The sequence below is a fragment of the Chenopodium album genome, chromosome 24, assembly GCF_948465745.1.
Source record: "Chenopodium album chromosome 24, dcCheAlbu1.1, whole genome shotgun sequence".
In the NCBI taxonomy this organism is placed as follows: domain Eukaryota; kingdom Viridiplantae; phylum Streptophyta; class Magnoliopsida; order Caryophyllales; family Amaranthaceae; genus Chenopodium; species Chenopodium album.
The window spans coordinates 3,286,752-3,347,571 of record NC_137857.1 but is presented as its reverse complement, the minus strand read 5'-3'; the positions used below and the strand labels follow the sequence as shown (position 1 = coordinate 3,347,571).

Genomic DNA, 60,820 nt, shown 5'->3' with positions numbered 1-60,820 from the left:
ACTGATTACCATATTCGTTTGTGGGAATAACTTTGGTTATATGGAGTAATTAATTTATGTATTGTTTGACCGATTAGCTGGTAGCTGGCTGATATATAACTTATTGTATTATGAGTAACTGACTTGATTAGCTGTATTATATGCTTTGATTAATTCTGTAAATCCCCTATTGAATACCAAAATAGCTCATTGTAATAATTTCTCAAACCACTTTTATTATAAAATCGGGTTGAACATCATTTTAAAATTAGTTTATTGGACTTCGACAAATAATTTCTTTTCCAAATAACAAACCTAGTTGATTGTGTGATTAAACTTTCTATAATTGCTCCCCAAAAGTTAAAAGCTATTACTTCGATCATATATTTACAAATTACAATCAAGGCCTTAATTATATATCAACAAGGTTTTGGCATAATAGCTAGTATGCGATATATTAAATTGTGTTCCATATGATAACTTTTACACTATACACGCACATACCTGCTTAACTTTTTCCGTGTAACTAATACCTAATCTAATCGTCTGATACAAAATACTGCGAGTTCATACTAATTTAAATTAATTAATTGTTTAAATAAGTAAGTTGCTTTTCTGAATATCCAGAAGCACGCAGTTCTGTATTCAGGAGGAGAGGGGAGGGGTCACTTTTGATAAAGAAGCTTTAAAAGCATAAGGAGGAGAGCAAGTAAAAAAGAGAGTGAAACTTTTTTTGAAATAAAAGGCGTGCAATTACCATTTGAATAGAATTGAATAAAAACAACACAACACACAACATCTTTTGAACATTTTGGAAACTGAAAAAGCCCCAATTTTTATTTCTATTTTTTATTTTACAAAAAATAAAATAAGTAAGAAAAGAAAAAGAAGGGAATAAGAGGGAGGAAGTGAAAAAGAAGGGAAGTGGTGTTTAGCGGAGGGTAATTAATTAAGCACTTCGATAAAGCTGCTTCGGTTATAGAGATTCCTATGTAGGGAAAGGAGAAAATTATTTTATATTCCACTCCCCTTTTTAAAAATATCTTTTTGGATTTATCTTTTTTATTTTTACACAAGTTCTAGTATTAATTTGTGTATTATTATGGCAAAATGCTAAAATGTAGTTTTAGAAAAGAAAAAATATATTCTGTAGCTAGTCCATATTTCTCCGTCATAATTTTCAATTTTTATATATGGTTGGCCATATTATGTGGCCGAGGTTACTTATTATTGGGTTACTTAGAGTTACCCAGTCAATTAGAGGCTACTTGTTCAGGGGTTACTTGGGCTATGTTCTCTTCAGCTTAATTTCAGTCCAGTTCCCAATTTCCTTCTCTCATAAACTAATCATTTCAGCTCAGTTTAGTTCAGCTCCAATCAGTTTAATTCAGCTCAGTTCAGTAAATCAGACTAAGGGTCTAATCTCTTCAGCTTATTTTCAATCCAATGCAGTTCTGTTCAGCTCCAATAAGTTTAATTCAGTTTTTATTTTAATTTTTTTCTCTAATAAAATATTTAGTTTAGTTTCAATTCATTTCAGCTCAGTTTGATCAGCTCCAATAAGTTCAGTTAATCAGAACAGACCCTAAACCCTTGGTGAGATAAAATTTGAAACTTTAACATTTCTCCCAAATCTAATCATTATCCATATCATTTTATAACTAAAATAAGGTTTATACTTCCAAAAAGGTTTATATAAGTTCCAAAACTAATTAGTCCCAAAAAAAAAATGCTAAGTATTTGGTCATGAATATTGATAATTTACCAAGATTAACAACATAAATTAATTGACCAAAGTATTGACACATTCACAACTAATCAAGACTTGCCTTTTAGAAGGACATGATCATCTGGGTGCGTCTCCAAGCTGTTGAGTGCTCACTACTTCACTAGTAAAGTAGTAATAGTAGACTAATATGTAGTCCTCACTACTTCACTAGTAAAGTAGTAATAGTAGACTAGTATGTACTCATCGTACGTAGAGTATAATAACGTGGTTAAGGTTCGTGGGCTAGGTCGGTGATCTAAAGGCAATTAACTTAACTAAATTATAACTACATTACCACTAGTTACATTGTTTAGTAAGTACGACTATTAATAATTTATGTTGATGGGAATAATGTGAGGCTAAATATATAATTGATGGAAAAAGAAGAGAGCACGAAGATCAAGAGAAGAAAGAGAATGTTTGGGAGATGAGAATATATATAGAAAATAATAGAGATGATAAAAATCGTTTGTTGATGTAGTTGTATTAATAATAGCAAAATGCTTAACATAGCCCTAAGGGTATATATAAGCATTAAAAATATTTTAGAAAATTGTTTAAATTTTGAGAATCATGAGAAAAAGACATTAATTACACTAATTTATGCGTATTTTTGTCATAAAATCCTAAATTATACAGTATAATTTTAAAAGTATACTTAATGCTAATACGTAGCCCTAAAAAGTTATTCCCTCCGTCCCAAAAAGAACGACCCATTTGGGTTGATTACGCGGGTATTAAGGAAGTTAAGTAAAAAGAAGTAAAAGTATATTGGAAAGATAAATTTACATGGGGTTTGTAAAAAAATAGAGAGAGAAAGTAATAACATAACATGGAAAATCAAATTTTTATATGGGGAAGCTAATTTTGCACAAATATTATAGCAAATTGGTGGGTGTATTTAATGTAAATGGATCATTTTTTTTGGGACAAAGTTTAGGCCAAATGGGTCGTTCTTTTTGGGACGGAGGGAGTATATATATAGCATTATCCTTAATAAAAAAACTAAGTGAAAGATTAAAGCCAAACAAGGGGAACTGCTCGAAAGCAGACGTGAGGCCACTTTGGTAAAGGCGTGGACGCTGGCGTAGCCTTCGAGGCTACTATCCTCTTCCCATTGAGTAATTAAGGATTAACATTCTTAATTAATGATGGTTATGTAAGTACAGTAATTTATTTACCTTTAGCCCTTTTACCTACCATGTAAGTCGGTTTTTGGCTTTTAACCCTTTTATCTAGTGAAAATATAGTGGATATTGTCAGCTAGTATGCGGTTAAACAAGTTAAGTGAATCAACCACAACTGACTATTAAAAAAAGCTAAATTTGATCGATTATTGATGGTCGAATGTGTACACTTGTAATTAGGCAGTGGAAGTAATCTATTTGCCTTTATCTTGGCACATATATTGATTTTCAGCCTAACTTTTGTTTCTTTATTCAGTGAAAAATAAAACGATGAATATTATCAACTGATCAAACAAGTCAAATGAATTAGCAAATAATGTACTGATAAGAAAGCTACATTTGATAGATTCTGACTGATGAAGAATACACTTATAAATAATCTAGTATATGATGAACGTAATAATGTATGTGTTTGCCCTTTCCCAAACACATATACACTCTCGTATATATTAGTTTTTGACTTTAAGTCTTTTCAACTGGTCAAACAAGTTAAGTGAATTGAGCAACATGCCACAATAAGTTATACTCCCTACTAATTCCCAATATTACTAGTATTTGCTTCTACTAGCTACTAGTGGACTGGCCTACTTAATCGAAGAACTCACATGGTGGAAATCAGTTCAAGACATTCTTGTGAGATGAAAAGTTGTGGTGTCAAGATCAAATGATGAACAAAAAGACATTTTTTTTTAATTCAAGTACATTATATTATGCAAGTTAATTATTTAAATATAAAGGCATAAAGGAGATTGATAAATGGTTGAGGTGAATTCGATCATAGCATATTTGAATAAGGTATATAGTTGAATGATGACAATTCATGAAGAAAACTATACTACCAATGTCCTTTGCATCATTACAAAGTGCAATAAAAATAGCCAATACTCGTACTCACTGTTTCAGTTGTGCCTAGAATAGCTGATTTGACCCCTATATTTCATTCTAATCCATTTTGTCGGTACGGTACTATATTGATACGGAGCGTATTAATGCTGCAAATTAATTAATTAAAATGAGAAAATTGAGTTTAAATGATTACATAGTTTTAAAAAGTACATGATTAACATCAATATCTAAGGGCATGTTCTCTCATGTTGAAATTCAGTTCAACTTAGCTCAGCTTAGTTCAGCTCAGTTCAGCTCCTAATTTCCTTCTCTTATAAAATATTCATTTCAGTTCAGCTGAATTCAGTTCAGTTCAGCTCAGTTCAGTCCAGTTCAGTTCAGCTGAGTTCAGTCAATGAGAACAGACCCTAAATACGCAATAGTACTCATACAACAACAATGCATTGCATTGAATTGTAACATGCATGAAACTTACTACGGAGTACATACATTCACATAGTGTACATATATTATTGTGATATATTTTCCATATAGATCTTATGATATTATATTCAGGATAATAATACATTTTAGTGATATTCTAAGATAGATTTATGGAAGTTTATACGATAGAGTTTATATTGTATAGGTTATCTTTTTTAGGCTATAAATATTACCCAAGATCATCAATACAATGCAAGCTATTCTCTCATAAATAATTTAGCAACATATAATGATCATATACGAGATTACGAGTATATGATTAAATTAAAAAGTGCTTTTAAATTCGGTAATATCTCAAACACTAAAATCTCCTCTGATCTTGGCTCGGATTTTAGTATTTTAACATGGTTCACTATCGAAACTCTTGTATTATCCACATGTGAGTTGTCTCTTACGATTAGCTTCTGAGAGAAAGCATAGGTAAAATTTCACCTTATAAGTTAGTGGAGTTGCTCATACTCCCCTTGGCCACATGATCGTCTACAAATTATTACTCCGTACATTTATCAATGAGTTCCTACTATTAAACGATGTTAAGGGAACCTGAACCTAAGTATATATAGTACTTACTCACGTCAAAAAGTGGTCAAGATCAATCTAATCATCTACCTTTTCTTTAAAATTTTTCTTTATGTTAGTACATACACTAAGTTGATGAACTACGGAGTACCAAACATACAATTCCACATAAATAAAAAGAAAGCAAAAACACATAGACGAAACAGATAATGATATATGCAGATGATTGCTTTTATAATGCAAAGAGGACTGAAAAAACAGTTTTAAGGGTAAACATTATATATAGTGGAAGTTAAAGGTTCCAGAACAAAGACACAGACTCACTCCTTTTCATATATAGTGTTTGCTGTAAAGTTAAAAGCATTGTTTAGTGGATGGATGCATTTATTCATCATCTATCTCTTCCATCAATTTTTTTGATCCCACCATCATATCTCTCATCCACAATAAATCCCTGATAATATATGATTGCATATGCATGATCAATGCTCCTATTTTAATTAATCATCATATAGTATATCTGAATATTCAAGAAATAATTATGAACTATCATGATGAAGTGTATGTGTATATATACATGCAGTGATCTTTTCACTTTGCCATGGCTTATAGGTAAAAGGCGATGTCATACAAGATTACAAGTTAAACGAGATACAACCTCACAAACATATTACGTAATATAAAAATTAACCAGTTAACCTATATTTGTCACACACTTTCCAATTAATTAATCTTTCTGGTTCGAGACAATTTTTCTTATACACACACATCGACCAATCAACATGATTGTTATCAATATTGGTTAAGAATAGTTAATCTAACGATAAATTAGTATTAGCATTGAAGTATAGCACTGAAGGGTTACCAATGATATTTTTCTTTTTTTTTAGTGTTCCACCCGGTTCACCTTTTGGGTTAATCCGGATTTGAGGATCAGTTCTGGATGATTAGGTTTCAGTCCTCTCTCAATTGTTGTTGCGGGAGATCGAATACATGTCCTCTCTATCAAGTGTAGTCTCAATCACCATTACACCAACATCCAATTGGTAGGGTTACCAATGATATTGACAAGATATATACTCCGTATATATGCTATATAATCACTAAAAAGGAACTAATCATGCAACCAATTCAACTGTTGATTAAATTGTATGTTAGTCTTTTAAGTTTTGTTTTTGCCTGATCAGATTGAAGTTAACGGTTTACTCGTTCAATTATAGTTCAAAGCAAGTATAATTATGAAAAGCATGTCTTTTTGTCTTGGATGAAAGTTGATGAAAATGTACGTGAAATGACTTTAGACTAAGTAGCTAGTAGTGGATGAAACTAGCTAGACAGCTAAAGTGGGGTAAATAATTATATGATCGTAAAGAAAATTTGATGTACTCACGTAGTATAAAGGAGTAACTATGATAGGTGTGATGGTTATTTGATTTGTGTTCGTCCTCTTCTTTGACTGGTTTTTAAGGTTAAAAAAAGTTATAAAGCATGCAATATAAAAGAGACAACTTCTGCTAAAAATTTAGGGCATTTTCTTTTATTCGTTCTTATCATCTATTCAAATGATGAGTACAATAAAAGGATGCATGGAGATAAAGATCTTCGATCTTCTCTTCAACTTTAGTAGCTTTGGTGTACTTGCTCTAGTCACGCCGTAGTAAAATTGTCGTGTCACTTTTAATCACTAATATCTTTGAGGGATGATATGAATTTATCGAGGAAGCCAAAAACATCTCATATCATGAATGATCTCATATGCTTATAACTTTATAAGCAACTAAATAACTAATGCAAGTTATATATCTAGCCATTTTTTTACATGAGAAGTTTAAATTTAGTTTGTTTTTTGATTCTTTATTGTTAGAGGATCAAATCAACCAAATGCTTTGATTAATGATAAAAGTCTAAGATTGATTCATATGTCTATTAGTTGTTTTGCTCATTATTACCCACCGAAATATCAATATATATATGGTTATGAAGGCCGCGTTTCAAAGTCAAAACTCATTTTGATGCACAATGAGGCAACAAAATCTAAGATGATGCGTGCAGAGTCTCCCGTATATGTACTCCTCATGGGAGTGAGAATTCAAGATTAAAGTACACATGAACATTGCAATCTTATAAAGATCCGTTAGAAAAGCTAGCTTATGTTGGTTTTCCCTATTAAGATGATTAACAAATTATGTAACAAATTTTGGTTGATAAACTATTATAATCAATAAATCTTTTTAGCCCAAAAAGTACTTTTTTGAAAAGATTTATGGGGTTTAGGAAAATGAAGATGGATTTGTAGTTATGGCAAGGAACAAAGAGACAATATAAACTTTAAAAATCATTGAATGATACCCGTGAGAAATTGTGTGCGAAAGTGAATATATGATGTTTTTCCTTTATCACGCTAAGTCCTACATAAATGGGTTCGATAGCATAGGATCCTATCATGAGTCATGAACTTGTATGGACATTCTAACTACCATGCTTTTGCGTAAACACATACTTTCATAGTTCAAAACTTCAAACCATCTCTTGTATGGATTTCGTGTATTGGTTCCTAAACTTATCATGCGTTATGATGTCAATCCCTTTGTCACAATCTCGATCTCTAGAATTTGTCACAATCTTTCTCGAATTGTTATATCATGTGCGATCGATCAACCCGATATTTTTCATTGTGACCAATTGTTTGCAACCAATTGAGACGTATGTTGATAGGTATGGAGAACGACTTAGGCATGTTCCTTTCCACTTAACTATAAAACAAAATTGTAGTAGAAATAAGAAAATTCAGAAAAAAAAAAAAAAAAAAGAGTTAAGTTCTAAAATATATAATTTAACTTTTTATATCAACAAATAAGCAGACTTTAGCATAAATAAGTTTTTCCAACAAAAAAAATTGAGTACAATACATACATAAGTTGAGTAAACCAAAAATCTCATCTTAAGTAGAATTTTCTTTTACTTTCAATTTGTCTCAATCACTCAAAGGAGGAATATTATTGAAATCAATTTTCCATTTTATATTTGAAGGGTAGATTTTATAGTGTATTAGGAATTAGGATGACCTTTTTTTAAAAAATTTTATTTTATTTTTTTATTTTTTATTGATAACTTATCCTATTGTTGAGAGATAAATAAGATTCTATTAGAGATTTAGAGATGATGCAAATTGTTGTTGTGTCTTATTTATAAATTAGGTTAGACATTGGAAGATATAGTACTAAGAAAGACATATTGCGGTCTTGTGGAAGAGAGCTTTCTCAAGCTATGAATGGGGACATAAGAGATTGGTGATAGTTTTGGCAGCACATAGCATGTTAAATTGAGGTTTTATTTATGTCCACAATAACAAGTTATGAATTTATAAATTCAGACCTCCTCCATCACAAGAAATGGTTACATAGTCACTACGGAGTATATGATTATATCATTCCTAACATAAACCGTCCTATTCATGAAAATAGGTTATCAAAACTCATACTTCTCCAATCTTGAAATAGTGTGTCGAGTATATTAATTTGTTCCACATGTGAAAATTTCAAGTTCTATCTCGCGCAATTTATGAAATTGAGCTGTTTAATATAGATTGACCGGCTAAAATCAATTAATTGTAAATAGCACTCAGAAGATTTGAATCCATTTGATAAACAGACCTGGGCCACACCCGACACAACTGTCCACTTTATACAACTAAGGAGGTTCCACCTCAAAACCATATGGCAATGAGGGGAGTAGCCCCTTAACCTTATAAAGTGGACACAACATTCTTATTTCTTCAATGTGGGATACACATTCCAATACAAACTCAAACTTATAAACTCAACCAATTTGGGATAACACACCACTCACATGTGGGTTTACTCATGGGCTCAACACCATTCGATACATATACACTTGATTACTTGAACAACATAGTTTCTCAAATCCTTTACTTAACAAACCTTCAAAATAAGGCCCAATTCAACAATTCCATTTATCAGGCATTCAGCCCAATTTTCTTTTCTTTTTTTTTTTTTTTTGACACAAACATTCAGCCCAATTTTCACCCTCCCCAAATTTGTTAATTTTTGAATGAAAATACAATCTGATTTTGATGGAGCCAAATTAGCAGAAGAAGCTCTCAGAAAAATGACAATAGACGATGACAAATCTGTTTACGTCGGAGGACTTCCGTACGATTGCTCGGAATCCCAACTTCGTCGTGCTTTTGATTTGTACGGCTCCATTATCGCTGTTAAGGTTTTTCTCTCTCCTCTTTTCAATCAATTTCATTTTTCTAGGGTTCATTTTTCAGCATTGTTGCCTCAATTTGTTTTTTTGAAATTTTTTGTATAGATTGTTATGCGAATTCCTTGAATTTTTTGAGTTCGTGAAATTTGTTGAGAGTTGTAAGTTTGGAGCTTTTTTGATTTTGTTCTTAGAATGAAATGATAATCAGTGTGTAAATTGTGTAATGAAGTCAGTGATTTTGAACGATTGGAGAAATTGGATTAATTGCTAGTCTGGTATGAGAAAATTTACATGTGAAATTGTGGAATTAAATTATATTGTTGGATTGCCGAATTGTTGTGACTGAGAATGTTGCAATTTCTGGATTGGACCATATTTGATTTTGGTTGAACAATAGGCATATTTTGGGAAATTAGCTGTTCTTGTTCCAAGTAAAAATAAAAAACCCAAAAAGGGAAAGCGGGCCGTATGGTAGGAGAGAATGGGATAAATAGGCTAGTGTGGTATGAGTTTATGCTTAGAATCATGTTAATTTAAGTACGTGTTATGAGAATATTGTCCCTGCTTGGTACTTGGTTGATGTATAGAGGGGCGGTTTGCAATCATCTTTGTTTTAATTTAGGTGTGGTAACCCTTGATTGTGTCATAGTAATTCATGAGGAATGCTGAAATCTTAAATAGTTCAAAAGTAAAACTTCGAGGTAATTGGAAATGACCATATTTGAATAAAGATTACCATGGTCTCAACCAAATTGTTTTGCTAAACTATCATTTACTTATGTTACCATCTTCCCATTGTATGGAGTATGAGTGTTTGACAAAATATAAATATCTTAGTGTTAGTGTCTTAAAACACTATCAGTAAATTTCTTTGAAGTTGGACATCGAAACACTTTCCTTAAAGTTACCAACTTAAAATAGAATGGATAGTTGAATTAGCATATTCTTTTATGTTAAAGAAATGTGATATAGTCTGTTAGACATCTATGGATAAAATAACTTACGTGCAACCCTTGAATGGAGCCTTGCTTAACATTTTGGGCTATGCCTATGAAAAAGGATTTATTTGCAAAGAATGATATGGGCGTGGGTTTAAGCGGTAATCAGAATTTTTATATGTAGGATGTTTCATTATAAATTTAAATTGCTACCTTTCAATTGCCATACATATTACTAAATCAACTGATATATTAGGGTTCCATACTCACTCTTTAGGGACTAATTGGCTAATTGCTGTTTGTGGGAACATATATTAAAGAGGACTGCTAATTATTTGTTGTATGATAGTATTTGTTCTTTACTTCCCTTATAAGCCATATAATTCTGCTACTTTTACTTTGCATGGGCTTTAGTTCTTCGTTTGCCTGGTATAAAGAAAGGGCTTCCCTCGAATTATAGGAAGGATTAAGAAGGAACTTGAAAATTCTCTATCATCAATATTGAGATGATGAAGTGTATCAATGTCACTTGATATTTTATTTTCTGAAAGAGGCTTACTAAGGTATTTATGTGACCATAGGCTTCATGGTTAATTGCTTGTCCACATGCTTGCCTTTTGTCTGGGCATCAATATCATCTTTAAAATACTGTACTATTTTTGATGGTTATTTGATTTTTGTATGTTTTAACAAATAGATAATCAATGATCGAGGTGTGGGAGGAAAATGTTATGGCTTTGTTACTTTCAAAAATCCTCGATCAGCGATTGAGGCCATCAATGAGATGGATGGGCGGGTGTGTTTCTTATCTCCATATTATTCATACTTTAATTGAGCAAAATTCAAGGAGTTGGAGTAATTTTCAGTACTCACTCTTTGCTTTTAATTCCTTTCGTTTAATTTCATTCCTTCAGACTATTGGTGGTCGAGTTGTGCGGGTTAATGGAGTAAAGTCAAGAGGGGCTGGTCCGAGATCTAACTTTGATCATGATAGCTTACGACGTAATCAGAGGGAGAGTGTTTTGGATTATGATAAGCGCAGAGGTAGAGAAAGGCAGAATGACTTTCAAAAGGACAGGCAACATGATGATTCGCTAGAGCATGATGGAGAAAGGGAAAGAAGGCATGATAATTCTCATGATCGTGATCAGTCTAGAGATTATTTCCAAGGAAGAAATCGAGGTCAAAGCAGGGATTTGATAGACTGGGAACGGGATCGGGGACGGGTACATAGCAGAAATCATGATCAAAATTTGGAAAGTGATAAGGATTTGAATTCTACTCAAGATAGGGAGCTTGATCGAGTAGTCACTGATCATGATAATAGGCTTGACAAGAGCAGAGCCCTACATACAAAGAGGAAGAACAGGTAAAAGATCATATACTTTGTATAATTTGCTGCCTCTCTGCTGCTGCTACATTATCAGTGCTAAGCTATTTGAAAATGAGTACAATGAGACTAACAAAAATCTTGTACTGATTTAAAAATTTTGGGTCCAAGCTCAAAATCACCGTAAAGGACTTTTAAACAAATTTGAGGCTGAACAGTGACCTGGTTTGTGACTAGTGTTTTTGCTACATTGTGACGGCTATTGTGATCACGACCATACCTTTTTTGAACATTGGCTTAGAATGGATGATTGCTAGTGCAAACATTTATCATGCACCTGGCTCTTGAAAATAACGTACTTTTTTTTTTAAAAAAAAGTATGGTTAACGAACATATATCATATATTACCATGACATAAAATACATGAAACAAAATACTCCCTCCCTGACTCCGTCCCCTTTTGATAGTCCCTTATGGGCAAATTTTAGTCCCAAAATGTTCACCCCATTTACTTTTTCCAACAACCATTAATATTAATTTTTTTACCAAAATTCCCTCCAATTTGCAACAATACTTGTGTAAATTTAAATTTTCCATGTAAATTTTGTTTTCCAATGTACTTTTATTACTTTCTCTCTCTACTTTTTTGCATACCCAATGTTAATTTACTTTTTCAATGTACTTTAACTATTCTTATTTGTGTTTATTGATTCCCGTGAAAATGCCCATAAGGGACTATCAAAAGGGGACGGAGGGAGTAGCATGTATGTAGTTCAAAATAAATGAGCATGAAAATATAAAAAATTATCAGGCAAATCTTATAAAAAGGACATTAAGTGGGAACACATTATAATTACTTCTCATATACCTTTCAAGTTTCTCATTTCTCTCCCTCTCCTCCTTCCACATCGATAGATATGCTGTATTTTCTTCCCATTGTCACATATAGCTGATATGATAGATGCTCTCATACCTTGTACCTTACTCTTTGGGCCAAATATGTTGTTGTTCATCATCAAGTGTAATCTGTATGCTATATTCTGCACTACAATTTACTTATCATTTTTTTTTCCTGGATGCATTCTGTAGATGTTAGTTTATTTAGAAAGCTACTATGTACACATTGCTCTTCCCCTCTTCCTTTTGCTTCAGTACATCCTATCTTTCCTCGTTTATGTCTAATATAAGTTGGTAATGTGGAAAGTTTTATGGTTGATTTTCTCCCACTTAAGTTCTAGATCTAGGACATTGGTGTCCAAAGAGACAATCATTAGTGCCAAATGAATATTATGGTATGAGATTGAACATTATGATTGTGCTTTTGAGTAAGTGGTAATTGCATCAGGATGGAGGAGCAGTGACCGCAGGGGAAGGAACAGGGTAATGGTGGGATTTTAGTTGTGTTGGTGCTTGTGTTAGCGTAGACCTGCTCCTTTTTGTTTTTCTCTTTATTCTTGGGTTCCCTTACCCTGCTCAGAGCAGGAGTTTCATCAGAACTGGGGCAAAACAGCAAAAGTAGTTACTGCTCTTGATTCTAGAGTAGGGTTTTGGGGCAAACCCTCCTTTCCTCATGGTTACGAGAAACCCATCTCTAGTGTATTGAAAAGGTGCTCCTAGAGTCCTAGGCAAGGTCATTTCAGTGAGGCTCATCTGAGGAATGCTGTGTTGCTCTAAGGCATACTGAGTTGCACGTTTTGATTTTCCGTTAAGTGCACCATACTGCTAAAAGGCTCTGAAGCATCCTTATCACCTTAGTGCACTTTATTCTTTTTGTACATTGCTCATATCCGAGGGTTTCCTTTAATCCATCAACCTAACATCAAGTAAAGTTTGGGCGGTTTATAATTCTTAGTAAGAATAGTAACTAATACCTATACTCAAATAAACAGGGCCTTAGTATGTGGTTAAATTTGTTGGTGATGTTTATATGCTGTGCTCTATATGTTGTAGTCCTTTAAGCATCTCAGATGTTGTGAAAGAATAAAAAAGCCATAGTTGACAACATCTCTCTGTTCTTTACATTTTTTTTTTCTCCCCTGCTAAACAGCTCCAGTAGTCATGACCGACATAGTAGAGATTTGTCATCAGAATCAAGTGATTATCAGTACCAGGTGAGCTTATTTCTTAAGGGTGGACTATACGTGAATACAATTCATTAATTTTGGCTAGAAGATGTCATTGTATCAACATTGTGCTTCTCTCTTCTCTATTATTAGATGGAAGAGCAGCTGAATGTGTTGATTAAAAGACGAGAAGAACTTCAGAAGGAGGTCTGTGTTCAGACTAGACTCTTGTGACTTTGCCAGCAAGGCAACACCAATTCGACGTAATACCTTTAAATTTTCATGTTGCTAGTGCTTAGGACTACTCATCAGTCATCACTCTTATTTGCATTTGAGGCATTGAGCACTAGCAGTGTTATAAGGTATAAGCTGACTGCTATAAGTCTCAAATTCTTTCATTGTAAAGTGCTTGGCCTGTGAAGAAAGCAAAGTGATAATATTGTGGGAATTCCCATAATGTCTCCTATTTAGAGAGAGAGAGAGGTGATTGTGGAGTATCATATGGCATTATATACTTGTAGCAAGAAAGAGAAAGAATTTTGATGCTTTAACAGCAGTTTGGTTTTTATTCTAATGAAATTCTATTGATCAAAACCTTCAGAAAAGCTAATGGCCCTTGATATGTACCTAGCTGATGTTTTTATTTTAAAAATGCATGGGGTTGATCTTTAGTCTTAAGTTTCACATGGACTGTTTCCTGCAGATTATTTTTTTCAAATTGAGCTCTTGTTCATCCTCCTACTCTTAGATAGACTTATTACCAGTAATCCCTATATTAAAATTGCTATATAGCCTCAGTATTTAACTTGTCAAAGATACTCATTCCATTTATTAATCAACACAAGGTTATAAATCACACGGATCACAATTCTGAAAACTTTTTGTGTTGCTAATTAATTACTTCATTTCTAGTCTGAACCATGCTGTTTCTTTACATATTTAAATGAATATTAATGTCAAAACTAACAAGAGACTAATCTATAACTTTATCAGAAATCTGACATGGAGCAGAGTTTAGAAGAGAAGAAACAACTCATAGCTGATTTGGAGAAAAGATCCCAGGTTCTAAAATTCTCTCTTTCTGCTGCTTAGCATAATCAGATAGTTTATTTTTGTTGTTCTAACCTTTGACTTGATGGTGATAACAGAAATTGGAAGATTTGTTGACCTCTGCAAAAAAACAATCCTCAGTGCGTCAAATGCGGTTGACTAAGGTATTTGCCTGGATGGATAGCACATTATTAAGTTTTGAATTGTGCATTTGAAGTCAATTGTGCCGTGGATTACTTGCAGTTACATAAAGGTTTCCAGGAAGTAAAGGAGTGCGGTGAAAAACTGAAAAGTTCTGAAGAAAAACTCCAGGTCAATCCCTTTTCTTTTCGCCATTTTACTAGGACTTTTTTTTTTTTGGATACCTATTTTGTACTAAAGCATACCAGATAATCTGACTAATAGAGAGTTGTGTAGCATGTGCGTACTTGATGAGGAAGTATACTCTGAAAATAATTTCTGTTTTTTGCTTGAATTTATTCAGTTTGAGTCAATAGCATTTTAGGGTTTTCTCCTTTATCCAAATAGGCTGCACCTCCCCCCACCCCCTCTCCTCTTTGCAACAAATCATAACTTATCCGTCAAATTCTCCGTCGCCTGTGTTCTCAATCTCATATGCTGCTGTGTATTGGGAACAGAGCTATGGAGATACATATGGATTTTGTATGAACTTGAAATATTGTCAGTAGAAAATTTTCTGGTCTTCTGTGTGAATCGCAAACAAGTGATGAGCTTATATTTCATAACGATATTGTTATGGAGTAGCTATTAGGGGCCTGGGAACCTGCAATCTAATCTAGTAGGCATGAGAACACTGTGGCATCCTGTGGCCTGGATTCAGCATTGCTCTTATCATAGGGCTTCTATATATGATGTTTGGATGCAAGAAAAATAATTTACTGTGGTTTGATGTTTAATCAAGTAGTAATGATTTTCAAAAAAAAAAAAATCAAGTAGTAATGAACTACCTTTTAGGAGATGTGTTGTTCTCATAGACTAGACTTTTCCAGGATCCATGTGATAATGCTCTTACTATATAAGTATATATGTCCTTTGCTATGTGCAGAAACTTGTAGATTCAGTGAGGATGGAAATTGATGCTGGTGGTGATCTTGGAGCAAAGGATGCCAACCTCACAAACGGCAAACTTTGAGAAGCCTCTATATGTCTTTTCACAGAGTAAAACAACAGCTCTTTTGCTGTTTGTTTCTTGTTATGTACGTAGTATATACAGTAGAATACTTTTCTCTCTTTTTGTACTTGTCGATCTTGAAATTCAGGCAGCCTTGTAGAGAACCAGCTCTCCAGGCACAATGGAACCTGTAGATTATTGGCATCGCCATTGTGCTGGATTTTGAAACCTGTATATAGCAACTTCCTGCTCTCTATGTTGCGCTGTGTTATTGAACGCTTAGATTATAATGGGAATTTTCTATGGTTACCTTTAATGTCAAGATATTTGTCTATTTGAGACCATAAACAAGCACACATTTGATGAATTTTGGGATGCTATTTGTACGCTCTAATACGGTGCTGAAACCATCAACCTTGTGACAGAAAACATGGGTAATGCTACAAAAAACCACACATTGAGATCTTAGGGCCTGTTCTTATTGACTGAATTCAACCGAGCTGACCTGAACTGAACTGAAATGAAATGAAATGATATGTTATAAGAGAAGGAAATTAGGAGCTTAACTGAACTGAACTAAATTGAACTGAGCTGAACTGAATTTTAACGTAAGAGAACATGCCCTTACTCATCCTCATATTTTCGTGGTAAGCTAAGAAATCTTGGTTATTTGATTTTAGAATTTGTAGAGACAAATAAAATGTAATAAATACAATAAACATCCATATTATATCACCTTGCGTTTAAATAAAAATATGACATAATAGAACGAGATCATTTTGAGGTATTAAGGTTAAACACTATGGTTAACTTTGACTATTTCAAAAATTTATTGATATAATATAACAAATTTTCAATTGCAAAGAGGATGGTGGGATTAATATGCATTGAGGTATCAAGGATGGAACAACCTTTTGCTTTTTTAATTGCAGAGAATTTGGTGAGATTAAGGGCCTGTTCACATTTACTTAATTTCAGTTCAGTTCAGCTTCAATCAGTTCAGTTCAGTTCAGTTCCAATCAGTTCAGTTCAGCTCTTAATTTCCCAATCACATAAAATATTCATTTCAGCTCAATTCAGTTCAGTTCAGTTCAGTTCCAATCAGTTTAGTTCCAATCAGTTCAGTTTCAATCAGTGCAGTTCAGTTCAGTTCAGCTCAGTTTAGTAAATATGAACAGGCCCTAATAAGCATTAAATAAATGTTTGGTGGTTAAGTTTTTTCTCCAGCTGAACCTTGCTTTGTGGCGCCTAAACCCAATTCATTCCCCCCATTTTCACTCTCGTTTTTTTGGTTTGCAGTGACATGACTAGGGCTGAGCAAAACTACCCGAAAAATCGATTCGTAACCGTTCCGAAAATTAGGGTTTCCGATCCGATAACCATAACGGTTCGGGTACCCGTTCCGATAATTTGTTATTGGATATGCTTATGTGTATCATTTTAAAATAAATGGTTACCCGATCCAATCCGATAAGCATTTTTATTTCTTTTTTTCCCTACTTAAATCTATTAATATAAATCTATACTTTTACTTTACTTCATAATCACTTTATAATATCAATGATTAGTAATATTATTAATTAATTGGTCAAGATCATATGGTATTGTTGTTAATTAGTTGTAAATTATATCATAATAACTACATAATTAAGTTTAATTATCATTATTGGATATCTTATTGGGTACCCGATAACCGATCTAAAATTCGGGTATCCAAACTTATCGGTTCCAGTTATGGGTATCACTTTTAGTGATTTTGGTTATCGGGTACCCGAACCGTTAGTACTAACGGTATGGGTACCCGTCCCATGCTCACCCCTAGACATGACGACTTCTCATTGAAAGTGTATGTATGGTCCACACACACTGTATGTGTTTTATTTCTCCGCTAATATGGTGCAGAAATCAACCCTCTGATAGAAGATATGGGTAATGCTTAGCCATTGCAGTCCTGCTTCATAATTTGTCTAGGTAAGCTAAGAAATTTTGGTTATTTGATTTTAGAATTTGTAAAATGAAATACATATAACAAATCCACTACTACTATTATATCACCTTACGTTGTAATCAATATGACACAATAGACCGATGTCATTTAAGGTGTTAAATTTAAACATTATGATTATCTTTTACTACTTCAGTATATTCCCTTTGTTGCATAAAATTCTTGTCATTGTTTTTTTTAAATTGTTATATGATCAATGATCACATGTACCAACTTACATTATTATAAAATGTGTTTTTCTTGATATTCCGTACTTCATACGTGTATTTACATTACGAAAAAGAATTTTGTACTCCTATAACACACAAGTGCTAAATTAAGATGATGCTTTATTCCACATAATCACGTTAGTTATCATTCAATTTTCATCCTTCCAATAATACCCTCACATTCAAATCACAATCGACTCTCACAAATTCAAATCGCAATCCTCAGCACTTTCCCTCCTTTCTTCCCCTTTCTCCAACTTCTCACTGCTCCTTCAATCTCTCTCCTCACTCAAGCTTCATCAATGGCGCCCAAAATCCCTAAACCTCCGCAAAAACCCCTTCAACGCCCCAATAAATCTCAACCAATTCAAAATCCTACGAAGCAGCAGCAACCGCAAAACCCTAGCATCAAGCGAAATTGGTCAATGGCTGATTTCGAAATCGGAAAACCCTTGGGAAAGGGCAAATTCGGTAGAGTCTACCTTGCTCGCGAAGTCAAGGTTTTTCCCCAATTTTCCCCAATTTTTTTGCAGTAGTAATTGTTTGTTTGTTCAATTGTACTGAATTTGTTTTCGATTTTCGATTTTGATGGAGCAGAGTAAGTATATAGTGGCATTGAAGGTGATATTTAAGGAGCAAATTGAGAAGTATAAATTGCATCATCAATTGAGGAGAGAGATGGAGATTCAAATGAGTTTACGCCACCCGAATGTTCTGAGGCTTCATGGGTGGTTTCATGATGAAGAGAGGATTGTTTTGATCCTTGAGTATGCTTTTAGGGGTGAAATTTATAAGGAACTCCAGAAATCAGGTCATCTTCCTGAGGAGCAAGCCGCCACGGTATAATCTCCAAATTCTGTTTAGTTTTTTCTGAATTGTGTAAGAATTTTGATGATTAATTCTGTTGAGTTTCTAAGGAATTTCGAGTTTTTGCTGTCGAAATGATGATTTAGTTGCTAATTTAGTGTTCTAATTTTGAGATTGGATAATGGATATTGATGGATTCACAAACTAAGAGACATTAAATAGTGTGATTGCGAATGAGGGTTTTCGATGTTGGATTCTTAAGGGAGTGTCTAAGCTTCAATAATATGGAAGTTCTGTATTATTTTGTTCATTGGTTAATGAAGAATACAATGCTGATATTTGGGATTTCTTTTATTTTTTCCTTAATTGAATTTTAATTTTCAGTTGGGCTGAGCTTGGGTTGCTTCTTTATTGAATTTTGGGGGATTTACTTTGACTGTTTATGTGAGACAGTACATTGCGAGTCTAACGGAAGCATTGGCGTATTGTCATGACAAGAATGTCATCCATAGGGACATCAAACCAGAGAATTTGTTGCTTGATCATGAGGTACTTTTATGACTTCTGAGTAACTTGCTTTGCTTTCAATTTGGCTTTATTGGGAATGGACTATACTATTGTACTAATGTATGCATCTTAGAGTACTTTATTGTTTGATGTCCTATTATATGTATGTTTTTCCTTTGGGATTGAGTTGGTGGATCATTGTAAACCATTGAACTGGTAGAAGTATCTGAGCACTCATTTCTCGGTCTCAAAAAAACAGTTTTCATGGCTTTAGCTTTACTCTCATCAGTAGCCCGTTTCTACAAGGGTGTAACAAAAAAGGCGTAGAGAGTAGCAACTGCCTTTGGTGCAATCTGTTACTACTTACAAACATCTGTAGATATTTTTTTTTTTTGCTATATTTTGCTTGGTTATTAGCTAAGTGATGGGTTTCTTGGATGAAGATGAATAGTTTTGAATTCTATTTCTTTTCAGGGTCGTCTGAAGATTGCAGATTTTGGTTGGTCTGTACAGTCAAGAAACAAGAGACACACCATGTGTGGAACTCTTGACTATCTAGCACCAGAAATGGTGGAAAACAAGGCCCATGATTATGCAGTTGACAACTGGACTCTGGGTGTCCTTTGTTATGAATTCCTGTTTGGGGTACCTCCATTTGAGGCTGAGAGCCAACGTGATACTTTCCGGAGGTAAGAAGAATGCATTAATGTTTTCTTTTTTCTTTTAAAAAAGAGTATATAGGTTGAGAGCCTGGCAGCCTGCTACTTAACTCAGTCTTTTTCCTTTGTAGGATTATGAAGATTGATTTGAAATTTCCAGACACACCCCAAGTTTCGTCAGAAGCCAAGGATCTTATTACTCGAGTAAGTATACGCTTCATAGAATTTCCTTGGAAATTAATGGACCTCTTAATTTTATTTTGGAGTTCCCTTCAAAAAAAAAAAAAAAAAAAAAAAAAAAAAAAATTATTTTGGAGTTTCTGATCATGTGGTTTTGACATCTTGCAGCTTCTGGTAAAAGACACATCAAAGAGGCTCTCTCTTCAGAAGATAATGGAGCATCCCTGGATCCTAAAGAATGCAGATCCCACTGGCATTTTCCGTAAATAGTTCTTTCACCAAGCAAGCAAGCAAGTCAATGGTTATGTACACAGTGCTGTATCAAGATTCAACAATGTATTAGTGATCAGATCTGTGTCAAATGTGTAATTGGGTATGTACATTTGACACTTTGTTTTAGACTAAACACTTTGAAATTCTCATGGAATTGTTGAGTATGATATTTGGATGCATAGCCACTTATATGTGTCTAACACCAATTACCTGGCTTTCCAATACATTCATGTAATCGAGACAGCATAACCTGTACATAATTAATTATCAAGATTTGATAATGCAAAATGTTTTAAAATGTTTAAAATGTTCTTCTCACTTGGTAAATATATTTGGCATAGAGTTCTTGCTTACCTTTCTTTGGGACAGAGTAATTTACACACTTGTGTTTCCCATTTGTTTAACTTGTAATCTTCTTTGCCATTTTTGGTGCTATTTATCTAATTACCTGTATACCAATAGAGAAATTTTTGTGTGCTGCAATATTTATGAATTGTCAGAATTCTGAAACAAGGGGAGCGTGCCATTGTGTATTATTTACTTTCCTCCATATCCTATGAATATTATGGTTAGCTAGGAATGCTAATTGGGCATGTTTGGGGTGATAACAAGCTGAAGCTGGAGTTCATCAATTCGGATCATTGCACTTTCACTCAAGTTCAAGCTGAGTCTTAATTTTGTTTTGAGGCCTTATTTTCAAGCGAGCTCAACCTATTTAAAAAATTAACTTGAGCTCAATGCCCTTGTTAATGCCCTTATTGTCCATGCCCTTCAGATTTTTGTCAATGCCATTGTGCCCTTTTTGTCACTACTCCAAATTTTATTTATTTATTTATTTATTTATTTATTTTTTTTATCAAGCTTAGGCAGTTTAGCTATAATTTGTTGAGATCCTCATTAGTAATGTTCAATTTGTTAGTACCCATATTACAATTTGATTTCTATAACTATTCATAAAATAGAACGCAGTATTATAAATTTCAAGCCTGTTTATGAGTTGTATAAGCTAAGCTTAGCTATGCTCAACTCAAGATTCTCTAAATTGAGCTCAAGTACGTAGCTTGCAAGTAAGAGGGCTTGTTTAACCCCTACTCCCCTAGCATGTCCTACTCTGTCTAGCTATTGATAGCTTTTGGGTGGTTTGTCTAGTTTCCTTGTGGTATAGAGAAGCAGGGGCTTTAGTACCTTACTCCGTATATTGAAGAAATGGATAGTACATAAAACCATAAGATTGTAATATCCTTTGTATATATGAATATATATGTTTAACATACTGTTACATATATAACATCTCTTTTTGGAGCCATTAAGTTTTAGGAAATAAAATTGTTGCATGAAATTTAGTTGGAATGTGCAGTTTTTGTATTCATAGAAAGTAGAGCTAATGTATGATTAACATGAGTATACATTAAATAGTGTATTATGTTAGATTGTTATCTTTGGCAAAAAAAATTATGCTTCCCTCCCTCTTTTTCTCTTTAGACTTTTACTTTTTCTTTTCCCCTTTTTTTCCTCTTTAGCATTTCTTTTTTCATCTTATCTCCTGGATAATGTTCTTCTTTATTTTATTATTAACATTTATATAAGTTTTGAATATTTGTTCTTGCATGAGCATGAGTTCTTTTAATTCATTTTTCTTAAAATTTCTATCTTAGGAAGCAGGGCTGAGGGATATGGTTGGCATTGGCCAGCCCTGTCCAAGGCATTACATGACCTAAGTTGGTCTTGGTTTGGCCCCATATGGGATCGAGTCAGTATTTGTCAACGGTCAAGACAATACTAGGTTAGGCTAGGATGATACAACATGGGATCCGGAAATAACAGAAAATCTATGCCTAGGCTTAAAAGCATGACACTACCCAAACATGTGAAACAGCACCCCAAACTTGATAGCCTGACTCAAAATTAAATTGGCTACTGGTGCCATGGCATATGCCTAGCTAACCTGATGGTGCTAGGCATGACCTTAGTTATTTTCCTGGTGCAAACCTTAGTTAGCATTATTTTCTAATGGTTCAATGTAACTTGTACCTACAACACATACTTTTCGAAACAACTTTTTGTATTACTTTAAATTGATGATTAAGGTTAAGTTGTACTCTTATATGTCCTCTCAAGACTTAGATGATAAGAAGTCACTTTGTTAATTGTGGGGGCTGAATGCTTGAAACTGTCATAGAACAAGTTTGCCACTATGGGTTCACAATAATTATCCAATCATATGTTCTTTGGTCAAGGATTGAGGTCCCTTGGTCGCCAGATTATGCGTTTGCGTGGGTCCAAAGTGTGTGGAATGGAGACTTAAGTTCTTGGAGAATGAGCCAAGAATACATCATGATTGTCTTGACCATTTCAGGATATGATTTCCAAAAACAGGAACTTTCCTTGTGCCCTAAAATAATTTAGGAAATTAAAAAAGTTTCTTGAGGTTTTTTGATTTTTGACTAATGAAGTGTCATTACTCATTATAGCCTTATAGGTTCTCTTTCATCGCTTTCAATCTTTAGTTTCTAATCATTACTAATTAGTAATTATGTAGTACAGATCCCATACATTTTATGCCTTATTTCATTGATCATTTGTTCAATTATTGAGCTCTGTGTTGAATCTTGAGTGCTAAGATTGTGAGGATGTGTAACAAATTTACTTGGGAGCAAATGCAGCCTAATGTGTCTACCCTTGCTAGCAGATTTAAGGGATTACATAGCGATTTATGACGTATATACTAAGAGAAGGCGGCTATTTCATGGTAATGTAGTCTTCAGACTGCAATTGTAGCAAATTTACCCCTATGGTGTGGGATTAAGGATGGTAAAACCATAGTAGTACAGGGTTGTTTGTAAATAGTTAATACCTTGTCACTTGGCTGTAGGAATTAGATTGTAGTATGATTATATGATTTCTTTTTATTTAAGTCGTTACTAGCAGAATCACTTGCATGTTAATTTCCGTGATCACATAATTTAAGTAGCCTAGATTGTGATAGGTTTTGTTTTGGAGGATCTTACTTTCTTTGGTGAATTGTGCCTTAGCATGGAGAATAGTGAACTAAGCATGTGATGTAACATGAAATTAAAAAGGTGAAATTTTTCATAACGTTGCAAGGCTTTGTCTTTGATTTAAGCAATAGTATTTTTTTTTACATGTTGCAAGGCCTAACTTTTTTACCATATGAGTTTATACTTTCTATCCTTAAAAGCATGAAATTCCTCCCATAACTTTTTTTTTTTTCGTATTCATACTCCTAATTCCTGGGATTGAGGATTTACATTTCTTAGGAACTTGGGCTCAATTTACCTTGTCTTTTTTACAGTAGTTAACATATATTCAAGGGCAAAACTGTCAACATAACCAAAATTTATTGGCTTCATGTAGATCTGTACATGAATTATATCACTAGATAGTGATTACTGAATAGGAAATCGAAGAACAATATGTAAGTTAATAAAATGAACACTCACTCTCTCTTTATGCCTTCTTTAACCTCCCTCTCTACACATAATAATTCACACAAGAATCAGAACAAAACTTGAAAAACCCTAATTCTAACCCTACAAACAGTCATTAACTAGAATTTTAATGTAATCTGGCTTCCATTACTCTCCTCACCATCATCTCTTAATGCTGCCAGCTTCCTCCCTTCTCCTCCATTCTCCCCGCTTTTGCCTTTCCAGCTGCTGCAATCTGACTTCCCATCTTCGATGCTCTCTGACCGGTCACCGGCTCGTTGAGCATCTGATTCCGGGGAGCTATGAGTCTGTGTGTGAGAGGTAGTCTTGTACACATGAAGCTGGTGATGGTGTTGCAGGGCTGGATGGTGCAGTGCTTGTGGGGGTGCTACTGGTTGTGGATAATAGTCTGGTGGCACTGTAGGTGAGCAATAGTGTGATGAGACTTGAGTACTTGGGTGAGCACTGTATATGGTGGGTGCACCACCATGTGCAGCAGCAGCCGCGGTGGCGTATTCGGGTGGGACCCATATTCCTCCTAAGACAACCAGCTGTGGTGCTTGCCCTCCTACTGCTTGAGGACTTGGGCTAGGTCTTCTGGTGTGAAGTCTATATTTCTGCATGTTGGTAAAAAATACAAAAAGTTACCACAAACTGTAAAAAACATAAAGAAAAGTTGAAGACCAAAAGAGTAGAGACAATTAGTATATGCTCTGCACTATATAGTACAGTATCAATGTGTATGTCATGATTGCATGTTCAGAGAAAGATTGTTACCTGGAGGTGACTTTTCACTTCATCATTGGTTAGGCCATCAACCTTCATTAGCTCCCTAATTTGTTTAGGGGTAGCTACTGTTTACAAAGATAAGCAACCAATAGTCAGTTAATTATCCTTGTTTTTAAAAGCTAATGATAGTGACATGATCAGTTTTAGACATATTTAAAACCACTTCTAAATAAACAATCTGCATTATATTCTAGGTTGTTTATGATGATGATCAAATTATTATAGAAATGAATATGTCATAATGTTAAAAAGATAATAATTACCTTGTGAACCACCAAGCATCTGAAGGGCATTGACAAATCGTCGGTGCAAGTCCGGTGACCAACACCGCCTTGCCTTCCTGTTTGTCTGATTTGTGGTAGTGGTGGAGGTTGTCGCGATAGGTGCTTGACTATCTGTGGAGGCCATGCCAACTATCGCATTTCCTCCTTTGCTAGAATTATCACTCCTTGATCCACTCAATCCATTTTCACTCTTGTCATCTACCTCTCTGTCACTTGATGCTAGGGCCAAATCTGGAAGTGGCCTTATGCTTGAATTGTTAGGAACTGAGTTTCTTTCTTTTGCGAATGGAAGAAAAGCTCCTCCATTTCTTTGTTTGGTGTCTAATGCTAGTTTAGGACTGCTGACACTGAAGCCAGTATCAGCTTCAGATTTAGGCAATGTCGTCGAGGACTGTTGCTTGTTCGCGTCTCCTGCAGGGCTCCATAGCTGTGCAGATACCATCCAGTTGGCCTTATCAGAAATGTTTGCTGTCTTTTGGTCAGACCCTTCTAAGTTAGAATGTTTGAGTGGCATAAATTCTTCAAGAACTGGCCTTGCACCTTGATTAGTTATTCTGAAAGATTGTAACTGCTGCCTTGATGCTTCCATGGCTGATGAGCAAAATAAAGCTATAAGTTATTAGACTTTTTTTAAAATGAACTAGAATAAAATTTTCAACCCTAGAAAGAAGCAAATCTTAATTTTCTTTTACTGTCTGATTCAATTTTTTACTTTGTCTGATTATATATGTTACTTTCTAGTGTTATTTTTGTTTGGAATTTGTTTTTTTGATTTTGAGTGAAGACTAAAAGCCTAAAATAAAAGTTGCATGCAAAAAAAAAGAAAAAAAAAGCCTTATTATCCTCATCTTTGTTTGTGAATTAGGGAAAAAAGAAGAAAAAAAGATCAAAAGTATTTCACAATAAATCCACAAAGAGTAACTGTAATCATTAATTTAATTAGATTGCTTGGTTTTAATAACATACTGATTTGATTATATCCATTGAATAATTCATTGGTGGGTACAAAATGCAGTGTTGAAAAACATGCAAAAGAATGAGAAAAAGGAGACAAAGAAAAAGGAAGAACTAGGGACATGAATATGCAAAGTAAGGCTAATACAGTACCATTGGTGAGAAGCTGCATGCAGAGGGGAAGCTCACGCTTGAAAGCATCAATCTTATGGCGCTCTTCCTCGAGGCGATTAAGGTATTCTTCTAGCTTGTTGGTGGCTTGGTCTGTTGGGTTATTGTGATCACCACCAGCGCCGAATGATTTGAGTAGCATAGAGTAGCTTTGAGGTTTACAGTCAAGGCTTAGTTCTGATGGAGATGCCATCATTTCACTTATGATTATAACAAAATATTTAGTGTATATGATAAGATGGTTTTATTTGTTGCTTGGTGATATATATGTATATATTTTTGTGCAATAAACTTTTTTGGTCTCAAATGTTGTTGCTCTTATAGAATTGAGGGAAGCAAGGTGGCCTTCTCCTTTTTAGGTTATGAGAGAGGGAAAAAGGGATAGGATGTTGTTTATGAACACAAGGAGGATCAACTGCTTTTAGAGTTGTGTTCGAGGGAGAATAAAGTGGAATTTTGGGGTGAGAGTGAGAGAAAGAGAGGAAAAGGAAAAGTTGAAGAGAGATAAAAATTTAAAGTGGAGGAGGAGGAGGAGCATGGTAACTTCTTGCAAAGAGAGCAAAGGCAAAAAGCTCGAATTTATGATACACGCTCTAAAGTCCAAACATAGTTAGATTCCGTACTATCCCTGTCCAGATATAGTTGTCACGTTATGGTGAGTTTAAAATTCTACTAAACTGTTAATTTTGGAGTTAGGGAATAGCTATTTTACGCGTATGTTTGTATACAACGTACGTACAAGTGTAAGGAGTGAAGAGAATCAAAGGGGGGTCATGTGGTTGCTGAAGCCTTTGTAGGGATTTTTAGAACCTTTGGACGTTCTTCCCCTCTTCATTAGCTGTCCGAATTTCAAAAAATCACTAATTCAAAAGATGATTCTCCTTCCTCTGCCTCTGTTGCCTTTTTCTCTCATTTTACAATTTATCTTTTCCTTTTTGTTACCATCATTTTTACCTTTTTTTTATTTATTGGTTATATGGAATAGTTTTTATATTTGTTAATATGAGCTGAATATACTGATTTTTGCAAAATGTATATTTCTTTGCTCAGCTTTTATCTCTATAAGCTCCTATTTTAAAATCAAAGAATTAAATTCAAAAAACCCTTTTCATGAGAAAAATATCTCTTTTATTGTACAGTATATTTCTTTGGGAATGAAAAAAATGCTAGATAAGCTTGAATCTGCTCCATTTGTATATTCATGGTTTATTTGGCCAGATGCTCTGGACCATGCTATGAACTCTCTTTATATATTCTCCTTTTTTTTTATAATTTTTTTGTGATTATCTATTTATATTTTTAAGACAAGATGTGAAAATGATTTTTGTCCTTTAATTTTACACAAGTATAAAAAATGCAATTTAACTTGTTATTTGTATGAGCTTAGATCTAGAGAATATGACCATGTTTTTTATAATTATATATTGATGCTTTATGTTTTAGCTAGGGTTACGATTTAGCCTTCCAAAGAGGCATTGTAATATCAATATTACTATACATCATAATAACGCTTATAAAGTGCAATGGAAAATATTAAGAAATTACATATGTACTTTCACCCGTGCATATACGTGCCTCACTTTTTTTTTTGCGGTGTTAGGACATTGAACATACGTTATGTGCTCTAACATTTCCTATTTATTTATCTTTTTGTATTTGGTATCAGTCATTCAATTTTATAATTTTGGGTTTTAAAAATGGTGCAATGCATGTTTGTGAAAATGTAGATTATCGTATACAGTTGGAACTTTGAATAAATAAATTGTTGTAGGATAGACACATTTATATTTTGTTTTACTGTACCTATTTTACAAGAACATGGATCAAATAGGTATCCAAGTAAATTTTGAAGCTTTTTATAACAAAACTATATTATTTTTTAAGAGAATCAAAACCATCCAGAATAAAACTTTTTCTAAACTTTTATTTAAATATATTCATTTAGGTAAAGATCGTATTACTTAGAGGTTTAGGGCCCACTTAAAAGCAAAGTTAAAGATGAAATGGATTCGATGGTCATGATTTACAGATCATATGTTAAATTCCCAACCAAAAGTAACTTGCTTAAAAAATCACAGCAAACCCAAAAAATTATATTAATCTTTAAGAAAATAAAAATAGAATAATTAAGGGCAGATGTCAGACATCCATACGGTTAAGTACTAATAGAACAAATTATTCTCATATTATATGGAATTATGGATGATGAATTATATGATTCTATCTTTATTATTTTTATTATTTGAAGAGGAAATTTTATCAAAAAAACTAAATATAAATGTGCTTTTAAAGAGCATATACTATTGTCATCTGTTTTACTAATTTTATGCTAATTATATATCATGTAAAAAAAGTAAAATAATACTTAATGTCGAGTATCTATCAACCATTCAACTTTCTTTTTTGGTTTCAAAAAGTAAAATAATTATTCAACATTTGAGAAAGAGTGAGAATATATAATCTACTTGAGACGTTCATTTTAAGTTTATTTTGTTTTTATAAAAGAGAGAGAATAAAATATTTCATTTGATGTAAGGAAGGAATATCTTAGTTCCAAAATTCTGCGACTGTAAATTAAGGACACAAAGCTTAAATAAAAAGAGAGATTGGAGGGAAAAACAGCCCAAAAGATTGAAAAAAAGAGGGTTTTGGGAATCTCTTCTGCTACTTAAAACTTTAGTGAAGTGGGTGGGAAGGTAAGTTGATTCTCTCTAAACATTTGACTATTTTTTTGTTCGTAATAACACGCTTATTGATTTTTACTTATCTGAACTTACCTGCCGCCTAAACTCATAAATCTTTGTGCAAACTTAATTTTCCTTGGATAGTGGTTATAAGGTAAACAAAACATGGCCTAACAGATTAATAAATCGTGTGCAACACCTAGGTCTGGACTCCATTTCCACCTTGATCTTGCGCGTGGTGCTATGATATTACTATATAATTGTATTGGTAGTAAATTGGCAATGTAATTTAGAGATTAATGAACCTTTTTTTTTTTTTTTTTTTTTTTTTTTTTAAATTTAAGGAAAAGATTTGAGTATAGTAAATGATGAACATTCTGGATCTAGGTATGGTATTTTTTTTTTTCTTGCCTCTTTCATCTTTAGGGACCATACATTCATGAAGGAATGCTCATGTTATGTGTTGAATCTCAAGAAGATTTGAAGTTAGCCCACTTACACAGTCAACTATGCACCCTTTCTGCTTCTTTCTGGAAATTTGTTTTATGCTTAGGAAAATTCATGTACAAGCCACCTGAAGTAGTCATCTATTATGTTTCTTTACCTTCTTCCTTTTTCTATCTTTTTTTTAGCTTTTTAATCCATTATATTGCTCTCTTTGTTTTTTTCACAAAGGTTGAAAGAAACATGCTTATATTAAGAAAGTAATCAATCAATTCAAATTAAAAATCTCAACCCATTTTTTTACTTGTGATGTGCATAGGATTTTCTTAGACAACATTTGTATGCAAATTTATGAATGTACCCTTCTCATTATTTAATGATGAGTTTGAAAGTTCGAGAAGTATCTATGTCTCGTTTTTATGTTAGAAGATAATTAATAACAAGCATACATGATGTGTTTTTTATTTGAGCTACATGTAAATTGAGTGAGTATATTGTTGTTTAAAGAATTCGTGTCATGTAAACAAGTTTTATGTCAGATAACGCCTTTAGATATGAAGATAAAATTAGGCCCTGTTCTTTTGAGCTTCTAAGCAAAGCAGAGTAGAGCAGATGTCAACAGAGTAGAGTAGAGCAGATTTCAATCAGTAGAGTTGGGCTCAATAGAGTAGAGTAAATATTAAAGCAGCAGCTCTAAAGAACAGGGCATTAGTTGTAAATAAGGGGGAGGGAGAATTGAAGTGGGGATAGTCATGAAAGTTAGTAAAAGGAGGGAGAAGGGTGGTGCATGGGTTTGGGGTAGTGAAAAAGGTAAGAATAGATTACATAGAGGTGAAAAAAGAAAGAAAGAAAGAAAAATGAAAGAAAGAATCGAATATCTTTTAACAGCAGAAGAAGAGAGAAAGAAAGAGAAAGAGTGGCAATAATGAAAGAGAAGGTTGGTCGCTTTCAGAAAAATCAGACTTCTAGTACAAGCCTCCAACATCTTCCTTTTTCATTCTCTAGATTCTTTCTCTCTCTTCTTTCTTCTTTACGAGTGAGTACTATACTATGCATGGTACTACTACTACTACATCACCTGGTTTGTTGTGAATGAATGAATGAATGATATAAAAGAAAGAGAAAGAAAGAAAGAAAAGATTCTCCTCGTGACACGCGTTGAGATATTCTCTGCTTAATCCAAATATCATCCTTCTCTGAATATCCCTTTTGTCTCCTCTTCTTTGTCCTTTACTCCTAAACCTTCATACACTATACCCACCTTCACCATTACAGGCATTACTTTGTGTACGTACTTACTTCAGATTTGTTCTCTTCACCTGAAATAAGGTGATTTAGGGTCTGTTCTCATTGACTGAACTGAACTGAGTTGAGCTGAACAGAACTGAACTGAAATGAATATTTTATAAGAGAAGGAAATTAGGAGTTGAACTTAACTGAATTGAACTGAATTTCAACGTATGAAAACATGCCCTTAGTCTGGATATTTTAAGATCTGATCTGCTATGCTATGCTATGCTTTGAAGGTTTCTAATCTGGTCTTTTCTGGTCTGAATTTGTCTGATAGAGTTTGATTCTTGTCATTGTGCAATTTAATAACTTTATTCGATCTGGTCTGAACCAAAATCTGAATTATTACTTTTCTAGAGAGTTGGTTCCAAAAAAACACGTCGGGTCGTGCATTGTGTAACTTGTGTGTTACTCGTATTTTCCTTGTTAACTATCTACTACTATAAGATTGGAGGTAATGACTAGTAAGCTTGTTGGCCATTTAAATAATATGTTGTGTAAGGTCAAACTTTCGTGTCTAGGGTTAGTCAAAATTTGCCCTGTATATCAAAAGGGTGACCATGGCTTATGTCTTATTTGAAATCTTGTAACGAGCTCTGTGGTATCGTGTTATGTCGTGTTTTGTGAACATCGTGTTATGTCGTGTTTTGTGAACAGAATGTGACCTAAGTGACCATGGCTTGGCTCGAGCCACATACCCATTATGTCATCACTATGTGCCTTGCTTATATCTAACGTGAAATCTTCTAACGAGTTTTGTGATATCATGTTATGTTGTGTTTTGTGAACGCCTAAGCATTGAATATCAAGAGTTAAATTGAAATAGAGAACACTTCAAGCTAATTTTGGATGAAGCGACATATTTTTTGACATCGAATAATCATCTTGAGCCATATCTTGATTGTTTCATATTTTAGTCTATTGTTGTCAATCATGATAAGTCAACAAATATCATGTCTTCAGAATTTTAAGTACAATTTCAATCAATTAATCGAGTATATATAGGATGGTTTTGGCAAATCTAACTCTATATTCACCATTGCTGTTTGGGGTAGTTCCTCTTTTGGACATGGGGCAAAAAAATGTCCAAAAATAACAAATTTAAAAATCACTATAGTCTTGGTACTTGTAATAAAAGCTTTATGAAGTGAACTAATTAACATGTACAGTACGATAGTACTACCATTTTCCAACTTTTGGTTGTTTTATAAAAGGTTTTAGGTTTGTCACATCTATACACTTGGTCAACATATAGAAGTTTGTTTCGGATTTTAAACAAGCTGTAAACTTTATAAATTTTTCATACAAAGTATAATTTTAATTACAATCTCTCTTTTGTCAAGAAAATAAAAACAATAGTATACGTAGTATTTTGTTTTTTTAATCATTGTGGTGATCAATTTCATTTAATTTATGAAAATATCATTTAAGCTATAAAAAGGCCAAAAAGTTTGGTTTTGAAACAAATATAAGTCTAGAAGACTAGAAATAATATTTTCATATAATAATCCAATAAATATTTGACTAACGATTGAGATAGTTGTTAAATTTACCTAGTAAAATCAAATAAAAGTATTATTTTATAGGAAATGGAGATAGTATAAAGGGGAACAAAATTAAAGATTAAATATAATGAAATTTCAAAAAGAGGAAATGAAAGAAGAAAATTGTCCATTTGTCCTAATGAAGTTATAGTAAGAATTTAACTTTATTGTTAGTCTTTTCCCCCCACTTGAAGTTCATAAATAGATTCCTTGCAAGTCCACCCCGCAATGATTTTCATGAAAAAAGCCTATTTTTGAGGATTTACCAACACCATCCTTTAAATAAAATAATACTAAATAAATAAATAAAAATACTACGTATTAGTTTTCCTTCAATTCGATGCATAAATTTTTGAAGAATTCAGCATTATTATCAAAGGATATGATGCTCATATAATCTGTTTATAGTGGAAAAGGCCATACTTTAATAATATAAAATTAGAAGAATCTAACCCCATATTATTGGTGCATGAATTACAAGTTTAATGTTAATGCATTTTCTTCTATATAAGTCGTTTCTTAGAATATGCCTTGATTCATTCAATGTACGTTGTAAAGCTTTATCGTTTTATTCTAATGATAGTTAAACATTGTGATACATGATTTATTTTCATGTAACCATGATACAAGCCATTGTCTAGTGGTGTGTGATTCGTTGATGTTGTATGAAAAATCAACTTTTACTTATTAATTTTCTGTTTTAGGGCCTGTTCTCATTGACTGAACTTAGCTGAACTGAACTGAGCTGAACTGAACTGAAATGAATATTTTATAAGAGAAGGAAATTAGGAGCTGAATTGAACTGAATTTCAACGTATGAGAACAGGCCCTTAATCTGCCCCTATACCTTTTTTTTTCCTGATTATTTAATAGGATTTTGTTACAGTAATCATAACTTGATAAGGGATAGGGTTATGTATAAACATTAAATATACATGTATATTACACTCGTAAATCTACAATATCTAAAATTCTAAATTCACAAAATATTGTAGTACAAATAGATTTCAAACTCGGGTTAGGAATATGCCTTTAATGAAAGGTAAAATACACTTTAATAATTCCAACTATTAGTGATTTACTTTAATTTTAATAATCCCAACTAAGGTTTATCATCTAATAATCCCAACTATTGGGTATGTTTGCATAGAGTAGTCCCAACCGGTCAACACAAAGTCAATGACTTATTGTAACAGGTAACCAATCTACGTGTCAGCACGTGATTAGTTTAAAATTTAAAAAAAGGAAAAATAACCTCCTAGCCACCCGTCCCACCACCCATTCCTTTCCACCACCACGAAGCCCAGACCCAGCCCAATCTCCAGCCCGTCGACCGTCTCCCCTTACCCTTGAAAATGACCGACACAAGACCCTCCTTCCTGACCTTTCTTCCTCTCGCCTCATCTGTGGTTTGACGCGCCGGAAAACCCTCTATTAACCACCCCGAAATCCCAGCCTCGACCCCGAAAAACCCCTACCCACCCCGAAAAACTACCTACCTAGCCACCTCCCTTCTCACACTCAAGCCCAAATAGCCACACAACCCCAAACAACCTCCACTCCTCCAACCACCACCAATTACTAGCTGTGCACAAACTTGACCACCATAGCCATGCAACTCACAACTCCAACCAATTCAAGCATTGCTGCACAAATGGCTGATGAATTTGGGGGTTGGGAAGGCCTCGGCCGTTTTACGAGGGTTAGGGGAGGTCGCCGACCGGTTTTCGGTAGCCTGGGGTTGGGCCTTAGGGTTTCGCGGTGTGGGAGAAGAGGGAAGAGGTGGCTGCCTCCTGCCTGGCTGGTGGCTGGGGATGGGTTTTGGGTCTTTTTTTTAAAAAAAAATATTATATTTTTAATTTACAGCAATTACATGCTGACATGTGGATTTTTTTTATAAAAAAAAAAAATTTAACCCTTTTATTATCGTTCATTGGGACTGCTCTAGGCAAACATACCCATGGTTGGAATTATTAGATGATAAACTTTAGTTGGAATTATTATGTAAATTGCCAATATAATTGAAATAATTAAAGTGTATTTTTCCTTAATGAAATTACCAGTTAAGTAGTTATACATGCTTTCGTTGTTATACTCCAAAGATTCCCTTTTAATACACCTATCTTATTATAACCAACTTAATTATTTGTCCTTCATACTGTCAATATTACTACTACAATTTATTACCTGTATTCTACTTCAATATTTATCATTGTCTATCAAGTAGTTCCACTTTCTATTTTTAGTGTAGGTTTTTTTTTTTTTTTTACCCATATCTATTCCGTTTTACCATTGTCTCTTTTTTACCTCATGATTTATTCACCTTTTCATCTCGATTAGATTTTTTTTTTCTTGCTTTATATACATTTTTCATTACACACACCCATTATTTTCTTACTTTCCTTAAGTTCTGAATCTCCGTGTGACTATTAAGGCTACTTGGCTAGCCATATTAGGTCCAAGTCCAATGTGCCATATAGGAATTTCACCAATCTTTGTTATTAAAAAAAAAAAAAAATTCCTTATTAAAGTAATAAAAATAAAGATGGTCCATTGCAACCGTATATTTCTACACAAGGAAAGCCTAGTAGATACTAAGAATAATCTATAAAATCCAAAAAAAAAAAAAAAAAAAAAAAGATATGCAAGTACCTAAGTGTATTGGATTCTATTCCTCTTTATCCATAACCCTTTGTTGGATAATCACGTACGTATATCAAAAACTTAGAAAATCAAATATTTTTAAAATTCCATTCAACTTAAATTCAAAGTGAGTGACTTAATTGAAAAAAGGAAAATATAAAGTATGTTCTTTATTTAATTTTTGCATGTACATGAAATATTCTTACCTTTGCTTTAATTTTGCGGAAAGAGATTGATGTCTACGTTTACGGATTATAATGCTTCTTTGTCAAGAATCATACTGAAAATATTATATACTGATTTGATGAGAAGTTTGATTAATTATGTTTAACTAAATTCCCCAATATTGCAATATAGATAGATAGAATTTGTTCATTTTTAGGGACTTGGTCATTCATTTGATGATTGCTAGTTGGTTGGGTTTTGATTTTTTTATTGGATGCTTTCCTAATTTTTAATTAATTTTTTTGAAGGTTTTTTTGTCTTACTTGATCTTCTTTGATGGATTGACTATGATGGTTTAGTAATTAATTTAATTAACTTTGTTCTAGAACATATTTACTATATTCGAAGTCTGACTTCGTATAAAATTACTCTCTTTGTTCCTTAATATATTGCAACGTTATCTATTTTATAATGTATAGGTATAGGTTTCTCAAGTTTTAATTTATTTAGTTAATTTATTCAAAAAAAAATATTTAGTTATGTAATTACAATTTCAATGGTCTCATATTTGTGTTAAAATTTACAAAAAAAAAAAAAAAAAAAAAAAAAAAGAAAAGAAAAGGAAAAAGGATTAAGGAAATATTATCACCTTGTTTCCTTTGGTATATAGCTTAGTGTTCTTGGACTGCTTACTAGATAGTACTCCCTCCATCACTTAATACAATTCTTCTTTCTCTTTATTATGTGAGGAATACATGCTCAAAAGAGGCATTGTATTACGGGACGGAGGGAGTATTACTCGTATAAATTGAAACTTAAAGAAAATAGCTATGAGAAATATAATTACTACTACAATTTTTATTTATTTTTTATACAGTGAAGTAAACAAACAAAACTCCATGATATTGTCAATTAAGCTAGAGAATATAAGATGCAAATTTTGTAAAATGTAACAACTTTCTAATATAGAGTATAGATACGCCAACATAAATTATAGCCAATTTAAGAGTAATAAATCTTCGTTCGGTGTACCTTTCACCTATTATCTTGATGCTTATTATGGGATCCTCTACACATTGCCTCTTGGGCTTCGTTAAATTCCAATTACATCAATTCTCAAACTTAAAACGAAAGATGGGCATCGTGCCATGCCGTGCCGTCGCGGGCCGTGCCGAGGTTGGGCTCGTGCCGTGCCGTGCCAGCTTGGTGGCGGGCCGTGCCAAGTTTTGGCACACCCTAGCCCACGGCACGGCCCACGTGCTTGGCGTGCCGTGCCGTGCCGCGGGCCACCACGGTTTTTAAATTTTTTTTTTATTTTTAAAAATATATATATTATACAAAATCGATATATTTATATATTATAAAAATAACGTGTCGGCGGGTCGTGCCAGCGGGCCGTGCCGGCGTGCCGACGATTGTGCCCATGCCGTGCCGTGCCAAATTTCAACATTTGTGTTCACGGCACGGCCCACGGCCCATAAGTGGGCCGCCGTGCCGCGCTGTGCCAGTGGTTGTGCCGTGTCGGGCCGTGCCGGAATCGTGCCGGGCTCGTGCCAGCACGACCCATGCCCACCTTTACTTAAAACCTTACTCTATTAATGTCTTTTATATGTTTGAAAAATTGTCAACTTGAACAATCTCAACAATTAGCCATTTAATTAACTTGATAAATTCTTAACTTTACATACTATATGTAAAGATATAATTAAATTTTCTCAAAAAATTAAAAATAAATAACCTATTTAGAGATTGACTATTACTAAAGAACAAGAATAGGTAAATAGAGAAAGAGCAAAAAACAGCATCTAAATAAGCAAGTTGAAAAGGGGAGAAGAATAGAATTAGAATAAGAATCACTCTTGTCGGCCTCTTAGCAAAAGATAACTCTTTCTTAAAGCTAATTTTTAGATTGCAATTCAAGATAGGAATTTCAAACCCTCTATTTTGTTACAAATAATTGCATAAATAAATTCATTCATAATGCATATAGTTGACCATATAGTATATTACATTATTCTAGTATTTTTGATTTGTTGTCGTAGGAAGAGGCGTGGAAGTACAATTTTATATTTATAAAATAAGGTAAATAATATTAATAATTTGTAAGAAATTAAATTCGATACTGAAATTGACAAAAGCACTAGCACACCAGCACCAATATGTTGAAAAAATTAAAAAAAAAATATAGAATTTAGATAATGGATGTATCTTCTTCCTTGTTATACTTATATTCGTGCATCCAATAATGCATATGCACAAAATCCATAGAATTGAGTATTGGCATCTTTGCCTTTTAAAGTGGGGTCTTGTATTAGTTGCTACTATACAAGAGACGACTAGAATGACAAAAGATTGCATGACCAAATTATGTCTTTTTTCATTTATCGAACAAGAGTTCCTCTTCATTTAACGAGACGTCTAGCTTCTTGCCGCTTCTTATTAAGAGGTTTATTATAATATGTTTTTTTTGTTTAGTTAATCCTCTCGCGCTTATTGGAAACTTAAGAGAGAATGAGGGGGTAATACCGTAACTACCATCATATTGCTAGATGTACTGTGTGCATGGTACATTGACATGAATTTTTGTTCATTTGAAGCTTTCTTGAATGCGCATATAAGCAATGAATAATCTTGCTTAATAGTTTATCAAGATGTAATCAAATTTGCCACTTTCCCTATAATTTAATGGCTCAATGAAGGATCCTCAAGAATTCCATAAATCTACAAATTCCAATTTTTGTATCCTTATTATTGACATCTAAATAGATGACACTTTTAGACAATGATAAAATCTATATGTATATCCATGTAAATAAAATAAATTAATTTTTGTAACTTATCATGTGTCCACAGGTATAAGTTAGAAAATCATCGTTTAAATATTACTTTTTTTTGCTCTCAATTTTTCAAACAAAGGAGAACATGGTAGTTAAATATTGTTGATTAGTTGTAGATACCTTGACTAGAAGAAAGTACAGTCTAAAAGCTCCTCAAAAGTTTACATGTAAATTGACAAAAGTTAACATTATTGTATAACCAATTAACCATAATAAATATTTTACCTAAATTACTCAATAATTTTTTTAAACACACGTAATGTAGCAATGTAACATGATGCACATCATGATCTCGAATAATTTGCAATGTCAACTTGTCCCACGCGATTACATGACCAATTTTAATGCTACCCAATTAATTATGCGCTGGATTATGTGACATAAGAGTCCAATATAAATGACCAACATCTTCTTTTGCAGCTGTCTACTTGGGTGCAAACATGCTGTGTCCAACAACATGTAAAAGGCCTACTTTTTGGCATTGTTTTGTGCTGCTTCTTTAACACAACTGAGCAGGCCCAACCAACACTGTTATAGTTATATTAAGGTCTTGAATGAGGCTCTATTTCTCCTCATCTTTTCAGTTATTTCATCCTCTAAGACAAGATAATACGTACAAGGTAAGATATTATAATAGTTGTATAAGATAAGTTTAGATCACGTAAGACACGGGCTCTAGTTAAAATAATACTCCTATTAGATATATGATATATAGGTGAAGAAAACATTGTCTTAGGGCATGTTCTCATTAACTGAACTGAACTGAGCTGAACTGAACTGAAATGAACTGAACTGAACTGAGCTGAACTGAATTTCAACGTAAGAGAACATGCCTTTAGTGATTGCTTCAAAACTTTATTTTATTTAGTTATTTAGTCATCTGATCAAAAGGTTGAGAGAAAAGAAAATGAAACGAGATGGATGTGATTAGGAATAGGTTTTTGGGATGGAAATGTAGCATCCATTTTACAAAATTGCCAAGGAAAATGGTAAGAAAAAAAACGAAAGAATTGACCTCCTTAACAACCTACACTAGTGTTAGGATAAAATGAGAGGATGAAGGAAAAGTGCGACAAAATCTAAATTGAAAAAATATGCGTTTGCCGGGAGTCGAACCCGGGTCTATTGCTTGGAAGGCAATTATCCTAACCGTTGGACTACAAACGCAATCGATGCTATAAGATTGCGTAAAGAGATTAATATTATACACAAATACCAGAATAATTTCTATACATTCCAATCTTTTTGTTGTTCTTTGTTTTTTTTACATATAGATTAACGTTAAATTATTTGGTTGACTGATACAAGTGTGGTACCTTAAACATTAACGTGTATGAGTATTATGATACTTTGCATGTAACCTTAGTAGGTTAATTTTCTTATATTGACATTATTACTTATTGGTTTTACAATGATAAGATGTCACGTATGAATTCACAATGAACTTTATTATAAGTGGTTTTTTTTTGTGATACTCCTTTTCCCTAGATCTCCAACATTGATACCAATGACATACATTAGGTTACTTTTCTTATATTGTTACTGTATTACTTAGCTAATTAGTTTTAGAATGATAAGGTGTCACAAATAAACTCACTATGACTTAATAATTATAAGTGGTTTTTTGTATTGCTCCTCTTCTCTACATCTCCAACATTAATCACCAATGACATTAGTTTACTTTTCTTATATCGTTATTACTTATTGAATTGGTCTGGTTTTAGAATGATATGATGTCACAATGAACTTTATTATCAGTGGTTCTTTATTTACTCCTCTTCCCACATCTCCAAGATTAATTATCAATGACAAAAAGTTATTTAAAACGTGTTTATATTGTTACATTTATTTAACTAGTCGTTGGAGCACGCGCTACGCGCGTGCCCCCTGACGGTAAGATATGTAAATATCGTGGTAATGTTTGAGTTTTGTAATATTCGTTGTTGTGTTCGGGTTTAATAATTGCAAGGAAACATGAATTTGTAACAAGGAGTAGTAATAAGCTTTCTATGGGGAAATATCTATGAAAAAACAATTATTAAAAGTGAAGTTATCTAGAATTGATTTGAATTAAATTATACCATTGTTTAAGATATTATTTTAAAACGCAATACGATTTCTTATTACCTAAATAAATTTCGAATAGCGTTATTTTAAAATAATTGTGATAAAAAGGAGTAGTAAAAAGGAAATGCAATATTAAAGATTAAGGTTATGTAAAATGAATTAAATGTAAAAGATATAGAATTGTATTGTTGTTTTGAAAATGTAGTTTATGAGAATGCACTCATTTGGCAAATAGATCAATGTGTTGACTATTTTAAAATATGTTGCTATTAAAGTAGAAGATGAAGAATTTAGGTGAATGGGAAGACCCTTCACAAAATACATAAGTTTACATGCTATTTAGCTCCTGTTTTATTGACAAACATTTCTATACGTAATTCTGTTTTAGCGTTCATTATTAAGCACATTATTAAGCACTAAAACCTGTGTGAGTTGTACATTACAACTATTTCTCTCATTCTTGACTTTAATTTGTTCATGGAAGACAATATTGAAGGGTGTTCTTCTAACATCAAGGTTATTAGTTGCAAAGAAAGGGCAATGATTAAGTACAACATTCATCTAGATTGGTTGGATCGGTATCTTGATCGATCATGGCTAGCAAAAGTTGATGAATGATGTTCGAAGTATTAGTTAGAGATTACAAAAAGATGTTAATAAGGAAGAAAAGAAAAGAATCAAGTAAGAGCGAGATGAGTTAAGTTGTTTTGGAATGAAGTGACACTATACACTCTCTCTCTCTCTCCTTGGTCTTGTCTCTTCGTTTCCTTTTTTAAATGTTTTATTTTTAATGGCTTTGAAATATATATATGCCGCATTTCTCCCCTTTTACTCATTCCTTCTATTATTGGCCGAAGCTCTTTTTCTCACCATCTTTCTTTCTTTTCTAATCTCTTTTGTTCATGTTCCATCTTAAAAAAGGCCCTAAAATTATAGGTTGCATTTGCTCTCTCCCTCTCAATCCTCCTTCTCCCCTCGACCTCTTTATCTTTCCCAGTTTTCTTCATCTCTCTTTCTTTTTACCTCCACCTCTCTTTTTCTCTCCTAGCCCCCCCTCTCTTTTTTCTCTCAAGGCCCTTTTGTCTCTTATCGTTCTATTTCTTTCTCTTTTGACCTCTCCTTCCCTCTCTTAGTCCTCTTTCTCGTTCTTTCTTTCTCTCTTAGGCATCTCTCTTAGGCATATATATCTCTCTCTCTCTCTCCCTTTACTCCTATCTCATAGTCCCTCTATCTTTTCCTCTCTATTGGACCTCCTCTATCGCGTCCTCCCTTTCGCTCTCCCCTTCCCTCTCGACTTGCTCTGTCTCTTTTTCAGCCCGTCTTCTCTTTCCCTTCCCTTGGCCTTGTCTCCTTGTTCCGTCTAACTCATTTCTTCTTTTAGCCGAAACTCTTTCTCTTAATCTCCCTTTCTTTTGTAATCCTTCTTGTCCTTATTCTATCTTTAAAAAGGCTTTAAAAAATTATACGAAGTATTGCACTTGTTGTCCTTCTACCCTTGGCCTCTTTATCTTTCTTAGCTTTTCTCGATCTCTCTCTTTCTTTCGGTGCCCCATATTTCTTTTTCTCTCCCACCTCCCCGCTCTCTCTAGGCCCTTTATCTATTTTTGTGTAACTGCTTCCTGTTTTGACTCATCTCTCCCTCTTTTATCCCTCTTTCTCTTTTCTCCTAACTCCTCTCTCATGGCCCTACTTTCTTTCACTGTCTTCTAGACCTCCTCTCTCCGGTCCTCCCTTTCGCTCTTTCTTCCGGCACGCTCTGTCATTTTTTCGACCCGCGTTCTATCTCCCGGGTTCCTTCCCCCCTCTCTCCCTCACTCCTATTTCTCCCTTATCTCCCTCTATCCCTCTCTCATCCTCTCCTTCTCCTTCTCACTCTCACTCTCTCTTCCCATCTCCCTCCATCCCCATCTCTTTTTAAAGCTAATTACTACTATGGTTATATAGACAATTTTTTTTTTTTTAAAAGAGCACTTATTGATGGATCTAGCATGATCCTTGTAAAATGTTTGTGTACTATGTAGTGCTACAAATGTTAAGTTATTTTAGTGGTGTCCGTAGTTATTGTAATTGTTTAAATATTTAATCAAAACATACTAATTTATCAAAATTTAAACATATGTACATATAATCAAGGTGTTAGGGTCGTTATTGAATTGTATGTTGTTTTCTTTTGAACATCTTACTTAAAGACGACATCATTATAAATCTAAAACAAAATATACTATATATGATTAAATTTAAAACAAAATATACTATATATGATTATAAATTTAAAACAAAATATACTATACGAAGTATATGTTTTCTTTTGACTCATCTCTCCATCTTACTTGTTTATGGCGTGCTTACAAGAAAAATCTATGATTAAGTTGAAGGCAAATATTGAGACAATAATCAACCTTAATTTTAAATAGTTTTACAAGAATATACAAATATTAGACTATTATATAATAAGCCTAGATAAGAATTGTGAAAGGACACATTGAATAGAACTCTGGTGAAAAACATCTTGGTTGTTGTAATCCTGATACAAATTTAAAAAAAATCCATTTAAGAAACATGATATAACCATACTATATATGTTAGGTTGATCACATCTAGTCATCTAATTAGCTTAGCTGATTATATCAAATAACTAATCACATCAATCTTTTAATTTGATCATATAATTTGATAGATGTAAGAGCATTTGAAATTTGATTAATAATTTTAGTAGTTTTATACCTATGCAGTGGATACAGTGGATGCTACTCTATATCTTTAATACTTTTCTCTGTAATAATATCCCTAAAATGTTACTCTTAAAGCATACTATAAAGTCAAGATATTCCAAAAAGCAGACTTAAAATTTAAACTTATCCTTATCACCACTACCTTCTTACTCCCATCCTCCTCTCTAACTTTTATTTTATGGGTAGAACAATTCAACACATGAGGTATTTTTATTATGCAAGCTGAAGTTTTTTGTTAATTTTATGCCAATTTTGACTACAAACTAAACTCTCAAAGGTCCAAATTGACTCTCAAAACCTTATTTATATAACTTTTATTTTTTTTATATCATTATTTATAATAGGAATAGTTGTGTTATAAGTAGGTAAGCATTTTTACAAATAAGATAAGTTGCATGGAAAATACTCGTATGTATACAAGGGAAAAACGAAAATAAGAATATATGAGTGCATTGGAAATGCCTTGCGAAAGGTATGGATTTGTATGCCTATAATCCTCTTTTAGGAGCTCATCTCAAAGCAATAAAAGTCAAAACATTGGAATTAAAAAAATACTCGTATTTTATAATCTTTGGATATAATCGGATTTTAGGAATAATTACACCTACATACAATGTAATTTGCCTATTTGAGTAGCAAAACATCAGTCAGACACAAATACATTAACTTCATAGAGTCCTTTGGTTGTCTATCTTCTGCTCTAATAATCATCTACAAACAACAGCTGGGTCTAAGTAACCTCCAAACAACAGCTGAAACCGCTCCAATAACCATGACCAAGACAAGGAGGTCAAATCCACCACCAATGCCAACTGCTACACTTGGGCCTGAGGTACAAAATGAAAACAGTGACCAACCCCATCCACCATAGAATGGATACCAGGGCCAAGTGGTGGAGCTGCAAGTGGATTCACATAAAAATAAATAATTTTTTTTTTTTAAAAAAAAAAAAAAAACACACACACACATGCATTCTAATTAAAAATTTGTATTGTTGAACTTTCTTTATCGATATCCTATACTACCTCCAATATTAATTTCTTCTTTGGATAATACTAATGTTAACTACTATAGATACATTTTTCGATTAAAATATTAATCACATTAATACAACCAGCTGCAAGACAAATAATAAGTAGAGCATATCCCGACATCTAAATGTTCCAAAAGACAACTGTAGCATACTATAAGAAATCACACAATAAGCATTCTACAGAAAATTGTGGGTCTTCCCATGAGAGCCTGTGCGAGCAGCCATAAGAAAATGCATGCCAATAACTAACCAAAAAGGCATAACATATATAAGCAATAACCAAGTTCATTATCTATCATGCTTGCTAAAAAGAATAATGTGCTGCCAATTTCTCTAATCTAAATATAAATGTACTGTATAAAGCAAAGCATAAGAAGATGAGAGGTTTTACCAAAGCAGTATATCTTAAGAAACAAACCCAAAACCAATTCATAAAACCCACTAACAGCAATATTCTAGAATTGGAAAAAAAAAGGAGGGGGGGGGGGGGGGGGGGATGGGAATTTATAAAGAACCAGAGAAGCATCTTGGCACTCCAAAGATTTCCTGCGCATGACTATACTTAAAATTATCTCAACATGAAAATAGATAAAAGTAATTAACTTCATTTTTCTATAGCTTTAATTTTATTGTTAAGGACATGCATCAAAGTAACTATAAAGCCCAACCATCTTCATGAAACAATGAAGGAAAAAACAAAGTTAATTATTATAGCATTCATATTAGTCTAAATGTTCTGAAATATGCAAGTCTATAAATTCTTTCTTTAAGCTTGATAAGGATACTTGTAATATTTGATTTAATATGTAAGCCCCAATATAATCTTCACACAATCACACTTCTATTTTCTCCTCTTCTCCCCCCTATATAATCAGCCTTCTATGTGCTTTATCCCTTTTGTTTGTTTCTATAGTCTACACCCATTTCTAAAAATTTAATTCATAATAAACAAAATGTCCTTAATCTCCAAACCAAGTGTGATTGTGTGACTTATCTAGGAATGAAGTAACATTACATCAAACCTCATTTTGCTTATCTATCTTGACATCTCTGCACATCGCTTCACGTGCAATCATAACCCAATCATATGAAATATCCATTTGTGTCTATATTAGAAATTTGAAAGAACAGTAGCCTGAAATCTATGTTAGTCAGTCATAGGGTATGAATCTCAGCCTCTCAAGGCATGCATATAGCAGACAAATCAAGAAAATTTTAGGAAACTGAAATGAGAATAGTCCCTATTCTAAAAGATAGTTACACAAATATATTAAATAAAATATTTTCTTTTTTACTCTAGGATTAGTAGATTTCTTAATCAAAAACACATCGCAATCGTTAAAATCTATTTATTTATTTATTTATTTATTTTTATTTATTTATTTATTTTTTTGCTATAGGCATAGCCAATGAAAATTTGGGATGGTCCTCTCAGCACTATACCTTGTTATCCTATTCCATCTTTTCTTTGCAATAGAAAATAAATAGTAAGTAAATATGATAAAGGAGGTTCGTAAATCGTAAATCAAGGGTATATAAACATACTATGTAACACATAGCCACAAATGATAATTAGCAAAGTGGGGATGACAAATTTGAATTCATTTTCAACCATCAATGCCTAGAATAAGCTTAAAAGGAAAAGTCCCCCCAAGTAGACAGCTCCTTGCTTCTTGCATATTTTCATAAGCTTAGCCGCTTGAGCATTACTTAAAAGAAGCCTTCTAAAGCAAAGCACATAGGCAAAAACAAAAAAGCTACCTAGGCATTAAAAAGGTACCTGAATCACAAATGTTCTCTGAAAAGGGCTCTTATCAGTGTTAAGGGGTGCACAATAGAAAACAAATTAACATTAATCCAACAACCACAACTCAATATAAAGAATGATCAATACATTGGATCTCAAATTCATTGATTAGCCAAACAATCGTCTAGGCAGGGATCACAATTATTAGAATTAGGTTTCTGGTAACATTTCTATTTCGCATAAAAGCAAGAAGTCACTCACAGAGTTCAAGCTTCTCTGAGATTATCTTTGATCTTCTCGATCTCCTCCTCTTTTTCCCCTGGAACTTAACGAAGCAGGCGAGCAAGCGAGAGACCGAGAACTACAACTCAGTTGGGCTGGGCTGATAGATTTGAGCAACTGTGCATTAAAAAATATAAAAGGCATTTGCATACAACCTATACAAAATCCTACAAACACAACAATCAAATAGATTCAAACTTTAACATTTCACTTATTCATTGACACGTATATTCCTATTTTCTAGAACAGTAAACCAACCTCAGAAGAACAAAAGGTAATAAAATAAATAGCAAATTTTCAACCAAATTTAAAACAGATTATCAATACTATTGAATGTAAGAAAGAAATCTAAAATAACACAAGCATCACTAACTCAACCCTATTACAACTATAAAATTAGTCATAATCACACTAAACTTAGATCTTAATCAACCCCCCCCCCCCCCCCCCCCCCCAACCAAATTAATAATACTAATTAAAATTAGAACTCAAAAGTGAAAGGAGAGAAAATAATACCTGGAGATCAGAGATAACGGCATCGAAGAATCAACAAATTACCTGTCAAGCTGCTTCAATGGAGAGAGAAGATCAGAAGTTGCTTAAGTTGATTTAACATAAGAACACATAATAATAAACAAAATTCCAAACCGAATTCAACAATAACGGTGCAAATAAACCCAAATATAAGGAATACCTCCATAGCTTTCTCCTGAAATGTAAAATTATCTCCTCTTATAGTGTGGGAACCGTTCGAACCACTCCAGCAGAAACTTCAAGGAGTCCTGAGCTGAGATCCATACAAAGAACAGTCTACAACCATAAATGATTCTATTTTTTTAAAGAATATAAAAGTCCACGTCATATATGTTAAAAGCAGAGTAATACCTGTTCTTTTGTCTCCATGAGATAGCAAATCAGATGTAGTGTTGGAATATGAAAAGCCAACTCCAGCAGGAAAATCCAGAAACAAAATATTGGCAACTGCATAAAAAGCAAATGATTTTAAAAAGAGCCCCCTTCAAGATCAAAATAGCACAAGACCGTACCTGTTCCTAATGATCATACATTTAACATTAACGAATCTGGCCATTACGATCTTAAGCAGAGCACAAGCAAATTGAACTTGTTTACAGCTTAAACAATATATTTACAGATGCAATAGGTGTCAATTAGGCCCAGCATTATCAATCTTGATCTCTTTATTAGTGCTGAATAAAATACATGGCAGTTACCGTGCAGAACCAATTGCTAGACATTGGACAAGATGTAAAAAGCATATTTGGAAATGAAACATATTCTCTAACATGTTTGCTGCTAATTTTTTTTACCACTCAGGACCACAATGATTTCAAGAAGAAACTAAATAGGATACAGTTGACATGAAAAATTACAAGTTCACTCATCAACCCATAATAGTCCCAATAAGATATACTCCCTTTGTCTCTAACGGTTCTTCTTACTTGGACAGTGATTGCACACAAACAGAAGTCAAAACTGGAAGAACTTCTAGAGACAAGGAAAGTATGTCCATGTCTTTGTTAGGTCTTTCAAAGAAATTAGAAAATAATACTTTGGACTTAATACAGAAGTACACAAAAGATTGGATAATCACACTGATTAAAAAGAAAAAAAAAAGGGGGGGTGTTAAGTTCAGAAAATGGGGGGAAATTTGCTCTACTTGACTGTAAATTTAAAACCTTTAGGGAATTGAAAATGCAGAAAACATACACACATAAATTAAAGCAAGCTGGGAACATAGGCACGAAATCACTCGTCAATACTTCTCGTGGAGTATCCATTAAAGTGAATTGTAGTCCTTTAATTTTATGAATGCAATTAGAGAAAGATTAAATTGAGGTAACTAAATCATGTGTGTAGAACGAGGACAGTGGGTTTTCAAATTTTAACCTTTAAAGTTTGGGTGCTCAAAAGTATTACCTTGCAAACGTGCTTTTAATCTTTTATGTGCTTCGATACCCAACAGTCTTTGCATAAGCTCCAATTTAGGTACTTTTTTTTTTATTTTTTTTAATTACATAAGCTTCAATTTTGATACTTGAAAGACAAAGATGATACAAAGAGGCAAAAGAAATTACGAGTAGAAAGGAAAAGATATTTTATGTCTCTTAAAATGTATTGGTTGATCTCCCTGTTGCATTAATGGCGAAATTCAGTGTGAACCAACTCTTGACTTCTTGCATTGGGCGTTTATTGATTATAGAGGGAAAATAAAAAAGTTTACTTGTTGATAAGTGATAACCATTATAAAGGGTAACTAACAACAAAACACTTCATCAATGTGTATTATAACCACTCAAAACTCTCACCAATTCACTTGCCAATTTACCAAAAACAATTCGAAGTTTACAATTCAAATTTCTCAATCAATCAAAGTAAAATTCCATCAATTCCACAAAACACAAACAAACATCAACAATATCAGAAAATTTTTCTAGAAATTAAATAAATTGAAAAAAAGACCGAACATCCCATAATACCTGAGTACATTCACCTCAAACTCGAGTCCATCAAACCTTGCTCCATCTTCTCCTTCCGCCTATTTTAGAGCAAAAATAGAGAAACAGGAGGACAAGAAAAAAAAGCAAAAAAAAAAAAAAAAAAAAAAAAAAAAAAAGGGAAAAAAAGGAGAAATAAACAAACAAAAAAAAAAGTCAAGATTCATATACTCCATAAAAGGTAAAATCTAATTGAAGGGAAGAAATGAAATTGGATCAATTAGAACAAGAAAGAGAGAAGAGAGATAATTATACCTGGAGATCAGGAAATCATCTTCCTCAACCTAGAACAAGAAAGAGAAAGGAACCTTAGCAACCGCGTCGCCGAAACCGGAAAAATCGAAACACTGAGAAGAATCGAAGCCCCATAACCATCATCGAAGGGATTGATGATCGGTGGTTTTGAGCTCATCGCCATTGCTGTTGAAGGAAAACATATTTTCTCTCTCTAGGTTTCTCTCTCCTTGTTCCCCTCAGCCTTTTTTCTGAGATGAGAAGAAACAGAGCAAAGGGAGTAGGAAAGTCGGTGAGGATTCAAAGGGCAATTTCGGAATTTCATTATATTCGGGGGTGTTAGTGTAATAACACCAGAAGTTACTGTTACTAAGTTCCCATTTTTATAAGGGTTATAGATTATGTCAAAAAAGAAATTATCAATTTTACATAATTAATAGGGATTTATATACTATGATCTTATGAATCAATGAATCAAAGACCAAAATCATGATCATATCTGTAGAGATTGTCACACCTTTTCAAATAAATTCTAGAAGGTAAATCACTATCAATTGCAAGTATCAAGTGTGATTTTGTAATTTTTAGATATTAATACTAATATATAAAGTAAATTAACTTGATTATAGATCACATTTTGTGAATGTCTTTTGGCCATGTGGCACCTCCATGTTAAAATAATCTCTTTATATATATCATATATGTTTGATTCCCTCTGTATATATACACAATTGTTTTCCTATGTTTAACCTCTTACATTAGTATAAACTCATAAAAATTACATCAATTTCCAAGCAAAAAAAATTCTTAAGCTAAAAAGAAAAAAGAAAAATGAGGTTTTTCAAAAGTTTTCAAATTGAACATAGAAGAAGTTCTTGTAGTAATTCAGATGAAAATAATCAAAGTGAGACTATTGATGAAATTAATTGGGCAGCCCTAGAAAGGCTACCTACATCGGTAAGAGCACATTATAGTTTTTTGCATGGAGTTGCAGGTGAATTCAAAGAGGTTGATGTTAATGAACTTAATCTCTATGAAAAAAAGGCTTTGTTGAATAGAATGGTTAGAAATATGACTCAAAATGAAATTTTCTTGCACAAAATCAAGTCTAGGTTTGACAGGTGAATTTCTTGTCCTCCTTCAATTTTTCGAGTTTTCGATATCTTTTTTCTTTTACTACTGTAGTTATTTTACGGTGTAGTTCATTAGGATAAATGTCGTATACATGTGAACCTTCTTACATAAAATCTCTTTTGATTATATTTTAATTTATTGATGTAAATGATCTTATGCCTCTCTATGTTAAAATGTGTACATCAAAAAATGATTTTGTACATTTGAACTTTCTTACATAAAATCTCGTTTGTTTTAAGGATGTAAATTACACTATACCTTATTATGTAAAATTGTGTATATCTTTTTTATCATGTTAAATTATAGTTATTATGTTAAATTACCAACTAATTTGGTGTGTTGATGAGATAGAGTTTCCTTGGAAATTCCATCAATAGAAGTTCGATTTGAGAATCTCAATGTTGAGGCGTATGCTTATGTGGGTAGTAGAGGTTTACCTTCAATCTTCAATTCCTTGGTGAATATGGTTGAGGTATTTGGATTATTAAATTTGATTATTTCAGATTTTTACCATTTTTCCAAACTTAATATTTGCACTCCTTTTTTGTTTGATGAGATAATGAAGACATGTGATTTGATTCATTTTTAATTACCATTTTAGGGTGTGTTAGATTGCCTCCATATACTTCCAAGTCATAAGAGGAAATTGGAAATTCTTCAGGATTTTAATGGAATCATCGAGCCTGGCAGGTAAATCTCATAGTTTTTTTGTTTGTTACCCTTAATGTTTAATGTCCTTCATTGATTTTTACGACAACTAGTTATATATGCACACGATCCGTGTCTCACATTTGGTCACCAATTTTAACTTCAAATGCATGTCTCACTTGTCAATAAACTTAAAAATGTGTAAAAATGACTCATTAAGTCATGATATATTAACACTAAAAATAAAGACATTAAGTAAAAGAGTACTTTAAAAAGTAATAAGGATTTTTATAAGTAGAAATCAAACTCCTTATAGAAATTTAGTGATGTAATTAGATACATAAATAGAATGTTTCAAAAACCGCATTTGTATTATATTTAATCCTTTTTTTTCCCCTCTAGGATGACTTTGCTTATTGGTCCACCAAGCTCAGGAAAGACTACCTTATTATTAGCTCTATCCGGTCTTCTCGATTCAAAATTAAAGGTATTACCTCTATCTCTGTTTATTGTATCTAACTAATTATAAAATACTCTATACTATCACGTGTAAAACAATTATTTATCACGTACAATTTTCATTATTATTCAATTCAAAGTGTTATTATTGTAAATTGTTACTTTATATATTTTAATTAATACACAATTATGAATTTTGGATAGTGATCAAGAAAGCACCAAAGAAGTAAACTCAATACTCCTCATATATAGACATATCTAAAAACCCCTAAATCCCTAATGTATGTGTAGATTATTTAACCCATTTTTTTTGTCTTATGTTTTGGAAATGATTTGATTCTAGTGCACAATATACAAAACCTATGAATTGCATGCAATTAATAATCACTTCGTATTTATCAATAAATAATTAATGTTACATCTTACATATGCATGCATTGAATTTCTTAAATGATGAAACTAAAATGAATGGCTATGCACAAATGCTGCATCTTTTTTTTTGTTTTTTTTTCCTTTATTTTTGTTCATTTTAAATTTTGAATCTGTATAAATTTAAATAAAAAATGGGTGTAATATGATCAGGTTTCTGGAAAGGTGACGTACAATGGACATGAATTACATGAATTTGTTCCTCAGAGATGTTCAGCCTATGTTAGTCAAAATGATGTCCACATTACTGAATTGACTGTAAGAGAAACTTTAGGCTTTTCCGCCACTTGCCAAGGAGTTGGTCATGCTTATGGTACGTGCGTGCCGTGTTTATTTTATCCCAACACATCCTATCGATTTCTCGATTTTTATTATAACTATCTCCCATCGGATTTGATTGTCATATACTAATTAAGTTTAGTTTAAATTACACTATTAATGTGACAAATAATTTTTCCAATAAGTTATTCTTTGGACTAATACTTATTTGTACTTGTTTCTGTTGTATAGAGTTGCTATTGGATTTGCTGAGAAAAGAAAAGGAGAAAAACACTAAACCAGACCCCTTACTTGACGCGCTATTAAAGGTTGGTTAAATAAAAAAAAATATATAATTTGTATGTTATTCGGAGTATTGGGTAATAACTATTGATACATTTGTACTTTTGACTTGTATCATTGGTACGCAATTGAGCCTTTAATATTTTTTCGTACATTTGTATACAGGCGTCAGCTATGGATAAACATAGAAAATCTTTGTTCACTGAATATATTCTTAAGGTAACAAAATCTTGATTTCATAAAGCTTGAATATACTAGTCTCACCCTAGCTATAATTTCTAAATTTTTGTAACATGCAATAAATTTGGTTCTCAAATTTGATTTGCTATGCATGGTACATTTTCAATGATCCAACTAAACATATGTTTTTCAGGTTTTGGGGCTGGAACAATGTGCTGATACACTTATAGGTGACCAAATGAAAAGGGGCATCTCTGGAGGTCAAAAAAAGCGAGTTACTATAGGTAAAAAAAAAAAAAAAAAATTTGTTTTACCGGATTCTCTCTAGTTACTAGACCATCCAACTATTGCGTTGAGATAAGGGGAGGTTAAGATCCCCCTCTTATTTCCTTAGTCACTAGACGGTCCAATTACTGGAGAGAATCCTGGTCCATAGTCTTACGCATATATAGTAGTATACTAGTATACTATATATATATATATAACTTCAAAAATGTTTTATAGACTCATTGCTACATAATCTTTGTAATGATTTTTAAACAGGGGAAATGATGGTTGGTCCTGCAAATGTGTACTTCATGGACAGCATTTCAGTTGGTTTAGACAGTTCTACGACGTATCAAATAATTAACACAATCAGGCAATCTGTACATATAATGAACAAAACCGCCTTAATCTCTCTACTTCAGCCTCCTCCAGAAACATTTGAGCTGTTTGATGACATAATTTTCATCTCTGAGGGGCAGATTGTGTACCAAGGCCCTCGGGTTTATGTTCTTGAATTTTTCGAGTCCATGGGTTTTCGATGCCCTGAACGAAAAGCCGTTGCTGACTACTTGCAGGAGGTACTTATACACTAATGCACCATCTAAATCATGCAAGTTTTAGGCCAAAGTAATTGCAAAACATAGAGGAACATATTATTCTAGGAAAGTTTTGCTCAATTAGCTATAAATATTATGACAGGTTGTTTCGAGAAAGCATCAAGCACAATATTGGGCGCGACAAGATGAGGAATATGCTTATGTTTCTACTAAGCAGTTTGTTGAAAAATTTAAGGAATTTCATGTTGGAAGAACAATTCAAAATGAGCTTGCTGTGCCTTATGATAAGTCCAAGAGTTACCCTTTCACCTTAACTAAGTCGAAATTTGGAGCTAGGAAGATGGTTTTACTCAAAGCTTGTTTATCTAGAGAACTTATTCTCATGAAACGTAACATGCTTATCTTTGTTTTCAAGACAGTTCAAGTAAGTTACCTTGATTATATTTCAAATTTCATATTGTCCTGTAACATAAATTCATGTTGCATTATGCTATCGCGATTAAATTGAAGATGAAGCTAGTCCATTATTACTAAACAAATGCATATTTTTGAAATTAATCGCGTACATTTTAATAGTTCATTGTTATTTTTTAAGTCTGTTCAATTTTTTCGGGGTGGACTCATTGCAGCTCACGGTTCTTGGATTCGTTGTTGCAAGTGCTTTTGCTGAAAATAAGAAAGAACATAGTACAATCGAAGATGGGGTAGTTCATATGGGAGCTCTCTTCATTGGACTAGTCACTATTATAATTTCAGGATTTGCTGTTCTACCTATGACTATTAGCAAACTTCCAGTCTACTATAAACAAAGGAGTTACAAATTTTTCCCTTCTTGGGCGTATTCATTTCCAACATTGATCCCTGGGATGGTTGTTTCGAGTTTTGAAGTTATCATTTGGATGATTACAACTTACTTCATCATAGGATTTGATCTTAACTTCTTCAGGCAAGTTCCTACTGATGTTTCTGCTTCATTTCTTCTGATTTCAGAAGTTTTTTTGCTAACAATTTTTTTCCCCCCCTCAAAATGTCACTTGTTTCAGGTTGTTGAAACATGGTCTTATCTTGATACTATGTGGGCAGATGTCTTACACTCTCTTTAGATGTATCGGTGCCGTGACAAGAGATTTTTCCATTGCAATTGTAGCTGCAAATCTTGCAGTCATGTGGCTGATGATTTTCAGTGGCTTTGTGTTAGCAAGAGGTAACACTAGAAATCATTTGACATATCTGCTCAAAGTCAGAATCTTGCTTTCCAATTGACTGTTTTTTTGCACTTCTTTTATAGAGGCAATGAAGAAATGGTTACTCTGGGGTTATTGGACATCTCCCTTGCTATATGTTTACAATGCCATGGTCACAAACGAGTTCCTCGGACATTCATGGCAAAAACATGTAAGATCACTGTTCTGCCTTCGTTCTTTTCACCTAATTTCCACTTATTAGTCCTTACCAGTATGTATCTGAAGTTGTCGTTCATCATCTGAACTTATTTTAACTGTAAACTGAATTTGGTAGTAGCCCTTATCTGAACTTTTTATGACTAACAATGCACTTATGCACCGCCTTTTTAAATTATTGTTCAGCATCTTCCAGGATCAAATATAGGACTGGGAGTGACTGTCCTGCAATCTCGCGGAGCAATTACTGATCCCCATTGGTATTGGATAGGTGTCTCTGCATTGATCGGCTTCATAATCTTCTTTGCTTTGCTTGCTAATCTCGCGCTTGCCTATCTCAAACGTAAGCCTAGTTTTTATTCCTCTCTATTCTACATTTTCCTTTTGAAACCTTGATTATAAACTAATCTTGTAACTGTTATAAAACTAATTGATTTCTACCTCCACAATAGCATACGGGCAGTCATCAGGCTTCATCTCCGCAGAAGCTGAAACATCTACTGAGGCAGACAGTATAAACCAAACCAGAACACCGGATAGTGGTAAAAGCACTAGCCTACCTTTCACACCTCTCTGCATGACTTTTGAGAACATCATATATTCCGTTGACATGCCAAAGGTAAAATATTGCTACTAATTGTTAAAGGCGTTCATGATCTAACCATGTACATCATGATAAAATTGAACTGTTTTTATGTAATGTAGGAGAGGAAACAAAGGGGAGATCCGCATGATCGTTTGGTGCTACTTGATGGAGTAAGTGGATCATTTAGATCTGGTGTTCTGACCGCCTTAATGGGAGTAACGGGAGCAGGAAAAACCACACTATTAGATGTTTTGGCAGGAAGAAAAAACACAGGACATATAGAAGGGAGCATCAAGATTTCAGGCTATCCAAAGAAGCAAGAAACTTTTGCTCGAGTTTCAGGATATTGTGAACAGAATGATATCCATGTTAACCTCATGACCGTCTATGAATCTGTCATCTTCTCTGCTTCTCTTCAATTATCCAAAGATATTAGCTCCGAGGCTAAACAGGTAATTTCTTTTTCTTTATCTAGTATGAGAAATTCTCAAATAAGTGTTAGGATATGTTAGTCAGACTTCTTTTCACCTCAACTATCCGTGTTAGATCCTTCAAACTGACATGAGTATGAAATATCTACATTTCAAACTAAATGTTGAAAACTTCTGTAAGATAGTCGAGTCTAACCCTTGGACATTTGTATCTGATAGATCAGTATGTCAGTCTGAATGACATTGGCATTAGTTCACTATTAAAAGATGAAAAATGGCAAAGATGCCTTTACAAATGGTTATGCAAAATTTTCGAAACAAAATAAATCCGTCTTTTTTCTATCAAAAGGTGCTTGTGTATGGTACATTGTTAAGAGAGAATAACATACAAGTGATTGAATGAAAATTTCAAGATAAGAGGTAGTAAAACAGGTCTAATGTTACAGAGTAATTTGCATGAGAAAGGGATGCATGTAGTCAAAAGTGTCAATTTTTTCTGCTCTTAACACTTTGAGTCTCTAATGCTCTAATTTTTGTTTCTTGCCTTAGAATTTTGTTGATGAAATCATCGAATTGATCGAGCTTACAACAATAAAAGATGCATTAGTAGGAATCCCAAATGTGAATGGCCTTTCACTAGAGCAGAGAAAAAGGCTAACCATAGCAGTAGAGCTGGTAGCTAACCCTTCCATAATGTTCATGGATGAGCCTACTTCCGGCCTCGATGCAAGGGCAGCTGCAATCATCATGAGAGTTGTCCGAAATACAGTTAACACTGGGAGAACTGTCATCTGCACCATCCATCAACCAAGCATCGACATATTCGAGTCCTTTGATGAGGTATATGGATAAAAATATCTTCTGTTATGACTTCAGTCTATTCTTTGTTGTTTTTATATGCATGATTTATGACTTGTTTTTTGTTGTAAATTTCAGCTTTTTCTCTTGAAGCAAGGAGGCCAAGTGTTGTATGCCGGTCCTATAGGCTATCGATGCCACCAACTTATTAGATACTTTGAGGTAGGCATTTACTTAAATGATCTAAAATATACATCCTTAAATTTTCTGAAAACTAAAAAAATTTCTCCCTAATAATTTTTTTTGAAGGAAATCAATGGAGTACCTAAGATGAAAGAAGGGTACAATCCTGCAACCTGGGTGTTAGAAGTGACATCGCGAACACAAGAGGAGCAACTAAGACTGGATTTTGCTACCATTTATATGAATTCTGAGCTTTACAGGTAAGGTTGTAGGAGTTTGTGATCAACTTTCAACAATATATGTTTTTTTTTCCTTGTGTTAACAGCATTTCTCTTAGTAATATAATTCTGTTTTCCCCTTCCTTTGCTTTTCGTAGAACAAACAAAGCATTGATTTCGGAGCTTAGTACACCTCCACCTAATTCTGAAGACCTTCATTTTCCAACATCATATCCTCAAACATATCTTACTCAATGGAAAATGTGTTTATGGAGGCAATACAAGTCATACTGGCGAAACATAGCTCATAACGGTGTAAAGTTCTTGATCACATTAGCAGCAGCTTTCATGTTCGGGGTTGTCTTCTGGAACATTGGTTCCAAAAGGTATAATACTCGATCATCCCATATATATCCAAGTTTACCTCAGATTTATAGTAACTCTTTCAAGACTTTAGCTTACTAATGATCATTTATTGTTATTTTGAAGGGATACTCAAATTGATGTTGTTGGTGGAATTGGTGCAATTTATATCTCCACGATGTTTATTGGAGCACAGACTGCTGGTAGTGTAATACCAGTTATGAACAGCAATAAACCGGCATTTTATAGAGAAAGGTCATCTGGCTTATATGCTGCCATACCTTATGCTCTGGCACAGGTAATTTCGACGACTTACTAGTTTTTACAAGAAACTGATTTATCAAGTTTGGCAATAATGTTTGTAGCTTTTTCTTTTTTGTTCTTACTTTATGTTACATAATTTACAGGTTGTGATTGAGATTCCTTATGTTATAGCACAAACGACCATATACGAGATCATAGCCTATGGGATGATAGGGTTCGAATGGACAGCTTTGAAGTTTTTTCAAGAGTACCTCTTCATGTTACTCTCACTATTGTGTTTCACATATTTTGGCATGATGATCTCATCCGTTACTCCTAACCAAGAAACATGCAACATATTAACTAGTCTTGTGAACTCGATTTGGAATCTCTTTGCCGGGTTTGCTATTCCTCGAAATGTAAGTAGAGTCGCATTTTGTTACACATAACAAGTTGTTATGATATGCTGGTTACAATTGTCATGCTATGCATTACTTAGCAGTTAGCTTTAGTACTAGTCATAATTGTTGCACTAATGATGTTGATGTTGTATTCGTTTGTGTTGGTTTCTATGTGTAGAGGGTTCCGGCATGGTGGAGATGGTATACGTTTGTGTGCCCGGTGTCTTGGAGCATGTACGGGATGGTAGCTTCTCAATATGGAGATATAGAGTCCAAGATTAGCACCGGGGAGACGGTGACCCAATTCATAAGGGACTTCTATGGGTACAAATATGAATTCTTAGGAAGTGTGGTTGTTATCATGGTTGGTTTTAACCTACTCTTCATTTTCCTACACTGTTTCGCCACCAAGTGGTTCAACTTCCAGAAAAGATGAGAAATTTCAAGCTCTCAAATTAAAACTAGGCGTAATTATGAGTAGATTATCTAGCAATTTACAAGTGGTTAATTATGCTGCCAAGATTAGGTTTTTATGTTAGCTCTTTCATCACCTATTCATGAATGGTTTTGTATTTTAGTAATTCTAGTAAAGCAGAATAAATGTACTTGCATTAGAGATAGACATTATATCCTCATGAAGATGTTTGGCCTCGACAAATATTTTAGTCACTTAATTATGAAAATGTCACCAGATGCACCTATTTCTAACTACACTCATGTGTCGTATGAGTAATAATTTCCATGTATAACGTAAGTAAAAAATTGATCTACAAATATGTACATTAGGGTGCCATCTTTTACCGACTACGGGCACTAATAAAGTTCGACAATCAAAATAAGTTCGGATAAATTAAAATACCTCGAGTACACTTATTAACCATGAGAGATCCTAGATCACCACCTTATCCTTCAATTCCCAACCTTTGTTCTTATCAATTGCATGGCTTTTCTATCAATCAGCCCAACATTAAACCTCTTTAATCATAAACTCAGAAATCCCTCAATTTCTCTCAAACTAAACACAACCCATTTTCCAGAAAATCATACAAGTAAAAGATCTTGTTTCACAGTTTTCTCTTCTCTTTCCAGAAATGGGCGAATTTCAGAAGCTGTTCATCTTCTCTCACAATTGCCCAACAATGGCGTCCAAATTGGCCCTGAAGTTTACGTTGAATTATTACAAGGATGTGCAAATTTGCCAGATTTATTTCTGGGTCAGCAAATTCATGCGCTAATCATCAAAAAAGGTGATGTTTTTGCAAGAAATGAGTATATTCAGACCAAATTAGTCATATTTTATGGAAAATGTGATGAATTAGAGCTTACTAATCGTATGTTTAGCAGATTATATGTTAATAATATATATTCATGGACTGCTATAATTGGGCTATATTCTAGGATAAAATTACATAAGCATACTTTGATTTGTTACTGTGAATTTCTTGAAAATGGATTTTATCCTGATAATTTTGTGATTCCCAGTGCATTAAAAGCATGTGCTGCTGATCAATTTCTAGGGTTTGGGAAAGGCATTCATGGGTATATAATTAAAGTGGGTTTTGATGAGAGTGTATATGTTGCAAGTAGTTTGGTTGATATGTATGGAAAATGTGGTGTTCTTAAAGATGCAAAGAAGGTGTTTGATGAAATGTCTGAGAGAAATGTTGTGGTTTGGAATTCAATGATTGTGGGTTATGTACAAAATGGAATGAATGAGGAAGCAATACAATTGTTTTATGAGATGAGAACTGAAGGGGTTGAACTGACTAGGGTCACTATGTCGAGTTTGCTATCAGCATCGGCGAATTTAGGAGGAGTTGAAGAAGGTAGGCAAGGGCATGCTCTTGCCGTTTTGTATGGTTTGGAAATGGGTAATATCTTGGGAAGTTCATTGATTAACTTTTACTCTAAGATTGGTTGGGTAGAAGATGCTGAACTTGTGTTCTCAAGGATGGTGGAGAAGGATGCAGTTACTTGGAATTTGCTGATTTCTTGCTATGCTCAGAATGGTTTGGCTGAAAATGCTGTTAATATGTGTCGGTTTATGAGATTACAAGGGTTAAGATTTGATTGTGTGACTATGGCTTCTTTGATTTCCGCTTGTGCTGATACTGGTGACATTAAACTTGGTAGGGAAGGGCATTGCTACTGTATTCGAAATAACCTTGATACTGATGTTGTTGTTGCAGCTAGCATGGTCAATATGTATGCTAAAAGTAAGGAAATAGATTATGCTAGGAGAGTGTTTGAATACTCTTTAGAGAAGGATCTTGTACTATGGAACGCGCTTTTAGCTGCTTATGCAGAACTAGGCTTAAGTGGCAGAGCCCTGGAGTTGTTTTACCAGATGCAGCTACAGGGTTATCACCCAAACGTGATAACTTGGAACTCCATCCTTCTCGCACTCTTAAGGAATCATTTGGTAGATGAAGCGAAAAATATGTTCTTACAAATGCGTTCCACTGGTATTGAACCTAATGTGGTAACTTGGACTACTCTTATAACGGGTTTGGCTCAAAATGGGCTTGCCTTGGAGGCAATATTGCTCTTTCAGCAAATGCAAGAATCAGGAGTTCAGCCTAATACCATGAGTCTAACTGGCGTGCTTTCAGCTTGTATAGATATGACATCTTTGCTGCTTGGAAAATCAATTCATGGATATGTCATGAGACGATGTTATGAATCTTCTATAGAAATTTCAACTTCTTTGGTGGACATGTATGCTAAATGTGGATGCATAGCTCATGCAACGAAAGTTTTTAATATGAGTTCAGACAGAGGATTAGCGGTATACAATGATACATGGCCGAGCTTTAGATGCTCTGGCATTATACAAGCATTTGCAAAAGCAGCACATAGAAACTAATGATGTAACCTTCACCAGCATCCTTCAGCTTGTAGTCACGAAGGATCGGTTGACAAGGGGTTGGAAATTTTTGTTGATATGTAAAATGTATAATAGGGGGCCAAAAAAGGAACATTATGGTTGTTTGGTTACTCTTCTTTGCGGATGTGGTAGTCTGGATGACGCTATTACGATCATTTTGACTATGCCATTTGAGCCAGATGCAGAAATGATAGGATCACTATCTGCATACAAGGAACATGGTCTGATTGAACTTGGGGAATATTGATGTTTTGACATACTTCAACTTGAACCCGATAATACTGCAAACTATGTAGCACTTTCGAATGTGTGTGCATCTGCTGGGAAATGGGCTAAAGCGAGCATTAGAATGAAGAAATTTAATGAATTCAAGGAGTTTGGACAAGAATCCTGGATGCAGTTGGGTTCAAATTGGGATTGAAGATCATGTATATGTTGCCAGTGATAGATCGCATCCTCAAAAGCATGAAATCGTCAATTTGGCATGATTCTTGCATTGTTAGAGGCAGATATGAGACTGAAATACACGCGGAGTTCAATCTGGGAATTCATTCCTCTTAACAGTGGTGTTTCAGTTATGATTTCACTAAGGTGGCATAAACAGAAGAGCAATCATACTGAACTACTTGAAAATTAAAGATGTTAGGCAAGAAAAGCTAAGGTGTTGCTCGGCAAATTTGGTTTTAATAGTTGTTCTGCTTATTGATACTCTGTATAGATTGATTGTCAATATAGGTGTTCAACAAGCTGTTGATAACTTGATATTGTAGATTTTGGCAAAAAAATTACACTCTAATCTAATGAAATGATACTCCAGAAGCTATTTCTTATGCAAATACACTCTAAGCTAATGAAAGTGAGACTTCAAATTCAAGAAAAACTTGGATCATGAGGGATGAGTCTCCGTGGCATATTTTATTGATCTGTTTGATGAACCATTAATGTATACTTTAAAAGTTGTTGTCGAACATGCCCTAAATTGATATAACTTAATTATCGGTAAAATAAATAATATTGTGACGATTACATGCAACTTCACTACACG

General features: G+C 33.6%; 5 protein-coding genes, 1 long non-coding RNA gene and 1 other non-coding gene across 10 annotated transcripts; 4 read left to right on the top strand and 3 right to left on the bottom strand.

The window, feature by feature from the left end:
• Positions 1–8,853: 8,853 nt before the first annotated feature.
• On the top strand, positions 8,854–15,821 carry LOC145610050 (uncharacterized). Its single transcript, XM_081665297.1, has 9 exons — positions 8,854–9,021; positions 10,648–10,746; positions 10,865–11,319; positions 13,328–13,391; positions 13,497–13,550; positions 14,337–14,405; positions 14,492–14,557; positions 14,637–14,705; positions 15,460–15,821. The coding sequence occupies exons 1-9, from the start codon at positions 8,854–8,856 to the stop codon at positions 15,544–15,546; spliced, it is 1,131 nt and encodes a 376-aa protein (XP_081521423.1). The 3' UTR covers positions 15,547–15,821.
• Positions 15,822–17,992: 2,171 nt separating this feature from the next.
• LOC145610051 (serine/threonine-protein kinase Aurora-3-like) lies at positions 17,993–20,401 on the top strand. Its single transcript, XM_081665299.1, has 6 exons — positions 17,993–18,239; positions 18,337–18,579; positions 19,000–19,095; positions 19,528–19,742; positions 19,844–19,916; positions 20,061–20,401. The coding sequence occupies exons 1-6, from the start codon at positions 18,042–18,044 to the stop codon at positions 20,160–20,162; spliced, it is 927 nt and encodes a 308-aa protein (XP_081521425.1). The 5' UTR covers positions 17,993–18,041; the 3' UTR covers positions 20,163–20,401.
• Positions 20,402–23,505: 3,104 nt separating this feature from the next.
• LOC145610049 (myb family transcription factor EFM-like) lies at positions 23,506–26,186 on the bottom strand. 2 transcript variants are annotated; one of them, XM_081665295.1, is made up of 4 exons: positions 25,795–26,186; positions 24,667–25,278; positions 24,392–24,468; positions 23,506–24,231 (listed from the first exon to the last, which is right to left on the bottom strand). In XM_081665295.1, the coding sequence occupies exons 1-4, from the start codon at positions 26,006–26,008 to the stop codon at positions 23,734–23,736; spliced, it is 1,401 nt and encodes a 466-aa protein (XP_081521421.1). In that variant the 5' UTR covers positions 26,009–26,186; the 3' UTR covers positions 23,506–23,733. The 2 variants fall into 2 exon arrangements, with proteins under 2 accessions (XP_081521421.1, XP_081521422.1); XM_081665296.1 differs by having other exon boundaries at positions 24,392–24,465.
• A 12,328-nt stretch (positions 26,187–38,514) lies between these two features.
• Positions 38,515–38,586, bottom strand: TRNAG-UCC (transfer RNA glycine (anticodon UCC)). The gene has a single exon. It is a non-coding gene; the product is annotated as a tRNA-Gly (tRNA).
• A 4,146-nt stretch (positions 38,587–42,732) lies between these two features.
• On the bottom strand, positions 42,733–48,265 carry LOC145612232 (uncharacterized). Of its 3 annotated transcripts, none has more exons than XR_014106559.1 (7): positions 48,052–48,265; positions 47,779–47,837; positions 46,166–46,261; positions 45,975–46,067; positions 45,797–45,846; positions 45,260–45,397; positions 42,733–43,116 (listed from the first exon to the last, which is right to left on the bottom strand). It is a non-coding gene; the product is annotated as an uncharacterized LOC145612232 (long non-coding RNA). The 3 variants fall into 3 exon arrangements; XR_014106557.1 differs by having other exon boundaries at positions 45,260–45,380; XR_014106558.1 differs by having other exon boundaries at positions 42,733–43,045; positions 45,260–45,380.
• Positions 48,266–48,861: 596 nt separating this feature from the next.
• On the top strand, positions 48,862–57,324 carry LOC145612755 (pleiotropic drug resistance protein 1-like). The gene is made up of 23 exons (XM_081668049.1): positions 48,862–49,151; positions 49,516–49,636; positions 49,766–49,854; positions 50,215–50,299; positions 50,854–51,013; positions 51,211–51,287; positions 51,427–51,480; positions 51,635–51,725; positions 51,985–52,286; positions 52,408–52,689; positions 52,895–53,322; positions 53,413–53,469; positions 53,554–53,720; positions 53,862–54,008; positions 54,118–54,284; positions 54,371–54,703; positions 55,232–55,522; positions 55,619–55,702; positions 55,790–55,923; positions 56,040–56,267; positions 56,371–56,542; positions 56,652–56,906; positions 57,067–57,324. Exons 1-23 carry the CDS (start codon positions 48,862–48,864, stop codon positions 57,322–57,324), a joined length of 4,272 nt encoding a protein of 1,423 aa, XP_081524175.1.
• Positions 57,325–57,815: 491 nt separating this feature from the next.
• Positions 57,816–60,588, top strand: LOC145611957 (pentatricopeptide repeat-containing protein At5g55740, chloroplastic-like). Its single transcript, XM_081667341.1, has one exon. It carries the CDS (start codon positions 57,829–57,831, stop codon positions 59,752–59,754), a length of 1,926 nt encoding a protein of 641 aa, XP_081523467.1. The 5' UTR covers positions 57,816–57,828; the 3' UTR covers positions 59,755–60,588.
• Positions 60,589–60,820: the final 232 nt, after the last annotated feature.

What these genes read in the sequence shown, in the direction of transcription:
- LOC145610050 (XM_081665297.1), top strand. Translation starts at nt 8,854, where the DNA reads ATGAAAATACAATCTGATTTTGATGGAGCCAAATTAGCAGAAGAAGCT. An exon ending in CAAGTGATTATCAGTACCAG is followed by an intron (nt 13,392 to 13,496) that starts GTGAGCTTATTT and finishes CTCTATTATTAG; the next exon opens with ATGGAAGAGCAGCTGAATGT. An exon ending in GTCAAATGCGGTTGACTAAG is followed by an intron (nt 14,558 to 14,636) that starts GTATTTGCCTGG and finishes GATTACTTGCAG; the next exon opens with TTACATAAAGGTTTCCAGGA.
- LOC145610051 (XM_081665299.1), top strand. Translation starts at nt 18,042, where the DNA reads ATGGCGCCCAAAATCCCTAAACCTCCGCAAAAACCCCTTCAACGCCCC. An exon ending in ATTTGTTGCTTGATCATGAG is followed by an intron (nt 19,096 to 19,527) that starts GTACTTTTATGA and finishes ATTTCTTTTCAG; the next exon opens with GGTCGTCTGAAGATTGCAGA. An exon ending in CCAAGGATCTTATTACTCGA is followed by an intron (nt 19,917 to 20,060) that starts GTAAGTATACGC and finishes GACATCTTGCAG; the next exon opens with CTTCTGGTAAAAGACACATC.
- LOC145610049 (XM_081665295.1), bottom strand. Translation starts at nt 26,008, where the DNA reads ATGATGGCATCTCCATCAGAACTAAGCCTTGACTGTAAACCTCAAAGC. An exon ending in GATGCTTGGTGGTTCACAAG is followed by an intron (nt 24,469 to 24,666) that starts GTAATTATTATC and finishes CTTTGTAAACAG; the next exon opens with TAGCTACCCCTAAACAAATT. An exon ending in AAGTGAAAAGTCACCTCCAG is followed by an intron (nt 24,232 to 24,391) that starts GTAACAATCTTT and finishes ACCAACATGCAG; the next exon opens with AAATATAGACTTCACACCAG.
- LOC145612755 (XM_081668049.1), top strand. Translation starts at nt 48,862, where the DNA reads ATGAGGTTTTTCAAAAGTTTTCAAATTGAACATAGAAGAAGTTCTTGT. An exon ending in TTCTCGATTCAAAATTAAAG is followed by an intron (nt 50,300 to 50,853) that starts GTATTACCTCTA and finishes TAATATGATCAG; the next exon opens with GTTTCTGGAAAGGTGACGTA. An exon ending in AAAAAAGCGAGTTACTATAG is followed by an intron (nt 51,726 to 51,984) that starts GTAAAAAAAAAA and finishes ATTTTTAAACAG; the next exon opens with GGGAAATGATGGTTGGTCCT.
- LOC145611957 (XM_081667341.1), top strand. Translation starts at nt 57,829, where the DNA reads ATGGCTTTTCTATCAATCAGCCCAACATTAAACCTCTTTAATCATAAA.